Here is a 72089-nt window from a genome sequence, read left to right as displayed (position 1 = left end):
GAGAGAGAAATCTCAGGCCAGATCCAGCTTAATTTATACTTAAACAGCATTCCAGAATAAAGTCAGAAGGTGAGGGTCCAAAAAGTCACACTGGAAAAGACAAAAATAGAAAAGAAAAAAGAGAACATCCACTTCTTTTTTTCCCCCAACTGTCTCTAACTGGAACAGTGAAGAAATTTTGAAATTTATATATTTTTTATATTTATATTTTTTTATAACCTTTCCATGCTGGGTTGTTTTTATCACTGGAGAGCATCTGGGCCCTGGCAGCTGCTGATGTGCTAGAGTGTGCCATCACTAGTCCGTACCAAGGAATGCAGACCTAGCCCTGCTGTTGCTGTCTGTCCAGGAGCAGGAAGGTGTGTGCTGAAATGGGCACTGTAGCTACTGTGTCTGTGTTTATGGTTTTTTTGCAAGGATGTAGCTGACAGGATGCTAAAGATGCCCTCTTGATGCTGGCTATTGCTAGTGCAGTGCTGTACCCTTATAGGAGGAGAGGTAAAACAGGGGTAAGTCCAAGTGTGCCTTGGACTCTCCAGCATCTTGCTATACTGAGAGAAACAAAAACTCAGGTGGGGGAAAGCCCAGCTTGACCAGAGCCAGAAAATGTGGTTGGACCTGTGTGAGTTGGAAGCAGGGCCTTAGGTGATCTAGGGCATTGCCAAACACAGCCCTGCATGTTCCATCTGGGGAAATACCACCACACCTCCAGGCAGCCTGTCCCAGCCTTTAGCTGGTCTCCCAGGAGAAGTTTGTTTTGTGCCTGGAGACAAAATTTGCCCTGAAATGACTGAACTGCCCATCACAGTGAATCCTGGTGAAGAGAGTGCCTTCATCATCTCTCAGTATCTAACACTGGAAGGCAGGAATGGAATCCCTCTGAGCCCTCACTTCACCAGGCTGAATGAACCCAATCCCTTCAGCCTTTCTTCATGTGTCAAGGTCTCCAATCCTATAACCATCTTGGGGCACGTACCCCCCTCCCCACCCCCAAACCTGCTGGGCTTCCCCCAGTTTTTAATGTCCTTCTTGACTGTGGGAGTAATACTGGGCACAGTGTCCAGAGGTGAGGTGGGATAGCTGTAACCCTTGATGTGCCGGGTTCAGTGTCACTGATACAGCTCAGTCAGGTGCTGGTGCTGGTACAGCCACTGCCATGGGGTATTTTTCATCACAAGCTTTCAATATGCTTTGTAAGGATGTTTTGGGAGTAGCTCTCTGTTTTGGCCCTCCTGAGATTTTTCAGAGTATATCAAAGCTTCTTCAGGCCTCCCATCTATAGATCAGAAGAATTAGGTCTTATTTTAGCTACTCTCTTCCTTTAGGCATGGCAGACAAATACCTCACCTTCTGCAGTGTGTAACTCTAGGATGAAATGTACCTCTAGGAAAAAGACCCCCTTAAAGAGTAAGAGGGGTACATCAATTTCACATGTAAATGAAAGACTATGAAATCTTCCAAGTTTCTCTTATGTCTACACCTCATGAAAGGAATTAAACCTTTTCTAATCTGTTCTATAAACAAAACTCCATGTTTTTCTTGAATATTTTTCTAAGCAACATGACATTGGCACAAAAATAAACCCTGATTGATCATTTTATCCAAAGCTGGGCAATTGCTCTGCCAGATCCCTGGTGATGGAGTTGCATGTTCTGTATGAGAGTTTACTGGCCTTCTTGCCCAGCTCTGTGCTTGACCAAATGTTGAACTTTCATCCAAGCAAGGATCTATGCCTGAGATTCCTCATCTTTATAGCAGAAACCATGCTACTTGACTTCCTTTTGATAGCAGAAAGACCTTAGTGACCTCTACTCTATCTGTCTGGGTCTTTACACAGCTAACCACAGAATTAATTAGGTTGGAAAAGATCTTTGAGATCATCAAGTCCAATCTATGACCTAACACCACCTTGTCAACTAAACCACGGCACTGAATGGCACATCCAGTCTTTTTTTTAAACATCTCCAGGGATGGGGACTCCACCACCTCCCTGGGCAGCCCATTCCAGTGCCCAATATCTCTTTCAGTGAAGAATTTTTTCTGATGTCCAGAGTGAACTTCCCCTGGTGCAATTTAAGACTGTGTCCTCTTATTGTGTCTCTGGCTGCCTGGGAGAAGGGATTGACCCCACCTGACTACAGCCCCTTGTCAGGCAGCTGTGAAGAGTGATAATGTCCCCCCTGAACCTCCTTTTCTCCTTTTTTGCAGGCTAAACAACCCTAGCTCCCTCAGCTGTTCTTCACAGGACTCGTGTTCCAGACTCTTCACCAGCCTCGCTGCCCTTGCAGGCATTTGGAGAGATAGCAGTGTTACATCATGTGACATTTGGGAGGTCCACCACCCATCTCTCATTCAGGTTGCCCAAGCTTAAATTGCTTGTGGCAGATGATTCCCCGCTGTGTTTGTGGAAAACCTTTGGTGTGGTGATTCCCAGCCCCCCAGTGTGGTCCTGCCAGGGCTTTGCTGCCATTTCTGAGAGGCATTTGGGTCCAGCTCTTTTCTCCATAATTTAATCCTATTTGCTTTCCGATCCCAGCAGACTTGCTAAATTCTTCCACCTCCTTTCCAGCTGCTGGATTTAATTGTCAAAACCTTATTGTATCTATTCTCATTTTTCTCTTCCCTGTCAGGAACAGCTCCAATTCTCTCCATCCTTTTCTACATCATGACTGGTTGCTCTTGCTGCTTTCCTCCAGGCTGCTGGTCAACACTTGCTCAAACTGGAGCATCCAAAATGATTCATTTGTGCTGAGACCAGACTGGTGCCAAATGTGGGGGAGTATAACTTCATATTTTCACATATGTCACTGCTGCACGGTGTGACCCAGGATGATGCTCCCCCTTCCTTAGCAACAAGTCACTGTGACACACACTGACACCTAAATTCAACAGAACAACTGCATAGCCAAAGTGTTGCCTTGTTAAATGTCTGCTCTTCTAGAAGCCCGTGTCAGCTTTACACTTTTTCTTGTCCTTATCGAACTGCCTTCTGTTTTCCAGATACTTTCTCCAGTTTGGCTAGATCATTTTGAATTCCTAGGCTGTCTCCTGTATACTAGAAGTCCTTCTACCCTATCCATCATCTTCAAATTTATCAATAGTATTTCAGGAGCTCAGTATCTGTTAATGAAGATAGAGTGTAGTACCATAGACTGGCTTCAGTGAAATCCATACTTAATGCACCCTTCTAGTTTAACAAGAAATTTAGTAGCAATGACTCTTAGAAGCAAGTTTTTTAACCAGCTCTGAACAGTCCTTATAATGGTGTCATGTAGACTCCCCCTATAACGCCTCACGTAAGATAATCCTTAAGCTTTACTGTAGTCAAAGCACATCTATTGCTTATGTAGAATGACAGTTTCCATTTTTATCCTCTCACAGAAGGAACCTGCAGAGGTTTGAAATGTTAGTTTCTCCTTACTCTCTATTTGCCATCACTCATCTGATTGGCACCTTTTGTCTATTTGCAAGTTGCCTATTTTGTTCTTACAGTGTTTTTATGGGTACTAAAGTTCAGCCAACTGGTCTGCAGTTGTCTTGCCTCTCTGTCCCTCCTTTATTAAACTCATCTCTCCATTTGCCCTTGATCAGTTTTGTGGGACATTGGTCACCCACCCCAAATTCTCAGATAACCCCAGCCAGCTCTCAGGTAGTTTCTACCAGGTGGAAATACCTATGGGGAATTTCATTAGATGCAACCAGTTTGAAAATGTTTAAATTATTGAAATAGTCTTTTAAAATAAGTTCATATAGCTTTCTCCTTTTTTAGCACCCCGAAATCTCAGTCTTTTGATGGCAGTTCTGTCAGCTGTCCAATCACAACTTGAACCCTGCAGTAGAAACAGAAAAAAAAATTAGACAAATTTGACATTGATAGATTTAAGTGGTAGAAATGTGGGAAGGAAAGGACAGCCTGGTTCAGCAAGTCCCACCTCCAGTGCAGTGTAACTTTAAGTTACACTTAAAGTGTAACACCATGCAGACACTGCACAAGTCCCTGCACCTAACAAGCCAAACCTGCTTTAACACGTTGGTGCCAGGAAGGTCTTGCCCTGGGCTGCTCCCACTGAAAAGGCAGGCTGGGCTTTTGGAAAGCTGGGGTTTTTCCTTTTGCCTTTCTCCTTCACAGAGAATAACATTCCCAGTGCTGGCTGCAGCACCGGCACCCCTGTGGCTGCTGCCTTGCTGGATGGGCACCTTCTGCAAGGCAACACTTGCAGGGCTGGCAAAATGGAAGGGGAGCCCTGGGGAGCAGTCCCCATGGCAGGAGGGGACTGCAGTGGCCCAAGGAGAGTGGCCCCAGAGTGGGCTGTGACAGCCAAAGGGCCTCTCCCTCAGCCCTGTGTGCCAAGGGGGATCAGTGCAAGGCTTGGACTTGTGATGCCTTACAAAGCTTTGGCTGGTGGAGCAGCAAGGAGAAAAATACGGACAAGAACTCCAGGAGAGAGCCTGGGGTAAGGGCAATGCCCATCATTTCAACAATGCTTTTGCTAACTTTTATCCAGGTTCTTCTTCTCAGTTCAAAGGAAAGGATACTTTATTCAGGTCTTCACTCTTTCCTGCAGCAATCCACGACTTGCCTATGGCTTTATGATGGCTGTATGGTTTCTAGTTCTTCAATTTCTTTATGCAGCATCACTCCAGATCAGATACCCTCAGAAATGTCCCCAAGCTGTTGGGTTAATCATCCAACAATCTCTTGTTTCAAATTCAGTAAAGTATTATATAAGTATTCACAAATGATGATCTTTAAAAATAAGAGCAGCTTTACATGCAATTGTTTGTTCAACCAATGTACAAAGCAAAAATTTTTTTGAATGTTACATTATTGTTATTTTTTTTAATACTAGCTGTTCTTTAGTGAGTGCTAATCTCTGACAGATGGCTCTGTCCATCTGGCACTACTGTAGAGTGTAAAAATCTAATTTATGTGGAAAATTTATTTAAAGTTGTATATTAATTGGAAACAACTAAAACAACTGATCTTTTCATCCTGGGAGAGCATGATGGTGCCAAAGTACCACTAATAAATTCCACTGCCAAGAAGTGGGAGAGAGTTTGCAGACAGAGCTCATGGCATGAATACTTTTTCTCCTTTCTTAGTTGTGAAATATTTCTGAGGACAAAACATGCTGTGAACGAAGTGCAGTGTCCCTCACAGACAAACTTACCCAGGCTCTGGCTGGTGCTGGAGGAAGGTGTGATACCAGCCTGTTCTCACTCTCTAGTGTGAGGAGGGGCATCCCTCATGGAAAGGCAGACTTGGACATTCTGGATCTGAGTGTGCCTGGCTCAGTGCAGTTCCTGAAAGGGTGTTGATGGACAACATCTCTGCTTCTCATCAGACTAACAACTTTATCCTCATCCTGCTTGCTGCAAAGCCTGCAGCTCTTGCTGGCTGCCCCAGCAGTTTGGGGTGCTGAGGGCATTGCCAGGAGAAGGCAGTGGGGCAGAGCTGAGCACAAAGCCTGCAGCATGGGAGAAGAGAGGAGGAGGAGGAGGAGATGGGGTTCTTCTAGAAAGTCTGCAGCATGGCTCAAGTAAGGAGGTGGATCCACGTGGAACCAGGCTTTATCAGTCCAGCTGATCATGGAGCAGCGTTACTTGGGCAGGCATCAGCTTCAGGAAAATTATAAAAGCAGGAGAGGCCATGCAAATAACAGTTGCACAGAAATATATAATAAAACATAGATTTTACCATCTTCACAGCATGATCCCAGTCCCATGGTGACCTGTTTGGTGAATACACATGAATTTTTTGGGACCTTGACTGGCTTGCTGCATTGCTCAGGGAATCTGAAAAGTTATTTGGATGTAATATCATACACAGAGAATAAAACACACTTGGATTGTGACAAGGAAACAATTCATCCACTATATATTCTTCTTTTAACATCATCAAGTACTCAATCTAAAGAGAAATATGATTCTTAATTTTTTCCTGAAATAAAAAAAAATATTTCTAATGTTCGTTTAGAAAAGTTCTGTCTGCAATGGACAAGAAGATTGTCTTATCTCGGACCGTGAAAGGATTGAGTATTGTTTTGTGCTAAAGTAAAAATATTATTTCATCCTGAAGATCAGAACAGATTACTCAGTATTCCTCCAGAAAGCAGATTTATATTTAGAATGACAATACATAAGGTTTTCTTAGCAATGGTACTTTTTTTTTCCTACAAAAACAGTGTTCTGAAAGTAAGTCTTTAGACAAGACTGCTTTGCATTAAAAACATGCTTTCTCTTTCATGACAGGTGCCAAGTGAGGTTAGCCTCTTCAATCTGTGTGTAAACTTCTTAGGTGAGTTATTAAAAAGGAAACTAATCAGAATTTTGCTATGCAATAGCAATCTATTAAATGCATAATTTCATTAAACGTGTTTTTCTGGTGGTGTTATAATCGTGAATTATCTGACACCAGAAGCATAATTTCTATTAAATTTCAGCTGCATAATTTTGAAGGCTGTAAATCACTCTTTATTTCCTTTTAAATGCTCTATTATGATTCCCTAGCAGCAAGAGGAAATATTTCCAAAGTTCAAAGCCAAGCTTTAGTCTGCATTGGATGCTGGGGGGAAGCCATCAGGGGGCTGCTCTGTGAAGATGAGAAGCTGAAAGTGGATCCTTGAATGGTCCACCACAGAACCTGGGAAGCTGAAAGTGGATCCTTGGCCCACCATACCCTGCCTGCACCGCTGTCTCTGAAGTCCTGAGGGTGCTGTGGGACTTAAGGCTGCAGCAGCCACTCAGGGCTACTGACATGGAAACCAGAACCTGAAGCTCATGCTTTTGATACAGGAGACAGATCAGGTTTGGCACCCTTTAAAGAGGATTGGAAACCAGGCATCTTATGGGTTAGGGTGCCTCTACAAAAAATTTGCCTTCAAGAGATATATTGAGAAAGGTCAGGACCGAGTCCCTTCCTCCAGAATGTGGTCACCCAAACCTGGGTCCTCTTTTGAGGCTTAGTGCTAATGTGTTGCCTTTCAGAACCAAACAAGTTCTTTGCATCCTTCAAAAATGGGGGAAAAAAAAGGGCACTGGTGGTGGTGCTTAAATTTTACATTAGTGGTTTGAACACGTGCTCAGAAAATGTGACACATGCCTTTTAAGCTTTTCTCAGCTGGAGGATGTTCAAACCCACATCAGAGAATATCAGCAAGAAAGAGCCTGTAGCTGAGGGATGAGAGTGCTTTCAGGGCAGAGGGCAGGTCTGCTTACACATTGCACTCCAGTCTTTGGATGAAAAGCAAGAATAATTCTGGCAACACAGACTGGAGCTCTGCTGGCCTTCTGAGTTATACTTCCTCTCTCCTGGTCTCTTCTTCTGTGCTCTGGAGAGCTGCATTTGCGCTGCCTCTGCCCAAGGGTCCTGACCATGTGAAAGATACTTAAAATTATTACCTTGAAATAAAACTGGCCTGATAGAAACCTCAGAGAGGCAGGGCACAGGTACTTTGTAACTGAGTGCTGGTTTTTGGGGTTGGCCACATGCTCACAGCCTACATTTTACCTTTATCAGCTTTATAGTAAAAATTACCAGCACTTCACCTCCACTGAAACCCATGTCCTGAGCTCAGTGACTCAAAGCAAAAACACACATGGTGGTTACAGCATTGGCAGGCTTTCATTCCCCACACAGTGAATTAAAAGCTGACTTGCAATTCTTGTCTCTGCAAATGCCAGTTCAAAAGTGTCCCAAAGCACCCAGATGCTTTAAAAGAGAGTGGCCCAGTCAGAAAAGACCCTGTGTGAAAGCTGCACTGTCAGCTTTCTGCACCTTCCCAAGTGTAAAGACAACAGAAATCTTGTGTTGTGGTGGGGCCAAACCCCTCTCAGGGTTTCCCATGGCCCTTGCTGGTCAGGCTGAAAGCCAGACTATCTGTGCTGGTGGGAGAGGCTTGAGCCCATCCCTGGAGAGGCACACATTGCCTGAATGTAAATAACTGAAGCAGAAGAGAATTAAATCCAACAGCTATTTAGAAAGAAATTTGCAAACAGATCTGCCCTTCCACTGCCAAGGGTGTGCTCCATGGAACCAAGGCATTTTATTGTAATTATCATGCTACCAGAGGGTCTCTTAGAGCCTGACTTGCACAGCCCAGCAAACACAGGACAATCCCAGAACTGATTAAAAGTAGTAATTCAGATTCTAGCTGTCATGAACTAGAGAGTAGCTTGAAATTGTTACTTGTTTTTTATTAAAGGGTTGAAACAAGCAAAAAGCCATGGGTATTTTTAAAATGTAATTATTTTAAAACCAACGCCTTTATATAAAGAAAGAGCCTGATGTGTCATTTTTGTACAGTGTAGCTGGCAATTCTGTGAGCAGGACTGCCCTGCATTTACTAGGTCACTTTGCATGTACTCCACCATATGCACATATCAGAAATTAGGACCCTGGTGTCCATTTGCCAGCAAATATGGATACCTGGCTATTTGGATCTGTTCTGGAGGTGATGCCCAACATTAATCAGTATTTGCATTGCAGCATCTGGTGCTGTCTGGGGTGTCCCTGCAGAAAGAACACTTTTCCAGAGGTATCATTGGGCTTGTCACCAGGGGCTTGACACCCACAGCACCACAGGGTAGTTTTGAGCTCTGTTCTTTCCTGAAGCTGAAGCCCTCTGAAATCTTTAGAAGATCCTCCCAGAATAAAGGACAAGTAAAGAAGGGCTGCCCAAGAAACTGCTGAACTTCTGCTTTAATTGTTCTGCTATGACAGGAGCTGAGATAGGCTGAGATAAGTAGCACCACATGGAAATAACGCTTCTCCCATGACAGTGGGATTTTTGTGCTATCACTCAGCTTTGCAAGACTTGATGTACAGACATGGGAAGGCAGTGGGAAACTCATAGAGCAACCAGGGCCCTCCATCTATAGCATGCTAGTTTTTCTTACCCCTAATCATAAAAGGAGTAGGCAAGACTTGTTTTCTCCCTCCTCCCCATTTCTTCCTTTTTGCAGAGAAAGGAAGTTAACTGAGCCAGCCTGATCAGGGAGCAGTTGAAAAACAAACAAAAAGAAAACAAAAATGGGAAAGTTTATAAGAACTGAATGCATGCTTCTTTCCTGAAAGAAGAGAAATGGATTTTGAGAAGATAACCAACTCTTGACATGGGAAGCTCATTCCCCAAAGCCAGTACCCAAGCCAAGAGGTCAGGTCTTATATCTTGCTGTTTGCTATTATGTTTGCGTGTTACTAGGCTGGAAGGTTTGTGGTTTACGCCGTGACTATGAGGGAGTACAAGCTTTCCGCCACACAAACAAATCCTGAGGCTTTAGCACCAGCCCAGTTTGTCAGTACAAAGTAACATTTAATTAACCTAGAAACTGTTACCCACGAGTTTGTCTGAGCAACAAATGATCAAAGAAGATGTCTCTCCCCCATTTCATTGGTCTGGTTTGACTCCCTACAAAGGGATGTTTTGCACTCTGTGCATGGAGGGGAGATGTTCTTCTTTGAAGTTGTTTTCAAGTGCTTTTGGCAAAGGTGGTAAGAAGCGTGATATTTTTAATCTCCTTCTCTTTGCAAAAATATTACCAGCTGCAGAGGCCAAAACCTTTCCCTGGAACTGCAAAAAAGTGCAAAAGGCTGCTCCTCCAACAGGTGGTGAACTTCTTCCTGGAAAACCTCCTCTACTTTTATACTGGCTTTCTCGGGAGCCAAGTAGAGGCCCTCTTGCTCAAGCATGGCAAGTGAGGAATCAAAAGACACGCTGCCCGACGGGGCTGCAGTAAGCTGGGACAAGAAACTGGATGAGAGCTGTGCCTATGACAAATTGTTGAAGTTTTGCTCTTGGCAGCACTTTCAGCCCCAGCCAAACCTGAAAGGAAGCTGACTGGAGCTTTACTCAGCTGAACTCCCTGCTTTACACGCTGTTCCCAAAGTGAAAGGCAGCAGGCTTCAAATGGAACTTTGAAGAGTCATACAATTTTATTGAATTCTGTTTCCTGATCCAGAGGGGAAGGAGCAGCAGCAGGGAGAAGAGGGGAGACCATCCTCTTCAGTGGTGTTACAAACTAATTAAAGTGATTAAAGTCATGCTGTATGCATGACCTTAGAGGACCTGCAGCAAAGACACAGCAGGGCATGTGGCTCAGTGGGTAACTATTTACATAGAACTCCACACAAGAGCTCATAATGTATTAAATCCAGCCTTCTGGCAGGAACAAAAAAGACAAACACATACACAAACTCCACAAAATTGACTTAATTTTTATTTCTAGAAGAGATTAATGAAAAAATGAAGATGTTCTTTGATAAGGAATTAAAAAGGAGCTGGGATAATATGCTTATTGGAATCCAGAGGTTCTTTAAGGACACCACTTTAGAAATTGAGAGTAAATGCATCTCTTGAATGAATAAAAACTCTGAAAGACCCCTGATAAGGCAAATAAGTCAGTTTGGTTAACCAGCAGAAGCTAACAGAAGTTTACCAAAAAAAAATAGGGGGAAAAGGTTATTTCAAGCAAGGGATAAAGACAATGTAAAGGCAAACATGGAAACATAAAAAGGTTAGATGGTTGGATCAGATAAAAGATTTTCAAGAGCAAGTCACGGGAGGCAAAAGCTAGTATTAAATATTTTTAAACACATCAGAAGCAGGAAATGGTTAGGTTATGTAATGAAGGCTCATTTGCCCACCCAGAGAGGAGCACAGAGGCTGGGAGATGTATAACACCCTGCCCAGGTCCTCCCAGGCCCATCACAGGGACCATCAGAGCACCAAAGATCCATCTCCAGAAGCGTGAGGATCACTGAGGCCCAAGGGCAAGTGGGAATCCAAATCAAGGAATGAGGGAGGAACTTCTCCGGGCTCCTCCTGGGGCTGTCTCCAGAGGACTTCAGCCCCTGTGTCCAGAGTTTAAACCCATCACAGAATGTCACTGGGGGCAGCTCTCCAAACCTCCTTTTGATCTGCAGGGGGTCCCTGTCTTGAGCTCCAGGACACATTATGGGAGAAGCAGTTTGGAATTATTCGTACCTTATGACAAGATGCCTAGAGGAGGAACCAGAGGAGGGCAAAGGGAGGGCTTTCAGTGACTTGGAGTGCTTTGTGTGCCCGTACCTGCTGGGAATGCATCTCCAGCCTCACTACTGGCTTGACCCAAGGTATGGAGCTGTGGCAGACTCATTTCTCTGGAGGTGTCAGACCCAGCATGATGTGCTTTACCCTAACAAACCAGCCAGCAGTCTGTGGGAGAAACATGATGTTGAGGTGTAAGAAACATGACATTGAGGTGTAAGACAGGTAGTAGGCCCTGGCAATAAGGTTGGCAGGAAAGTTTTGGTGTTCACTGTGTTGGATTTTGACCTTCCTTCATGGCAAAAAAACTTCCGAAAACTAAAGAATTAGTAAACAAGACTTCAGAAGTGCTGATAAGAATAATGTCTGGTTAGCAGGGCCAGAAGCTATTCAGACCAGGTTTCTGAAGATAGCTGTAACTCAGCTATTGAGTCATGAATCTACTGCTTGGATATGTAATCCACCTGGGAATAATACCTCAGCTGTGATGCCACAGGAATGGAAGATGATAGGTGTGACTAATTTTTAATCCAGGAAACAGATCAGCAATCCTGATTTCTACTCAGGGTCATGGCACAGACTAAGACTAGTAGTCACAGAGATGAATGTGGTATGTTGGGAAAGGTCTCATACTGTGCAGAGAAAAGTCACTATGTGACTCGGATTCCTTTGAAACTTTTCAAAAAGAATTAAATTGCCAAGGGATTAGAAGGACGATAATTTGTGTATCAATAAAGGGTTGAATAATGGAAAACAAGATTTTCTCATTTGGAGAAAGGAATCCCTAGGGAATCAGTGGTGGAGTCTGTGCTTTTCAGCATGCACATAAACAATCAGATGTATGTGAGCAGTGGGGCAACAAATTTTTTTGACTAAAAAAATCTACTCAGATGTACTATGTTGTTTGAGTTCAGTCAAGGTTTTCAAGTCACATAAGGATTTACAAGCAGATCTGTAATGGTAAAAATGGACATAGTTACAAAAAGTTTAATACATAACTGAAATGTAACCCAGGTGCAAATAGAATAGCAGCTACAATCTGGATTTATCATCCCATCTATGTAGTTTTCAAGCAAAATAGTACTGCAAATCAGTATTATAAAAAACTGCTCATTGTAAATTATGCTGTCTCTTTAACTGGAGATACCTGGACAAAAGGGCTGGCTGAAATCTGCTATTAGATATTATCTTAGCTTAAGCTGAACAGCTTTACAGGCTGCTAGAAATAAAGGCTGGAAAGAGACTTCTGAGACCAGTCAAGCCATTGGTGTCAATTGGATTGATCAGAAAATCCATCGCCTGTACGATGTGTATTTTATCCTTTCCTGACAGACTCATGTTTCAAAGACCTGCAGTCTTAAGGAAACCAAAGGCTCCACCTTGCAACCCTTAATATTGTAATATTTTCCTTAATGTTTATGTTCAGTGTCCTTTGCAGTAAATTAAGCCTAATCTTTTTCCTTGTGAATATGGAAAATAGTTTATTTATTTCCTTTGTAAAGCAACATTGTACATATTTAAGGACATAAAAGAACTTCTTGACTTTTAAAATATCATTTTCCTTCAGTCTGAGAACCCAGTTACTTCAATCTTCCTTCACAAGTCGTATTTTCTAGATCACTAGTCATTTGTGCTGCTTTTTCCTTGCCTTTCTCCATCTGCAGGGATGAAAGCCAGACCACCACAAGGAATATTCCAGATGAGCTGTTGCCAAGCACTGAGTAGAGCAGAATGGTGATTTCTTATGTCTTGGAGTCTGTAGTCTTGCTTTTATAAGAATGGTATTTGCTTTATTGTCACCAGACAAACAGCGTTGATATGAGTTCAACTTCTTCAATTAGTTTATTGATTCCCCTTGGATTATTGCCAGCTATGATTTATGACTCCAGGGGCCTCTGTGCTTTTGGCTCATTACCTAGAGACAGAACAGGCTGAGATGAGGTTCTGTAGAAACCACCTCTGTATGTTTTGCATTGAGCAGTGGCCACCAGGGGCTTCTCTGTGGTCATGTGTGCCACCAGTTTTGTAGTTTTGTGTGAACCAGTGATTGGGAAAGTATTGTCTCAGGCTTTGGATGTGCCACCTCTAAGGGGTTTCTGAAATGCAGCAAAGAGAAGTAGGTGTATTTTCAGTAATCAGAATTTACTATGGAGCACTGCGAGCTTCCTCATGGTTCTACATTAGGAAAGACAGAGAATCAGCCATCCAAACTGTGCCTCCCTAAAGGGTAGTAGCAAATGAAATAGTGCTGAGGAAGGCCTGGCTAGATGCATGGGATGTGGAAACTCTTGCTTTTGCCCTTTCCACAAGGTATGTTATTCCTGTTGCAGAAGGAAAGCAAACCAGTTCAACATTATATATACTTGACAAACCTATCTTAACTAATACTCACCTTCTTTGTCTTCCATATATAGTTTGCTCATTTTTTTTCCACCAATATCTTTCCAATGGAAATTTCCTTTAATCAATTGATAACTTCCCATCTCCATTCTACACCTTTTAAAATTATCCCCTCTGGTTTTGATTTTGTCATCTTCAGGCCACCTTGTTTGCCCTTTGTGGGTTTGCTGAGATTGCATCATTCTGAGGTTACTCTCACCCAGCCTTCAGGATGTCAGGCTGAGGTTTTCTTGTTCTAGTCCCCCTGAAAAATTCTAAATTATCTGAATAATTTCTATGTCAGGCTTTGCATATTTTTGAGCGAAAAGTTTAATCTGCATCTGATTCCAATTTTTCCCGATACCTGCTTCAAACACTTTTGCTCACTCAGATGTAGCCAAGAACAAGCAAAATGGAAAAACCACAAAGGCAATTTCACAATATTTTTTACTAAGCCTCAGTTAAAAAGAGACTCAGTGAGGGCCAAGCCCTCATTTTCTAAGTAATTTAGAATAACTAAACACAGGAGAAAAATGCAGATATTACTCCAAAAACACCTGCAATACAGACCGAGATCCCTTGATGCTCATAATGAAAGACGTCCACCATCAATAGAAGTCAAACTGATGGAAGAACCTCATGTGTTTTAGGCAAAATTTGAATGCTCCAGAGACAAAACCCTACTGAGAACAAAGGAGGAATGATGAGAGTTCACAGTCAAACCACACAATTTGTAGTCTCAGAGTCTTGGACTAAAGATGACAGCCAAGGAATAGACAAAACTCTGCACTGCCTCATTCCCTGGAGGTTTGTCCATCTCCCCTCAAGCCTCAGGGTAAAGGCCTGGTGATAACTAAGTGGCAAAACTTTTCCCCAAGTGTCTTTCACATGACCCTAATAAAGAGGCTAAGTAACAGAGCCTGTGAATCTTAAGAGGCAAACCATTAGTGCTGGGTGCCACCCTGGGAACTGGGAGCTGCCTGAGTTGTGGATCAGTGTGGAGAGAAGCAGCTCCACTCCAGCCCGTGCATGTCCAAAGCTGAGATACTGCCAGGATCTTGGTGAGATCTGATGAGTCACCTCTGGACACGTTGTGCAAAATGTAGGGGTTGGGAAGATAAGGTAAAAATTGGAAGATTTAGTGAGGACAGAATGGTTTTGCTTGAAGTTGAGAATTGGAACCTTGCAGCTGGGAATGCTAAGGAAGTAGGTGTGGGAAAACTCCATTCATTATGCCTAGTGTCGTTCATCCTCTGCCTGCTTTCAGAAGTAGAATTCCTGTGTAGAGATAACACTTTAACAGAGGTGCTTCACTCTCATGTTGGGAGGGAGAGAGATCACAAAAACACAGCTTTGTGATAAACTGTGTGTGCACAAAGCCTTTTAGGATGAACTGAGCCTAACCCAGCCTGTGTTCCCGTGTGTCTCAGCTGCCTGCTGTTGTTAGTGAGATAATGCAATAATCCACTCTTCACATTTCAGCTGCATTTTGGTGGTTGCCATGGTTTCCTCTCTGTGTCAATTCACATGGTGGGTCAAAGAAGAACTGGTCCTCCCAGGCTCCTGACACTGACACTTGCCTTCTGTGTCCCACACTTTAGCCTAGAGCAAAGCAGAAGGAAGCTGGTGCAAAAATTTGGGAGCTCAAGCCCAGACCACTTACCCCAAACTTTGTCATACCACACCTCCCATAAGACTGATTTTGCTATTTTGTACTCTTGCTAGTTCCTAAGGTTCATCAAAAGACTGATAGTGCTATTCTGTGGATCCCAAAACTTTCATGTGCTGCTTACAGAAAATGATTATTCACTTTCCTACTTCTCAATACTGCCCAATTGGAGAAGCCATCCCTCAAAAGAAATCCATTTCTTTAGGAGAAATTCCAACAGTACCACAATTACATGCTTTATATGGGGTGAGTCATAGAAAGTCATGGGAGGAAAATGTTTGAAATAAAACATGAGCTATGAAGCCTCAGTGCAAATTCTTATCTACAGCTTTGTTAGAGACAATAAGGACGGAAAATAAATTATTTGCCATTGCAATAAAACCTGTCAAATGGGCCACAAAGAGCATGGCACCAAAACACCATAAGTTATACTGTCTTTCTTTGGAAAGAAGATGTTACCAAACATCAGCCAAGGCTAAATTACTGATCAGAGAGGATGCAGTTCCAAATGTTTTCCATGTAGCATTTAGCTAAGAGTGTTTCAAATCACTCCCCCAGAGTAAAAGGTCAGGCATTAAAGAATTTGCCAAAAGAACAGATAACGTCTATGGAAGGAACATAAAAATTAAAGAGATTACATTGATCAAAAGACTCAAACCACCAGTAAACAACCTGGAATTACTTCCTGAACAGAAATACAATCAAGACAGAGCTGCAAGTTCTACAGCACGACTCAGGAAAACTTCCCTTCCTTACTTAGTAAAACAGTCAGTGTTACTGTGTCTACCCAGGTGCACCTCTGGCAAAACATAAATCTGTCAGCTCTTGGAACATGCACTATACAAAGAAGAGACCCACACCTTGAATAGTTCACAAAACACTTTTTACAGAAACTGAAAAGGAGCCAATTGCTGAGCCTCAGACAAACTACAGAATCTAAAATGGTTGATAGTCACTAATCCCCAGCACCATCCCCAGTCCAACACACAGAGCAGTTTTCATTCTTTAGCCTGTATCATTTCCAGTTGCCAGGCTTTAGGTATAGAGATGTGCACCTCAATACATTGATCAGGTATGGAAAACAAGGCAAAATCCAGAAAAAATCATTCCTACACCATCTTCAGATCATCCGTAAAACCATGCACATCCTTCTCAGGGTGTGGTGAGAGCAAACCCATCCCTGATTCCCTGCTCCCAAGCTCAGAATTGTAACCCTCTGCCAAGATGGTTGTCACTCAGACCAAAAACTCACAACTCATACACAAAGTAGACACACATGAAGAACATTTCATTAACATTAATCACAAGAGAAGTTAAGGCAGCATCCTTAGGCTTTGCCATTAACATCAGGCTTCTCACAACTCGTTTCAAGAGAAGCCCCATGTAGGTGGCAGGAGTGCCAATTGCAGGTTTCTCTGATGCACCCAGAACCAAATGCTCTTGAGGGACTCTGGAAATTCTTTTATGTAGCAATTCCTTCCCTCCTAAGTAACATGCTGGAAATTTGCCTTGGAGAGTGAGATAAGACATGGCACCAGCTTTTGGCTAAAACATAACACTGACACATTGGTACAAAGGTGTGCTTGAGCAAATTAATTTTAAACCTTGTTTTTTCAGCATCAAGTAAATTTATAGCATTTAAACCCATGCTTAATGCAACTGGTTTTCTGAAATAGGCTTGAGAATAACCACATACATTGAGATAGGCACTGAGAAACACTGAGGTGAGTTGGAAAGAGAGAAATGCAACTTGTGTCACCAAATACCATGCTTTGTTCCTGCCACAACCTCTGTCATTTGGATGCTGACCCTTGGCAGATAAACTGTGAAGTGGAATGTTTTGATCACACACTGGCAGGGAGAATATTGACAGCACCTGATCTGGTGCACAAGGAGCTATTGTCACTGATGCTGTGAAAGGGTGACAGATGGCATGTGGCTGGAGTTTGGTGCAGATGGATTAAAGCTAAGTGCAATAGACAGGTAGGTTAGAGGAGGAGGGACGTATAGTGTGTAAAATAGCAGTAGTCACCTGTATTTAGGGTCCTGCCTCCTGCCCTTCCTGTAATTCCTGTGTGCCTCTAACTGCAATGGTATCCTGACTTGAAGAGAAGGCAAAGGGCTGTGAAATATTGACACTGGTGTTACTCCACCTCTGGGCATGGGTGGCCCTCCCAGCAACCCAATGTCACTCTGGCAGCCAGTCTCACCCAGTCTCACTCACTGTGGCAGCCCCTGCTGCATTTTCATCAGTGTTTATGGCAGCTGCCTTACTTAAGGCTGCAGCTGTCAGGACAGCTAACAAGGTGCATCTCACAGCACTGCTTTCATGAGACTTTACAAGGTGTTGTGAAGACTTGTGTGCTCTCACACAGCACAGCATCTGAACAAGATGTAAACCCTTCCGTGGAAACCCAGCACAAACTGCTGAGACCCTGGGATGCCAGTGAAAGCAGGTATCAGGACACAATCAGACCCTGAGGGTGCAAGTAGGCCCTGCAGAACTGTGTTTGCTTTCCAACTGTGTTTGCTTTGTGCGTGCCCACAGGGCACATCAGTGCAGCACAGTCTCCATCACAGCTCTTGCTGTGTCTGCTGCCTCAGACTCACAGACAGGGATGAGACTGGCTCTGTGCACAGCACAGATCAGGGTACTTGTGTGTATAATTTCCCAGGAAATTAAAGTGGCCTTGCATTCTTTTTTACTGTTTTTTTCCTGGAGGAAATAAGTGATGAGGTGGGATTTCCCAAGCATAGGTGGAGCTCCAAGAAGTGAGATGAGCCAAGAAGGGCACTGAGTGGCCTGTGCACTGAGTGGCTATATTCAAGCTCTTCCAGCTACTGGTTTCAGTAGCTGGAAGAGCTTGAATATGGGTTTTGCCTCCTAAGGAAAAGCTGGCAGAAGGCACCCTGGAGCTGAAATCAGTGACCTGCATTTCATCTGCCTAGAGGCAAGTGGGGTCCCAGTAAAATTCCTCAGAATGGGGCAGATGGGTACTACCCAGGTTGAGACAGCCTGGGATGGAGATGGTGCATCTGTCTGCTGATAAACTGTAGTCAGTTCTCTGGAATCTGATGTGAGATGCAAGACCAGTTACTGAGATGATTCAGCTGTGATCAAATTCTGAGCTGGGGAAAAAATAAATTAAATCCCAAGGCAAATTCTTACATTTTGGATCTTGTAGACATAGAAACAGCAACACAGACATAGACAGGCATAGACAGCAACATTTCTGACATGAAAAAATTGCAATGTAACAGTGAAAGGGAAATGGGAAGGATGAAAATAAACTGAGGGAGTTGGACTGCAATCTCCCATTTTCATTTTAAGTCATTCAAAGATTATTATTTTGAATTTTTCCTTTAGAATTGATACAAATGAATGAAGTTTCAGGGAAATTGATTTTCCATTTGTTTTCTCAAATAGTGGAGAAAATCAGCCTTCAGTTGGTAATAAGTGATAACACAGAGTCCTTACTAATCTTCAAACTTGCATTTAAAAAAATGTTTCATGGATGAAACAAACTCTTTGGGAGGAACTGATTTTCATTGAGTAAACTCCTGTTCATGCCAGCTGAAGCCATAATTTGGGTCAGATGTCTCAGCAATTCACAGCCTGTAATAGATGAAGAATTGTGATTCACTTTGAAGCACACGATGGGGTAAATTTCAATTGTCAAAATTCTTGTAAAATTGAAGCAAGGTAGGTTCCGGCTGACCAGGGATACTAATGAAAAATAGCTAGCCGCAAAATAATGGAAAAAATGAGTGGCAAAATGCAAACCAGGGAAAACAGCAAAAACTTGAACAGGAAACCCAGTCCTTGGGAAACATTTTGACACCCAGAGTAGGAACCTATCTTCAGTGGGATCTGTTGTCCCCATATTTCAGGCCAAGGGTGCTTTCAGAGCAGCAAGGGTTTTACATTGCAATGCACCAGGAACGTGTTGTCACTCCTTGGAGCAGTGCTGTTCCCATGCCGAAAAGAGACAGTCTGGAGCCTGCAAATGAGAGACAGCCTCTGCTGGAATGTGAAAGGACAGCTAAGAGCTGCTCGATTTCATAAGAGTTTGGGATTTTCCAAGGCACCTCGGGTGCTTAGGTACCCATTTCTCACTGGCATCCATTGGAGCTATGGTGTGGCCTTCCCGCATTCCTGACAATGCCTTTAGTAGTGATGGCTGGAAAGAGGCCTTTTATTTTTGGGGGTAGCCTGTTTGCTTCTCACATGGGAAGCAATATCAGCTTAAAAATATTCTCATCAAAGAAGGACAAAGCTACATGGGCCTAGGAGAGCTCAGGTGCCAGGGAGCCCCAGATCCATGAATGCCCAGTGTCCATTGGTTAGCATGAGGGTCTGTGTCATTATCCCACATGTGTCCCTGCACCTCAGGTCTGAGCATCCCCTTGGCAAGACTATCCACAGAGATGCTCACAGGAAGGGAGTCAGCAGGGTTTCCATGGGAGCCAGCATGTTGTAGGTACACGTACTTCTTTGTGAGTCACGGCTCCAGGCAAGAGGAATACAAAGCTGAAGTACGCCAAGGCCTCCTCCCACACAGGTATCCCTGCTGGATGCAGGTCAGACTTTCTTAGACTTCCCTAAGAATCCAAAAGAAAATACTTCTAAAAGCACTGTAATTTCAGAAACTAAAACTGCAAAGTCTTCCAGTGCTTAACATCGGCTAGAACTGGGAAATCTTCTCCAACCTTACCTCAGCATCCTGCCATACACACCAATTAGAAAAATTAAGCTTCTCTGTGGTGGCAAAGTTCGCTTAACATTTGACTTGTAACAGTGACTGCTAGATGCTCTCAACAAATGACAGTTTCTTTGATGCTTTTCAACTGAGCAAAGAGCATGGAAAAATACAAAAGGAAACCTTATTCTGTCCAAACTGACAGTGCTATGGTGAAGGAAAAGCCTTTATAAACCCAAAGAAAACTCAGTTTGATGTCCCCAAAGTAAATCTCACTATTGCTAGCCACTGTTGCAAAGAGCAAAGAAATGCTGCCCTGAAACTGCAGTTAAATTTAAAACACATTTTAAATTTAAAATAAAACCTAGTTAGATTACTTTTTTGGTACAATGATAGTCTTGGTTTTCATCCAGCACTTATCTTGTGAACTTTCTGCTGCAACATTCCTTCACTGCCAAATCTGTTTTACTTTCTTCTACAAAGAAAAATGCAAGAATGTGGTGATGTTTTGATCACTTGTACAACAGACAGAAGAGGAAGTTTAGGGACAGCATGGCTGAACATTTGTATAACTTGTCCTTTAGGAAATGAAAAAAGTCTTTGAATGTAATTGTGCTAACCAACAAACGTTAAACAAGTGCTTAGGTCTAATACAATTTGTTCTTACTAAGTTTTGCATAGAGAAAGATGAAAAGGTAATTGGCCAACTGATTCACATTTCTAAATTAATAGATCAGTGGTAATATATTTGTCTCTAATATGTTTAGTGTACTTCTGTCACCCTCCAAAGTTTGTAACATAAAATTAAAAGCCCATACTGGCTGAAGTTATACAACACAATAACTCATTACAGAATAGCCTGCTGTGCTCTTAAAATTTGGTTTTGATAATGTAGAATTAATTTTCAATACCAACTTTTATGTTGCTTTTTAACGCAATTCTCGGTTAGGAACTGTTGTTACAGAACATAGCTGAGAATGTTATCTCTGCTGTCCAAGCAAACAAACTGGCACATTTATATAAAATCTCTTCTTCTCATCACCTTTCATGACTAGATTCAGAGTAATTTAAAAAATGGGTTATTTTAATCTAAAAGGAATGGTGTAGAATGAGATAGAGATAGTAAGATAGAGTGTAAGTGTAAAAAAGGAATTAAAACTGAAAGAGAACAAGAAATGCTGTACAGCAGGCAGCCTCAGGTAGAGATAAACAAATAATTGGTGAGTGGCTTTTTTTTCAACAAAATAGGAACTATGTAAAATAGGATATTTTAAAAATTTCAATGATATATTAATTTATGCTTTACAGATTTAAACAGCTTCAGCATTTTTTCACATTTTAAATTAAAACACCCTTTTGAAATGCATTATTGACTAATTTTTTCTCTTTATTTGCTTCTCCTCTGTCAAAATATTGAAATGAACCTGAAAACACATTTCCATATTTCTGTCCCTGAATTGGCTACATGGCTACATAGTCTACAAAGTACTGGAATAGCTTCTCATGCCAAGATGTTTCAAAGGTCATTTGGTTGCATATACATTGCATCTCCCCCACTTTCCATAGCCTCACATTGCAGACATTAAATGGTCTGTTAGTACTACTGTTATTTTGATTTTATTTGCTTTCAGGGTGACAGGCTTCTCAGTGAGTGGAAATCTAAGAAAGATCTCTTCTGAGCTATAGACCCAATTTTGAATAATATGGATGAATTCTGGAAGAGGGAAAGAAAAATGGAAACATGTCAGGACATGGCTTGAAGCATTTGAGAAATTTCTGCCTTGTGTTACCAATGCATATTGTGTTTTAGAATCTTCTAAAGGCAACTGCCTACTTGGTGGGTGGTGGGACAGCAGAAAGCTCCTCTTAGCACAGAAAGCACAGAAGGAGAGGAGGAGAGAAGGAGAGGTGACTGCTCAGTGCTTCTCTCAGCTGGACAAGTGTGTGGAGGCACCTCTCTCTTCAAAACCAGGGTGTGGAGGCATCAGGTGTGACCCAGTACTTCTTCATGCACTGATTCACAAGAAGCCCCCAACCCTTTTAATGAGCTCATTGTGGCACACTGTCAATGTTGAAGCTGCTGTGCATATGTTGTCAGCATGCTTTGGTATTTGCAATTGAGTACGATCTTCTGTGACACTGAAAATTTGCCTCTCCATCCCAAAAGACGTCCACATGTTTTAGGAAGGACAAGTGTTCTTCAATAAACCTTTTAATCAATAACATATGCTCAAGAAACAAGAAAGCTTTTACTGATTTCGTAAATAGCAAGACAATGTCAACCCTGTGCCAGGCAAACTATTGCACAGCTCACTGAAGTCTGTGGTACGTGTGTAATGGAGAATGGTAGCTGTATGCCAGAGGGACCATTAGTGGTCTCCTTGTCACGGGCTTGGGACCAGTGAGACAACTGTCTCTTCCTTCAGCTCCCTGCAGGGTTGCCATGGACTCCCTGCACTTCAGCAGCAGCTCTGGAGGACAGCAGGAGCAAAGGGTACTGTGATCATGTTCTGCATCCCTCCTTCATGCCCATTTCCTCACATCATCTCTCTAGAGTTCATCTCCTCACTGCTTTTTAAACACCCCCCAGTTCTTTTCGTTTTCATCCTGTAACATGTGTCTTGTATTCCAGTCTTTTAGTCATGTTTGCCATCTCCTGGGAATGACTCATGAGATCAACACAGATTTCTCTGCAGGCCATGCTCAGGCAGGGGTTACCAGAACAGAGAAACCACACAGCTACATGGCATAAAAATGTTAGCCAACTGCCAGCAGCACTGCCAGATTAAATGGGCTTTTTCCCACAATCTCTTTTTCAGTTTTTGAATTTAATTTCTTTTTGCTCTTGCCATTGTGGGGAGTGCCTGAAAATGGAAAGGCATTTTTCCAGTTAAATCTCCTGGCAAATTTCTGGTACCATTGTTATGTGTCCTAACGTAACACTCCTTTGTCAGATGAGTTCTACTGGAGATGTTTTGATGATTATGAATAGATGATATTATCCTTACTTTTTTTGTACAGTCCCAATGCAGTCCACTGGTTTTGTCACAATACAGGGAGCATTTCAGGAGTGGCTGTTTTGCCACCAATCTTGATATATTTTAGCATTCTGTGATTGCTGGGAAGAAGCCAGTGGGAAGGCATGTCTCCATGGCAAGACCCCTCAAGGCTGTTAGGATAGAGTTTGATCCTCCATCAGGCCTTCCACAAGCTCTTTGGCATATGTTAATAACTTTCAGAGAAAAGCGGGACATTCAGCCCAGGCTGTGACAGAACAATGTATGTACATCAGCAGGACATTTTTACATATTTTACTTTCAACTTCTAACAAAGGAGCAAAATTATTTCCAATTATTTTGAGAGAAAAAAAAGTGTTAAATTGGAAAAAATCCCCAATATCAGTAAAAGTCTTTTTCCCCCATTTCAAAAAAATCCTCAGTTATGAATGTGTTCTTTTGTAGTTGCCTCTAATATTTCAGTAGCATGACTTTTCTGTTCAAATGATCATATTATAACATAGATGAAGCAAATTAAATTGCCTAAGTAAAATAAAAAAAAAAAACATAATGAAAAAGGTCATAATAGACCCAGCTTGTTTTATTATTCCAGAAGATATTACAAGCACTAACGATAATCATGCCTCTGCCTAATATTACTGGCACTTACTTGTAGAAACACATATTTACAATTTCATATATGTTGAATTGCCTAGGTATTTGTAAAAATACATGCTGCTTTGATATGTAATACATGAATTCAGAATGTTTCCTAAGAGGGCCCAAAATTTATTTTGAATTGTTTCTAGATATGCAGTAATTTAAATGCTCATTCTAGTTTTAGAAGTTTAATTTAAGCCCATTTGAAATCATATTCCACTTGCTATCACAATTAGACATTTTTAGAAATTCTATAAAGTTGAAAGTAGACATTTGCTAAGTTTTAAAAGTGTATGAGTTCTGTATGCTTGCCAATATGTAGAACTTCTTAAGTTATGGGATTTGGCATATGGTTTAATGCAGGCAAAGTTGTTTCTCTCCTGCCATGGATGCCAAGTCAAAATGTTCTCAGTTTGTTCTTTTTCTTTATGTAGGTCAGCTCTTAGTTAGAGTTGTCCTCTAATTCTGCCAAAATCATGTTGATCTTACTCTAATTCTCTTAATAAAAGCCATAAATTTTAATTTTAGCTCCAGATAATAATTAAAATACTTCTAACTTGAACAAATTTACATGAGTCCTCAAGAGACTGGCAAATGCCACATTTCTGAAACAGAGCCTAGATTCCAGTACTCTCAACAACCACGGAGGAGGCAAATCCTAGAGAAAATGTCAGAATATCCTCACAAGAGGTTATTCCCCATATCTTTCCCCAGCCCATGCCAAGTGTCAGCATGCTGTTGAGCTCTGTTGGCTTTGGACCAGTCCTGTAAGCACCCTGTGAGAGGAGAGCGCAGCTGATAGCGAGATGATCGAAGAAAGGCTCATCTTCTGCCACTGGGACCCAGGAGGAGACTTGGCAGGAAGGGCCTCTCTGCTCTGCTCAAGTGTTCAAGCTGAGCCAAGCCTCTGGAGAGGGCTGCTGGCAGCCCTGCTCTACATGGAAGGACATCTGCTTACAGGGGACAGCATGACTTTAGAGCTACTACTCCAGAGATGCAGTTTTTGGTTCACATTCCTTTCCACTCACTCCACCTTTGCTCCAGCTGCTCAGACGTTCCCAAATGGACAGCGGGATGGATGGTGTCACTGGACACCCTCAAGAGACACAAAAGGAGCGCAATAAACAAAATAGCAATCTCACCCAGTCAGTGTAAGCTTGATTCATCTCTTAGCACAGCCAATCCCTTAGGAAGGCAGGCTCGGCAGCTCCAGAAAGGAAGCAATCAACAGCTTGAAGTACTGAACGTGGAGGTTTTAACTTCCTGTAGGATGGTCAGAGCAGCCTGGCAAAACAGAAATAAAGATTATTATGGCCTCTCCCTAATCACTGGTGGATACCAGGCTTGCAAGTACCCAAAAAAGGAAACAGAAGAACAAACAAAGATGCTTGTAACTCAAGCAGGAAGAACGACAAACTATCCCTAAAAGAATACTGCCATGAGTTACATAAAAGAAGCATGTTTCAACAGCAAAGTCCCAAAGGCAGCATGGCCCGTGGTATTTAAGGTCATGCAGGAGTGTGGCAGCCTCCCAGGCTGTGCAGCCAGCTGTGCTCCATCAGGGCACAGCTCCTCTGGTCCCCAGCGCGTGCGGGCTCTGCGCGAGGCGCGGCTGCCAGCGAAGCTCTCCAGGGCTGGTGAGGCACGCTCCCCTCCCTCACTTGGGCTCCTTGGGGCTATTTTAAGCTTGCAGCTCGCAGTGCTGAGGGCTGAGGGAAGTGACAGTCCCCAGCACAGCAGCCTGCTTGCCAGCCGGGGAATCGTGACTGCATGCAGGGCTATAATTGCTGCTTGGCTAAACAGGCACACAGGGAGTGGCTGACTGATCAGCTCGCTCAAAACTACCTGGGGAGCTTCTGGCAGGTCTCAGAAGTGAACATAGATCTCCTGAGCACTGGGTAAAATATTGAAACATTCTCTCTCCTGCTAAACTTCTGTTCTCTCCTCAGGCATATACTTTAGAGCAGCAAAATCTGAAGAAACAATTTGAGAAAATTCACATCCCCAAGATCTACACTCCTCTTGCATGATACTGACGAAATCTGACACAAAATGGTAGCCAATTAATATTCTCTTGAAATCTAAGAAAAGGTTACATTCAACTTTTCTGAAGTCAAGAGGAGTCTTCTCAAGTAATCTTAATGCATTTATGATGAATTTAGAGGGTGGGGAGGAGGCATGTAGCAAACAGAAAATAAGTGCATGTTAATCAGATGCTATGCTGGTTAAACTATGAAAACCACAGATGTGTACATAAAAAAACCCACAAGCCAGAGCATTTTGTATTAGCTTACAGTTTAGAGAACAGTCCTTTTTGCTGCTCCTTGTCACCTGATAACTGCACTGAGCACATCATACTTGAGGTACTTCAAACATTCTGCTTGAATCCACAAACATATTTAATCACATGTTCAGTACACATGCTCTGCCCCACATCACACACCTGTCGTTCCTTACATTTTCCCCTTGCAGATCTAGCAGCCACCAGTCTGCTCAATTCATGATCAACCCTCCTTGTGTCTCCTCTCCAATTCCTGCTGGCGTTTCAGGTGCTGGATTTCAGATCTTTAGCTGTAATGACAAACACAAATTCTGTGTGCCTTTCATTATCCAGATGGCATTTCCCTGATTCTTACTGTAACTACCAGACACAACTCATTCTCATTCTGCACAATACTTTCATAAGGGTCCATCCACTGCTTATTATATTGTTAGAAGTGGAAGTTAGTAGGCATTGGCAAATAGTGATTATGCAGCCAGGCTTTCAGCAGTTAAAACACAGCAACGTGGGGTTCACTGTGGTTCACTGTTACTAGTTTAGTGCCAGAGAATAACCAAGCCAAAAATTAAAACAAACTGTGAACATAAAAAAATACACTAAGAACTAGTTGGAGATTCAATCAAGAATATGAACCTTTAGCAGACCAAGTCTAAGGAGACTGGTTTTCCAACTTCTACATTGTGCAATCTTTACTGTCACCATTTCCCTATTTAAGATAAACACATTGAATGACTTATAAGAAGGCATATAAACATAAGCAACAATTTGAACAATCCATGTCACTACCTAATCACATAAAATTTCTTCATTTATCTAATATCATATTAATTTTACTGTTGCTGCAAATCCAATCAAACCGTTCAATGCAGTATGTGAAAAGCTGAGCTCTGAAGGCTGGGCTGGTGAGTCTGTGTGTTGGTAGCTGTGTTGGTGGCTTTGTGCTTCTATTTATTTTCTCTGGCTTCAGTTGGTGAAGCTCACCCAGGCTCCATATGACAGGTGGAGGTGGCTGGGTTACCATGTCACACTGCTGTGGAGAGCTCTTTATTTCTAGGCTCTTTGCTGACTTCTTGAAAGGTCAAATAAGTGAAGAGTATTTCTGGTATGAGCAGCGCACCTTCATGACCTCATGCTTATGACCTGAAGAGGAATGGATTTACTAGATCCAGTAATGATTTCCTCTTGCTTCTCATAGACTCGCACTTTTCAGGGCCAGAAAGAACCTAATTCATCTTCTCTAAGTGCCTAACAGAGGCCACTTCATTTTATCCAGCTACTCATGTATTACGTTCAGTAATTATACTCACCTGAAGTGCACCCCCTGGAAATGGAGTCTTACTTGGAAATCACATTAAGCAATAGAGAATCAGCTACTTCTCTTTGAAAGTTTATTCTATGATAGTCATTTCCAGCTTTAAAAATCATGATTTTTCATTGGCATTGTCTGTTTTTTAATTCCAGATATTGATTTTTGTTACATTTTTCTGATAAGCTAGAGAGTCAGTTGGCATCAAGTATTTTACCCCATGAAGGTATTTTCCCATGTATAAAGTCACCTCTCAATTTTTATAAGCAAGTAATCTTAATTATTGATTAATTGGTTTTTTTTTTCAGTCCTAGATTATTTTATAGCTCATTTCAGAACTCTTGGAAACATTCTTTATAATATTAATGGCAAATTTGGAAACAGCATTACTCTTGTAAGTGGCACTGTAACTTGTATGAATTCAGAAGAACCTGAAGTAACAGGGGAGAGTGGAGACAATAGAGAAGGGGAAAACACAATTCTGCCCTGTTTCATGTGAGATCAGGAAATGAAGGTCCTCATCTTACAAGGCACCCCATTAAGTCCCACCTAAGTATATTTATTTGAGACAGTTGTGTGTATGTGCTTTAGAGACATAAATGAAGGACTGATCTCTTGTAGTTTGTGAAGACCAAACTTGCACAAGATGATGACTCAAAAATGAGCGAGGGGCTGTCCTGTCAGGAGGGAGGATATCCAGGTTCCAGGAGTCAGTTTAACAGATGCACCTCAGTGGCTCTATGGATATTGAGACTGGAATGACAGACACCCATAATTACTCCTCTTGCTCAGATGTATGGTTCAAGGAAAAACTTCTCTTTCACTATTTGCACTCTGCTGATTGGCTTACAAAATTGCCCTTTGTACTGCCACTTTAAAAATATAACAAAAAAAGTGTTGATTTGTGACTGCAGAATTTATTTTAGAAGCTGGCTTCAGACAGATGTAGTGGAACAAAATAAAATTAAAAATAAATATGTTCTGACAAACTTTGGCTTCATCTACACTGCTTACTTGGATGATGCCATGAATGGCACTGGAGGGCAACTGTTAAATTGCTAGAATGATCCTTGGCACAGTTTTGGCCTAAACCAAATAACCTTCTGTCGGGATTATAATGCATGCTTTGGCAGCTACTGTTGGCAAGGAGCTGTTCCCTGTAAACATCTTACATGCAAAATGTGTCTAGGAGTGTACAGACTGCCTGGAGTATCCTCACTGAAAATACAGCCTGTTCTGTTCCTCCTGTTCCTCTCACCAGGACCGGTCACAGCCCAAGGTACGCTTGCAATTCACGTGCCAGTTATTCTCAGCTGTGTCACCAATGCTTGTTTTGGTCCTGGCTCGGATGGGGCTTATGCACTTGCCCAAACTAAAGTTATACCCATGATACAGCATCATCATTTAAATATTATTGCTACTTTTAGATCTGTTGAGTTTTGTCATAAAGCCCTAAATATGAGGATCAAGAGTTTACATGAAGACAATAAATCCATTCAGTTCTTGTAATTCTGGAGGAGTAAACAACTGGAAATGAAAAACAGAGTGGCACAAAGGACTAGCAATCTTAAATATAAATGTGATTATTATATGTGATGATAACCACAAAATCTGTGATAAAATCAAAATGCACTAAAAGCACAAACAAATACATCCAGTTCCTGAAAGAAATGTGTTACTAGCATTCAAATGGTTCACTTGGTAACTTCCCTACCCCAGTTTAAAAGGAGCTGCCACAGAATTTAACAGAATCACAGAACAGCTGAGGTTGGAAGGAACTCGTGGAGGTAACCTGGTTCAACATGCGTGTTCAAGCAGGGTCACTCAGGGCAGGCTGCCCAGGATCATGTCCAGACATCTTTTGGATATCTATCTTCAAGGACAGATCTCTCCACAACCTTTCTGGACAGCCTATGTCAGTGTGAGCACACCGTAACTGTGAAAAAGTCCTTATTGGCATTCTGAGGGAGCCTCCTGTGTTTCAGTGTGTACCCATTGCCTCTGTTTCTGTCACTGGGCACCACTGGAATGTTCCTGGCTCCATTCTCTTTACACTCTCCCTTCACGTATTTGTGTGCACTGATGAGATGTGCCCTGAGCCTTCTCAGGGCTGAGCAGTGCCAGCCTCTCAGCTGACACGGGACAGGCTGTGAGCCAGATTGGCCCTTGCTGGGCTCTCTCTGGGAGCGCCATCTCCCTGTCCCAGCTGGAGGGCACAGCCTGCGACCCAGTGCTGCTGGCAGTGCTCCTCCCAAAGCAGCTGGCACTTGAAGGTGCCATAGAACACACACAGCTGGTTGTACAGAAATAGTCACGACAATGAGTCCCACTGAATTATCCCAAACATATATTCATATATTTTCTTTTTCTTTCTTTCTTTCTTTCTTTCTTTCTTTCTTTCTTTCTTTCTTTCTTTCTTTCTTTCTTTCTTTCTTTCTTTCTTTCTTTCTTTCTTTCTTTCTTTCTTTCTTTCTTTCTTTCTTTCTTTCTTTCTTTCTTTCTTTCTTTCTTTCTTTCTTTCTTTCTTTCTTTCTTTCTTTCTTTCTTTCTTTCTTTCTTTCTTTCTTTCTTTCTTTCTTTCTTTCTTTCTTTCTTTCTTTCTTTCTTTCTTTTTCTTTCGCTACCCTGGTTTGCTGCAGGATACCTACAGTTTTCTAGCTGCTGGGGATTGCTGCAGGTCAGGCTTCACCTGTGGGACCTCCCTTTAGGAGATGATTTGGGTACTGGAGTGCTCAGAGGAGCCCAAGTGAGGAGCCTGGTGCCTCAGGGCAGAGCAAAAGGCAGAACAAAGCAGCACAGCCAGCCAGGAAGGTGCGTGCTTCTTGTTGAGAAAACTTCCCACACCTCTCCGTTACAGAAAACAATTGCTAGAAGTTTAGCAAACCACAGACCTAAAGTATTCAACAAATTTCCTGTTTCTGAACTTGCTAACCACCACAAGAGCCCAGAAGCAATAGGATATCTGATTTACATGGCTGGAAACAGATCCTACATAGGCAAATGAGGTATAAAAATGTGTCTGCAGAACCTGGATACTCAGAAGTTACTACCAAGTCAACTCTGTATAAGGACACCAGACCTAATCTGTCCATGTCCTGCCCTTTTCCTGGACTCTCCATTTCCAGGAGCAGCATCAGCTGGAAGCTGTTACTTGGCTCCAGGCAGGTCTCTGATTTTAACTGGAGAGAGCTGAGGTTCTCCAGGGAAGGCTTCTGGCCTGAATCCAGCACAGCCAGAGCTTCCCCAGGGTGCATGCACTGCTGGCTCAGAGCACAGTGCCACCAGCCAGGCTGGGCAGGAGCAGCAGTGGTGCAGGGGCAAACCCTGCTGCTGGGGTTCAGGCAGGGAAACATGGCAGCAGAGGGGCTGCTCTACCTCATTTATTACTTCCATACATGGCAGGTAAGGGAAAAAATACCAAAAATCATTGTGGATGCCTGGCACTTCCCATAGTGAGGCTGTCTTGTGTTGTTTTTAAATTTTCCAGCTCTAGCCATACAGTCTGCCATTTTCCAAGCTTGGTGCCTGCTCAAAGTTTTTGAAAAAGGTCAGCCAACAATTCAACTGTTTCTGAAAAGAAAATAACTAACTGAGCTAAAAAAAATAGTGGCATTTTCTTTGAGCTGCTCTAGCACCCCCAAGCTTTGGAGCATTCACATGAAATCTGTCAGGAGGTGGTCTCCCCATCTGGGACATGCCAAGAAAGAAGTCTTTGAAAATGTGTGGTTTACAATGATCAGGAGAAACATATTACAGCTTATAACTAATTTCCCCAGAGAAACTGTTTGCAAGGACAATGTCCCAGCTTCTGGCGAGCACAGAAACTGCAGTTCTGAGCTGTGTGGGCTCAGTGCTTTACACCAGACACCAGATGAGCAAAATTCTCTTGTGCTCCTCAAGCTCCCCCTGCTTTTCATTCTGTGATTTTCTGGCTCAGCTTCAGTGAGCTCAGACAGCCAACCTCAGTGTGTTTCCTCATCTTGTAATATTGAGTGGGTAGGATGTTTTAGTGTTAACAAACTGGAATAGGTGGGGCAGTGTGGGTGTGGAGGCACTGTCCTTCTCTGCTGAAAGAACTGTGCAGAGATCAGAATGCAAAAACCATAAATCATAACAAGAGTGTCACCAGATAAAAGAAGATTAATTAAAGGAGAGAACTGGGTGTCAGATTCTGATCTCATGGCTTTTCTATATAGATACTGTTCAAGAAAATCTGAAGTAAAAGGAAAGCCTTTAAAAGCTTTAAAATATTAAGCCTCCACCTATCCTTTGTGGCCTTTTGTTTGTCATAGGTTTTCTGTTTTTATATTCATTCCAGTAATGATGTGAACACACTATTAAAAATAACTTGCTGTGAAACCCTGTGTGCACTAAGTTAAAGTTAATTCTGTAAAAGATTTATTCCTCCTTCTTCACACACACTGAACTAATCTGCCCTGTCTTCCTCAAAACCTATTCTCCCACTTTCATCAGTGTTAGGAGTACAAGTAATAGTTGCCTATTAAATTCCACAAATGAAGTTAATGCCCACTTCCCCTGTTTTATTTGCTTCTTTAAAGTTGCTTGCACAACTCAAAAGAGAGGCCTTTAAAAGAGAGTTATAATAACCACATGTTGTTTGGTTCCTGCTCTTCCTGTGCACAAACATCTTTGACTGAAGGAAAATGAAAATAATTTTCTCTTTTCATCTGCTGGATCTAGCATGCAACACAAAGTGAAGTCATGCAGCTTCTAATGACAGTGGATAAAAATTCCTAAGTAGTAAAAGACTACTTGTGACTGAGAGGGAAATGTCTATATTGGATTATTAACTCTGTGCTCTTGTGGAATTAAAAATTTTATGAGAATAACACAATAGCAAATGGACCAAGAGGAAATGGACAGTTTCTTAGTCAGCACGGGATATACATGATAGAAACCAAACAGTGATATATATGATGGAAACAGGGATATATATGATATATATGATGCAAACCAAACAGTGCATGGCAGTTGATGGTTCCCAGTGTTTCCTAAATTCAGTCTAGCTACGTTCCTGTCAGCACTGGAACGAGATTTGTTCAAAATTGCGCCAGTGCACAGGGAGGTCTGAGGAACTACTTTACATAACTGTTCTTCTTATTGAGCATTCTCATTCAAAACTTAATCCTGAGCCCTTCCTAAAGATGATACCTGTGCAAGTGCATTGTGCTTTAACCCCAGCCAGCAACCAAGTACCCGTGCAGCCGCTCTCGCATGGAGTGACACCCCTGGTGGTTGGTACCCCCACACTCCAGCTCCACGTCCTTTTGGTAAAAGGGACAGACCACTCTACTTGCCCGTGCTTTGATCCTGGCTCACAGGAGCTCTCCCGGGAGAGTTTCCCGGGCCCCAGGAGGGCGCTCACACAGAACCAGCCTGCTCTCACCCGGGGCTGCAGGGGCACAGACCATGGGGGCCAAAGAGGCACGGGTGTGTCACAAGGTGGCAGGCTGGGCACGGCGAGTGCTGCGCCCCAGCCATTCTGGGATTCTACAGCAGGCCGCAAGGATTCCTGGCTACCTCCTGAACTTAGGGAAAGAGACCCACAGTAGCACAAAATTACCTTGATTTTCATCTGTAATTTTCTTCTGAAAAACCTCTATAGACCTCCAGGTGTATAAATAACCCATAGATGACTCATTTGTATAAATATATACCTATGACGTATGTAATTTTGTACCTCCCATACATTTTGAACAATTCAATTCTTCAGAAGAGTTGGATTTTTCTTCTTAAATATAAAACAAGCCAAGAGTTCTGAAGTCCTATCAGATACGGAAACAGGATATTGCCTGTACACTCTCCTCCTCTCCCTTCAAATTCAGCAGGCCTAAAAACACTTTATTGTTGAAGTACGTTTTTAACAAATACTCCCACTGAATTACTCACTGTTGAGACAATAAAAGTGTTCAGAATATCTTTAATTTACTGGAGGGGGAAAAGTCTGAATTAAATGGTCTGTGTTTTGTAGCTTGATCATACTGACTTGAGATAATTTCAGGGCAGGATTTATTACTACCTTGTGTTCCTTTGGGCTGGTGTAAAATAAAAAAAAATTATTTTAAACCAAGGTTTATTTTTTCCATGGAAGCATATCCAAATATGCTTCCATGGAAAAAATAAACCTTGGTTTAAAATAATTTTTTTGGTAATTCCATGCAAACCACTTTTTTTCAACACTGGACCTTGCCACTTTCTCCAAACCCCTGATGAATACAAAGATTTTGTAGCACTGCTTTTACCTTTCTCATCAAAATCCTTCACATGGTACTTAGGCAAGAAGGAGGAATTCTAAGGAGAAGATTTGTGCAGTGGTTGAATATGATGAATAATCATGGAGTGTTGGTTTCCAGCAATGAACATAAATTCCATGGTACTTCGAGAAGTGTTTCTTCTGAACCCTCATTTACAGAGCAAGACTGGGATTCAGCTCTCCTGACACAGTTCTCTAGACATCGCAGTTCTCTAGCCAGTGGAGAGAAACAAGTTTTTCTACATTACGATTAATCAATCATACCTCTCAAGGAGGGCAACAGCCCTCATTCATTACCTCTTTGGATGAGATGAATCTCACCCTAAAGGTGCCTCCTTTTCTCCATGGACTGGAAATGGTTTCTATGTCAGTAGCTCACTGCTTCACCACCAGAAGCATCTCTGTTCATTTCCCCTGCAAACAAGTACAGCTAGACTCCTCCAGCTTGAATCCAGCCACCCAGGATGATGAGCAGGGGACTGCCTGAAGCTACCAGTGCTGTTTGAGAACACACCCCTCTCAAGTTCCTATGCTGTGCCTCTTTTAGGGTTTTACTTTGAATACAAAGCATTGTTTTGAAGTCATCCCCAACTAACTACTGAGCTTTGATATGTTTTGTGAAATTCTCAGTCCACCACTGGTTCTCTTTCAGAAGGCACTGTGGCAGAAAATGCACTCCATAAATGCCCCTAGTGTGCTTCTATTGCTAAAGTGTCCTCAATTCACAGGATCAGGCTAGAGGCAGTTCCAAATAATTCCCCTTGAAACTTGCATATTATGGTTGACAAATTCTCCTATTCAACTGTTTTGCTACACAACCATTTGTTTTGGATTCCACTTCTTGGTAATTAAGATACAGATGGAAATTTCTAAAATCTGTCCTACAAGCACCTTCCTCCACTGATGGTTCACAGCCAGGAACACTTGCTTGGACAAAGGTACCACTGCTGCTGGCCTGTGACCATTTGTACTGCTTTATGGCAGCGTGGCTGGCACAGTTCTGGTCCTGCCCTCTTTCATACACAGCTGGGAGACAGCATGTACCAGAGACTGGGAGCAGCAGGCAGCTTGCAAGCACCCTGGCATCTTCTGTGGGGGAAGAGTGCTCTGGCATGTGGCTGACAGCCCTAACATGTCACACATCTTGGAGGCCAAAAAAACCTTGACCTGTTTTACTCACTTCAACAAACATGACCTTAGCAACTACAGCACTCTACAAGGATAAGGGAGAAATTGTTTATGACTGAAAGAGTTCTGCTCCCCTAAGCAGCTGCCCCAAATAGGCAGCAAACACAACATGTGCCTCCCTGAGCTACAGGACAGACTACAGCCAGTGGTTTGGTCTCCCTCTGTAAAAAGGGAATCCCCTTAAGCAGAATGCAATTGAATCCAGGCCTCCCACATCCTAAATCAGTGCACTCACCACTCAGACCTTGACTAAAAATCAATTACCACCTCTGCTCCAGAAGAGCAGTTTTGTGTGGCATCCAATCCTTTGCAGAGCTGCATCCAACTGCTTTCTCAGTGAAGCTGCAAAATGACATGGATGACGCTGTAATTTGTGACCTTGAGGTGATGTGCTCTAACAGCCAGAAAAATACAGAGTTTAATATTCTGCTAGCCCTCCTGCTGTAATTCAGCATCCTGTTAATGCTTATTAAATGGAGATCCCAGAGGAAAAAGGCAAAGAAAAGGACTATAGTTTTAGGCAAACTTGTCAAAACTACTTCATGTGGTTCAGACTGAAGGATTCCTGAGCACACCCCAAATCTAGCACCTATGTTAGGACCACCTTCATTAAAACTTGGGGCACTTAAAAAGTTTCAGCCTTCTTGGGTTATGCCAAACACGACCTGGACTCGTCAGACTCGTGGCTCTTGGACTGTGTTTTCCTAATTCTACGGCAAGCACCTACGTTTGCTCATTTTCCTCCGACCTTTGGCATCTCTCTGCTTTTGCTCTCCACCTGCGCTCAGCGGAGCGGCACTGCCTGGCACCAGGCGCTGCTCGGCCCTGGCAGCACTGATGGCCGGGGCGCGGTGACACGCCGGGGCACAGGAAGGGAACTCCGCCGCTCGCTCCCACCTCGCCGGCAGCGATTGCAGCGGTCGCCTCCTGCGGGAGTCACCCCCGCTCACCTCCGGGCCTCGCCCCCGCTCGGTGCCGGCCGTGCCGCCCCCGGCCCTGCCTCCCTCCCTCCCTCCCTTCGCTCGCCGCCCTCACTCCGGGCATGGAGCGGACCGGCGGCGGGAGGGGCGGGCACGGATCCCGGCAGTGCGGGGGACGGGAGGGAAGGGGCGGGAGACAGATGAAGGGACGGGGGACTGCTACCCTCCGGGAGGGACGGATGGCCGGGATGGAGGGGGACAGCTCCTCTCCGGGCGGGACAGGAGAGAGGGATGGAGGGGGACAGCTCCTCTCTAGATGGGACGGGAGGGAGGCAGGGGGACAGCTCCCTTTTGGACGGGACGGGAAGGAGGAAAGGATGGAGGGCAACAGCTCCGCTCTAGGTGGGGGGAGGAGGGATGGAGAGGGTCAGCTCTCCTCCGGGCGGGGGGCAGGAGAGAGGGATGGAGAGGGTCAGCTCTCCTCTAGGTGTGTGGGGGGAGGGATGGAGAGGGTCAGCTCCCCTCTAGGTGTGTGGGAGGAGGGATGGAGAGGGTCAGCTCCCCTCTAGGTGTGTGGGAGGAGGGATGGAGAGGGTCAGCTCTCCTCTAGGTGTGTGGGGGGAGGGATGGAGAGGGTCAGCTCCCCTCTAGGTGTGTGGGAGGAGGGATGGAGAGGGTCAGCTCCCCTCTAGGTGTGTGGGGGGAGGGATGGAGAGGGTCAGCTCCCCTCCTGGCGGGTCGGGGCGCCTCGCCCGCTCCGGCCCGGGGGGCTGCGCCCTGTGACGAGCCCGGGCGCTGGGAGGCAGCGCGGCGGGGCGGGGTGACGGCCGCGGCTCTAATAAGGCCGGGGCTGGCGCTGGCCGAGGGCTGCTCGCCCCCGCCCGCCCCCGAGCATGCAGTGCTTCCCCGGGCTGGTGCTGGCGCTGAGCTCGCTGCTGGGCGCCCTGGCGCTGCTGCAGCTCTCGCTGCACCTGCGGGTGCCGTCCCGCTACGGGAAGCACGAGGAGCGGCTGTGCCGGCCGCGGGGCCGGCTGCCGGCGCGCTGCGCCTGGTTCCTGCAGGAGCTGCCCTCCTTCCTGGTGCCCGCGCTGCTGCTGGCGCTGCGCAGCCCGCCCCGCCTCGAGCCGCTCGGCTGCCGCCTCCTCTGCTGCCTCTTCTGCTGGCACTACTTCTACAGGTACCGCCGCCGGGCACGGCTCCCGGCCGCCGCGCCTCGGGACAGCAAACCAAGGGAAGCTGCGGGAGCAGCCGGAGCCGGGCCGGCGGCGCGGCCGGGGCAGGTCCTGGCTGCAGCATCGCTCCCGCCCGAGTCCGGCTGGCCATCCGCGCCCCGGACTCCGCTCCGAGAGTAGGGACCGGCCGGGTGGGCAACTCTGCCCGGGGGGAGGAGCACCCAGTGGTGCTCGGGTGCTTGAACAGGGGAGACGATGGATGCTTTGAATTGTTCTCTTAGGGGGAGGGAAAAAAAAGGAAAGAAAGAAAAGAAAAAAGAAAGAAAGGAAAAAAAAGAAAAAAAGAAAAAAAAGAGAAGGTTTCGCTAAGTTCAAGGAAAGGTTTGTGTAAAACTCATCCAGATATTATGTAAAGGTGCATAGGAAGCGCCTGTTGCGGGCAGTAGAAGCGCCGCGTGTGCGGCGCCGGGAGCACCGGCGGCCGCCGAAGGCAGCCGTGGGAATACGCGCGAAGGTGGCCGAGAGCAAAGCCACGGAGCATCGGGGGCGCACGGCTCTGTCCGAGCACCGGGAGCGCACGGCTCTGCCCATGGAGCACCGGGAGCGCACGGCTCTGCCCATGGAGCACCGGGAGCGCACGGCTCTGCCCGAGCACCGGGAGAGCACGGCTCTGCCCATGGAGCACCGGGAGCGCACGGCTCTGCCCATGGAGCACCGGGAGCGCAGGGCTCTGCCCGAGCACCGGGAGAGCACGGCTCTGCCCATGGAGCACCGGGAGAGCACGGCTCTGTCCGAGCACCGGGAGCGCAGGGCTCTGCCCATGGAGCACCGGGAGCGCACGGCTCTGCCCATGGAGCACCGGGAGCGCACGGCTCTGCCCATGGAGCACCGGGAGAGCACGGCTCTGTCCGAGCACCGGGAGCGCAGGGCTCTGCCCATGGAGCACCGGGAGCGCACGGCTCTGCCCATGGAGCACCGGGAGCGCAGGGCTCTGCCCATGGAGCACCGGGAGAGCACAGGCGCTGCGGGCGTGCGGTGCCACGGCACCAAAGTTGGTTCATTATGCTCAATTCGTCATTCCTGCTCCACTACCGAAGTACCAATTTGTGTTGGGGCTTTTTTTTCTTTTCATACCTTTTCTTTTTAGAAACCCGGTCTTGTCAGAGTCAACGAATGCTGCAGCTCTAATTAATTCTGTATTTGCTAATCAGGAGTTTAAATAAATAGTAGGGTTTTTATCCAGTGCTGGTGATAACTTTGAAGAGACATAGCTCTACAATTGTTACCCAGTTCTGCAGAGTATCACCAGAATCCATCTTCTCCACTTCCATTTTCTGTGGAGTTCTTTCATGAGAAAGCTGAATTTTGTTTATGGAAAAAAATGGCTTTTATTCACAAGTAGCAAGTGCACATACAAATGTTATGCCACTATGTAATAAGGAGCAATGTAACTTCTGAGGCAAAACCTTGACTTGATTTGACAGTTTCCACCACCATTCCTATATCTGGGTTTTTTTTAGTTTGCTTCTTAGAAATAGAAAACATTCTTGTAATATTTGATCAGAAATAATTATTTGCTCCTCAACCAAAATCAATATATTGAAAATCCAGTTGCAGTATCTCTACAGATAGTTTAATGATAGAAACTCAAGGCTGTTCTGGAGATATTCCAAACAGAGAATGGTTCACGTTGCTAACACTATTTTAGGCATGTATTTGTTATCACTCACATTGTCTTTACTGCAGGAGTCAGCTCGAGGACACACCCATAACATATTTGGCTTCCAGAAAGCTAGATGTATTGATTAGATGTAGTTATAGAGAATTTAGTTAAATGCATTCTGTTATCAAGAATTTCTGATTGTTTGAGAAACACAACTATCAATGAACACCACTAGACAACTGAAGGAAATGTTACCCTATCAGTGTGCACACATCTATTGGTTCTGTGGCTTCTTTCCCAAATTTACTGCTGGACTGAGGCAAAAGCTCTGTGTTTTCATATGCTTTCTTTCCCAGACAATTTGGGGATCTTCTCATCTCTCACTGGAATATCCTTCTTCACTACCTCACTTCAACCAAGTCTGTGTAAAACTTTTCTTGCTAATACAGCATATTACTCTAATATCAATCTCACAGGCTGCAGCCCCTTCTCACACATGCCATTCTGACATTCTGCTGAATCAATTAATATTTGAAATGTTGTATTAAATATTAATACTCTGCTGTTGTGCAAAAGAGCAGCAAAATCACAAAATAAAAGTTTTTCTGGGTTTTGCCTGACAATACTATAGGACAGGCAGGTTCTTTGAGGGATCCTTGGTAGAATGACCTATGGCCACATGGCTGTGTTTATGATTAGAGCTTTCTTGATAACATGAAAGTTTTAACAATCAGCACAGATAATTTTTATCTACAGTTTCTTGCAGGTAGGATAATTTCTTGTTACAGACAATTTTTTAGCCTGTAGCATATCTTACAGTTAAACAGAATTTCTGTAGCTTTCTTCTTTTCCAGACCTTTTAGCTACCTGGACTTTTTTAGTCCTCGGATCTTCTGAAGGTTGGGTCAAATTCTTAACAATCAGTAAGTGGCACAATAACTGTAATCTGGATTAAGCCTTGAACTAAAAGAATGGGACTTACTCAGTCCTTGGAGGAAGATGGCAACAATGGAGGAGACATCCCTGACCACTGGGCATCCACAGGTTTTGCCATCCAGAATCAGCTCCAGTCTAAACCCGCCTGCAGCTCCTGGATTTTCTAGGCAGTACCTCACGGAATTTAGGCTTCCCTGTTCCACGCTGAGAGCCACCACATCCTGGTGATAGTGCTGGTGGGCAAGCTGTCTTATTGCAGAGCTGAAAAAGGGGTGGAAAGAAGGGCACTTACATATGATGTGCACTTGCATATTATGGTTGTTTGCCTATAAAATGATGCTGAACAAATCATATTACCAAGGGGTACTGGTGACACTGCATTAGAAAGTTCCATTGCCATACAGTGTTTGAAAAGAGGTCCAGTAATTTTACATAACAGTCAGGACCTAGTTTGACTTTTTGCATTTTGTTTTGTTTTGTTTTGTTTTCATTTTATAATCTTTACTTGGAAGAATCTAACAACGGTTTTAAATACTTTCGTGATTAAACTTGACTGCAAGGATACTAAGTGTTATATCAATCAATAATAAAATTGCATTTACCTAATGGGTGTAGCCTACTTCATTTTTTGACTTTAAAATTTTGAAATGAATAAAGGTGTTCCACTCTTAATCATAAAGGTATTTTGTTAATCCACTCCTACTTTTACTACTGATCATCTGGTATCTGTACTGAAGCATTCCTCTGTGTTTGTATGACACATTTTCTTTGTGTATTGTTGCATAAATATAGTGACTTTTTTCTCTCCACAGGGGAGCTTTTATAATTCCTAATCTTGTCTCATCTACTATAGCAAACATACATGAGGAAGGGAAGTTTTCATCAGAGGTATGCTCAGATAGACATTACAGTCCATAATGGAGAAACACAGACTTCCAAAAGACTGCTGTGCTTAGCAATTCTACCTTTCTTTATGTTCTAGCCAGCTGTGTTGCCCCAGTAGCTCCTTTTAGATTGAAGCACATATTTCAGAGTAACTTCAAGTCTTGACCTGAAGACCCCTGAAAATGAAAAATCCATAATTTTTTAATGTGTTTTAATTTTTTTTAATCCAGTGTTTTCTTTGGTAGTGTTATCTTCTAAATTCTTTTACCCTTACTTAAATATGTTTAAAATGTTTTGCTTAAATTTGAATGGTCTTGATTTTTGTCCCAGTGGGCCTTGCTCCTTCTATCCACCCTGTACTAATTTAAAGCACTCCCTAGTGTCCTTCAGTATTCTCTTACCATGATATCACTTACATGGTACTGGATCATGTTTTAATTTGCTTGTTACAGAGTTGTCAAGCCCTCTGTCAGCATCAGTTTGATGCAGATAATATAGGAGCACATGATCATATTTCTGGTGCATTAATTACCACACATGATGTCATATTTATGCTGAATTGATGGGTTTGTGGTGGATGTATGCCAGATATAGGGGAATAGGCATTACCTGATCTGACACAGAGTTAGAGTAATGCAGACACATGATACTTCATCTGACATGAAGTTGGTCAGGATAAAATTACCTTTTCATAAAATTAGGAACAGCCTTAAGCCACCATAATTAGCTGGTCCTGCTTTTGGACATGTTGTCAAATAGCTACAATATTTTTTTTTAATTTGAACTGAGGTATTGTAAACTAGATTTATAATATCATTGAACCACAGCAGATCCTCAATGCAAGAATTTTTTTCCCCCTCTCAATCATCAGATAATTTCTGTGGCTTTTTATCCCTCTCCTTTTTTTTCTATTTCTATAAAACGAAGACATCAGTGTGTGATAAATTATACAGTGCCAGAGTTGTAGTAGCATGCCTAGAGAGAACATTACTTTCCTGTTCCGCCATCCTACTCCGATGTTTACACATTAGGAGAGCACTTTTCTGTTTGGAGTCATAGAGCTACATCCTATGTTTCCAGGCTACTTAGAACACACTAGAGCTGGTGTGACCTGGATTGTAACCAAGGTTACAATCTATCACTCCTTAGGAGTGGTTTTCATTTATATCACTGTATTTCCTTAATTTTTAAATAACTTTTTTATATGGGCTCACTGCTTAGAAATGCTGTCCTGCCTACATTCATATTCACTGCTTGTCTAGAATTTGTGCCATGGGCCAGCTTAATCAGTGGTGATTTTGTATTTATTATCAGGCTCTTGAGGAGTATGCTGGAGGGTTGAAAGGACCACCCTAATACTGTTCTGGAAACTGGGTTAGCGCTGATGGTGCTCATTGACAAGGACATTGATGGTTCTCATTTAGAGGACGTCCTGCAGGAGTGCCGTGAGCCAGTTCTGGCAGGTGCTGTGCCCCATCCAGCCCACTGCTGGCAGAGAAAGGAGATGGTCACCTGGGTGGTGACTGCTTGTCAGAGAGCCAGCCCTCTCCTGGTGCTGCCCAGAGCAGAGATTTTCTGTCTGCGAGGATTCCAGAGGGAGGGGATGGAGCCAGGAGACTTCCCCTCCATCCTGCCTTGTCCAGTGGCCCGTGGTGAACCAGGACAGCAGAACAACAGAACAGCTTTCTGCCTTTGTCTGCCACCGCTAGGCAGCAGCCTCTCTCTTTGTGCCTTTCAGGAAGGGATGAAGGCAGCCTGCTGCTGCTGCTGCTGCTGCTGCTGAGGGGAGGAGAAGGAAGGGAGGAATCCCAGCCCCGGCCTCTTTGGCCGCTCTCCTTAGCTAGCCAGCTCTTTGTGTCTCAACAAGCACTTTATCAGCACAGCATGGTGTGAATTTCATCAAATTCAAATGCTCTCTGGTGCTAAAGATAACATTCTTAAAATTGGAATTATTTGGAATCCGAAAAAAATCAAAATCTGAGTTTCCACGTCTGTTTTCAGTAAGCTCATAGCACCTTCACTGTCACAGGGTATGTTCTGTGGTTGCAGGGGCCTCCAAAAGTGATGGGGTAGGAAGGTAGAGAAAAGGAAGAAGAAAGTGAGAAAAGAAATTACTGCCAAGTCTGCCATCTGCATCTGCAATCTCTGTGGAAAGCTGGTTGTGAGCTGAAAATGATGGGTGGTGTAAGATGTACATACAGGAACACTTCTTGTGATAAATGACTTACAAAGTATTTTACTTTGAAATGTAGTTTGTAGTACAGCCTTTCCTGCTGGAGGGGCTGTGCTGGGAAAGCAGCAGAAGCCCTCAGGTGGTGAGGAGAAACCCATTTGCTGCCTTTCCATTTTGCAGTCCAGCTTCAAAAACCAAAGGTGGGAAACATAACATGTGGCAATGAGAAGAAACCTTTGCAATCCAATCCCATATAAATCTTCATGCTGCATTTCTCTTACCAGTGAGGAAGACAGAGTGATGAGGGAGCAGAGGTGATGCCACCATGCACAATATTAGCAGGGAAGGCCTTGTCCCACTGACTTGTGAAGATAATCCTGAAGACAGAAGTGTAAAAGACAGGGTGCTGCATTTGCCCCTTCTGTGCTGCCCTTAATAGCTGGGGCACAAGCAACTTAAAGAGGCATTTCAGTTTCAAAGACCACTTATTACATTTACTTATTTATTTTCCTCTCTTGCAACTTTGTTTTCAATCAAATATCTATTTTCTATTTTATTCTGTTAATACATGAACAAACCAAACTGCTGTTCTCATTTCTGAAGTGCACTGGAGGGAATCTGAGAGACATTAAGTAAGGCTGCTCTTTGAGGTGCAGCAGGATCCCCAGACTCCTCTGATTGGAGGTGACCCATATGGTGCACCTGTAGCTGGTTTTCTAAAAATCGACATATTTCTAAAGAGATCGGGGAATGCAGAAATTTGTGGCAAGAGAATGAGAAACGAGGAGCGTTTGAAAACTGCATCCTCACATAAGTTTTTAACACTTCTTTTGGCCAGTTTCCCTCTCTCTGGAATGAAACACTTCTTTTGGCCAGTTTCTCCCTCTCTGGGGGGAGAAAGGAAAAGGCTCTTGCTCTCCCCTGCTCTGCAGAATGCAGTGCTTGCCTGTGCTGCCTGGCTGGTCAGGTGCTGTGTTTACCTGGACTGGTCCTTTTCTTAAAGTAGGAATACCTACTTGTGATCAGTAAGAAAAGCAGCTCAAGACTCCAGAGAAATCCTGAAGGACAGAGGCTCCAAATGAGTAAATTTTTTATAAATTAACTTGCTTATAATTTTTAGAGGTATTTGGTATTAGTTCATACAGAGTTTTAGTTACGTTTTCTGAAACACAAAGTGCATAAACAGAAATTAGATTTAGCTTGAAGGATATTTATATATTTAAGTGGTACTCTCCTTGCTAGTAGTGAATATAACCAGACCAGAAAATAACCATCAAGTCCAATAGATCCAATCCAGAGATTAATTTTTCCCCCCACAGAAATAGTTATTTTATCCTTTGACCTTAGAAAGTTACCATTATTAAGTGTCAATAACTAAAGACATTTCTCTTGTTGGCCTCTTATAACCTCTATAATTAATCTCCCTATACAAAATCTGCAGGTTTTTGACAAGTAACAAATCCTGTTCTCTTTTCCTTCACCTTGATTTGGAATAGATCCTGACCAGATTCCTTTTGGCCTTCACCAGCTACACAGTAGCACATTTGCATCCTTTCTCCTGCCATTTGGCCTTGGCAGTAATTCTAGATCTGTCAGCAATATCCCGAACAGAGGCTGGCCATTTGCTGTGCCTCTTCTATGTATTCCTTGCTCCCCAGGCATCCCAGTGCATTACAGTAATGCTAAGATGTAATTTCTTCTCTTCTGTGAAAATAGTAGATTCATTGCTATTTTTATCCAGGTTCCTCAGAATAATGTACTACTAGCCAAGACAAGCATCTCTTCATATGCTTTGCCTCAGAATTGTAAAATGCTCATGTACCCAGTGGTAGTGTGGAGCTTGCTTCCTTGCAGTCTTGTCTAGCATTATGAAATGCTTCCTAATTCTGCTCTCAAAATAGAATACTATCTGATTGCCTTCCTAACAGTTAGCACAAATAATCCTATCTATACAGTCCTTTCCCAATGGGAAGTGGGCTAATATTACAGAAACCTCTCAGTTTTGACCAGGCCGAATTTTACCCATGTGATTTTTCCTTTTATCTCTATCTGGAAGATTTTCTGCAGAGATAACTTAAGACTTTTATCTTTTCTCACTTCCTTTCAAGACATCATGCCTCTCAGGAGTATCTTTATATCTGATGCTAATTCACTTGTGCTGTTTTGTTATTACCAGGCAGCTTTAAATGCACTAAAGGAGTATTCATGCCTGCTCTGGGACCTCACTGCTGCTGTTAATTACAAAATGACTTGGTGGGTGTCAGTCCAGCTGCTCTGCACTGAACTGTCCAAACTGCAGTTCCAGGGCAGACACCTGAGTCCCAGCCACCAGGACATCACCAAGGCACAAGAAGGTTGCTCTGATCTCCTCTGTGTGAGGCTGAAGCCCACCCAGGAACTGAAAGCACTTGCTATCCTGTGAGCTTAAATCTTTTAGCATGATTGATAACATTCTGAGCTCCAAACCTCACTGGGCTTTGGTAAGACTGGCAAGGATCTGGGAAAGATCTGGATTTGCATCACCACATTCCTGGTGTTCATATCAGAAAAGCAGAGTTATAAAGGGTTATACTAAGACAGAGACAGAAAAAGAAAAAAAATTATATACAGGAGTTTCTGTAAATGTTTTTACCAAAGGAGAAAATTATTTGTTTTAATCATGATGATGTCTGTAGTATTCCCTTATTTGGGCTACCCTTTTAAGCAGGAAATAAAAACCAAGAGAAAAGTGTTAACGTCCGCTCCATATGCCCAGTGGGAAATTTGTGATAGATCTTGCTCCTTCAAGATCCAAAAATCTGATTTTTTTTGATTTCTTATCATAGTAGAGGCAGCCATTAAGGAGGAAATAGAACTTTCATACTAAGCCAAAAAATATTGTTTGACAAAAGGACACACTTTAATAGCCCCTTTGTGTACTCAAGAGCCTGTATAATTAGGTAGTTTGCCAGTTTTATGGAGCTCCGTTAAAAACAATAAAATTGTGAAATAACCTCCTAGTAGTATGATTATAAATCAGTGTCCATCCCAGACATTGCATATTTCCCTTGGTGTAAGTTATATTCTTAAAATTAATTTTGGTCAAGAAGGGTTATGATAAAGAAATACTTTCAAACTTGAATTAAGATACAATTCTTAATTTATATACCTCAATGTGTTCTTCTCTGTCCAGAAATTGGTTTAAATGTGGCAGGTGAATTGATCAGTAGGGTGATCTTTACTGAATTTGGTCAAATAATTAAATTCATGTACATCTACACCCATTTAAATGTAAGAGTTGCATTACTCTTTGCTGAGCACTCAGCTGACATTCTAATTATGTTTGCAACATCTCTTTGTTACAACAATAGCAACGGGATTATTTTGTTATAAAACCCAACAAAAAAACCCCCAATTAAAATATTAGTTAAAATGTTCCATGTAGGGAAATAAGAAAAGGCAATTCATAAGAAAAAAAAGCAGTAAATTTTTCTACAGGTCCAAATTTGTTCTAAGAACCAGCTAAATTCTACCTAGCTGTGAACTTTTGAAGTACCAGTTACTACTGCATTAATACCAAAGGATGGGCAGAAAGTTTCACCATTCCTAGGAAGGTGTACCCAAATGTGACCTTCAACAGCAATGAAAAAAGGTCCTGTTTGAAGGAAGCTGGGTTTGACCTCCTCCTTCCTTACTACCTTTTATAAACATGGAGCAGCAACACCCACAGTCAGCTTCAGCCAGGTTTAAGATACCATTTTCCTTACAACAGGGCTAGAGTTCACCAACTTAATCCAATACCTGCCATGCTGGGAGACTGCCTCCCAGAAACGGCTCTGGAAAATGTCACCTTATCAAGGTTGGCTTCAAAGAGATGTGTTGTCTGCTAGAGAAAGAGGGTTTGCTTAGGGGAGATGCTAAGGAACAAATCAGTTCCCAGGCAAGACTTTGCTGAAGCAGGTCCTGAGGCAGGTGATGACCTGCAGCTTTTTGACCTACTGGTAAAGATGGGCTGGGTGACTTTCCTACAAAACCAAGGCTCCTTGATCTAGGTAGTCATGCCATCATTCAGGCTGGGCAGGAAGGCTACAGAGAGCTCTGAGTAAGTTAGCTTGGCTACCCAAAGAAGTATAGTCACATTAGCATGGTCTCCTGCCGGAGATGCACGTGCAAATACTTCCAGACAGCGTGGTCCTAAGCAAACCTTCCAGTGACTCCAGTCACACATCTGGGACAATGTATGGAACTCTATTAAACTTCTGCTGCTCTTGAGAACAGGAGAGGAAGAAATGTTGAGAAATAACAGAATGGAAGAAAAGTACTTACATTATGGTGTTGAGGGTTTTTTTTCCCTGCTTGCTTCTCTTTAGAACCTTAAAAAAAAAATCATTAAAGCAGTCACACTTTAAAACTTGGCTCAGATTAAGGTTACTAAAGTGAGACATGTCTCTGACTCTTCCTAGGGAAAGCAATTTAAACTTGGCGGAGCTGTCTGAGAAGTGCGTTTGTATCTGCTCAAACAGAAAGGTCGTCAGCTAACATTTTTAGAGTCTGTTCCTCTGGTTCAGCTGAGGCTATAATGTGAGCCTGCAACCCAGCCAAGTATGCTCTAGGCTGGCACTGTAGGGACAGAGCAAGGCTTTTCTGGCTGCTAGGATAATCAACAGAGAAGAAGTAGTCTCCTAGCTGGAGTTCTGGCAACATGGATTAGGAAAAATACAACATGTCTTGAATGCAGGGAAATAAAAACCACTGTGAGGTTTATGGGGCTACAAGGTGGGAAGAGACAGAAATGTCAGCTGCAAGAGCACAGGAGGAACAAGTAGGAGAGTTGTTAACAACAGCTAGGGCAGTAGTGGGGCAGGAGTGAGAAGAAATGGGAAGGAAAAGGTCATGATGTGAGAGGGCAATGCCCAGGTATCAAGAGACAATGCTGACACTGTGCTGAGTGATTCACCCAGCAGCTCTCAGTGTCAGGAAATCTTTTGACATATTTTGCGAGGAAACAGAGACAATTGTGACTCAGAATCAGCCCATGGTAGCTTTTCCTTAGGGGAAAAAAAAGGCTTCTAAGTCCTATGATTATTTTAATGTAAGCACAAACTCAGGATCTGACCTGGCCACTTCAAATTTTGTTCCTCTCTATGTGTATGTACTGCCTTGAGTGCCATGAGATCACAGAGGTTCAATATGCTGGCTGAATATAATCTGACCAAGATTTAATGTTGAATAAGGATAGATTACCAATTGTTTGTCTTCCTTTGGTCATTTCACAGGCCCACAGGGGCAATTTATGGAAAATAATGGCACTTGATCTGGTAAGTGCAGTTGTAAGAGCACAGATCTATGCATCCCTGGATTTTGTGCCAGTTTTTATGTAGACGCATCCTCCTGTTCTGCTCATGATCTCAACCTCTGTGAACTCTTAAAACTCTGCTCCAGTGGAGCAGGGAACTTTTTGAAGTGCACAGCATAGTGTCTGATTAAGTTACTCTGGCATGTCTTTCACACTTTTGGCAGACTCCCAGAGTTTAGCAATAGGAACAAAGTGATCTGTTTTCATAAATATCAAGTGATTATTTCTGAAGAAGAAAAGAGGGAGATACTTTTGGCTGGCCAAGGCTTTGACACACTATTGCTTAGATAAAACAACAAATATTCTCATAACCTTTAAGTGCTGTTGCCCTTTAGATACTATCAAATAGTAGAGGTAATCATGAAGCACTGTGAGATCTGCACATTTGTCATCAGCACACTCCATCTAGTCAACTTGAACTTTAATCCCCAAACAAGTCGTCCTTTCCTCTAATCCCCATGAAAGTACAAATCTGGACCAAGTTTAATTAGGGTTTCCACTGCGATAGCTGGCCTGGTGCTGAGTCCATCAGAGCCTCTCTCTGACTAAAATAGCACCATGTTCCCATTCCCAGGCAGTTCCTGGCCACATACAGTCCTCAAATTTTCTTCTCTTTCCTGATGGACATTTGTCTAGTCTGTCCTTAACAATTGCTGCTTATTGAGATTCCTAGTATGTTCCAATGCCTCACTGTCTTTCCCTAATATCTAAGCTGCATTTTCTATACACCTGTTCAGGCCTGTTGCTTCTTACTGTGTTCCCAGTAGACAAGGAGAATGCTTGACTCCTTTCTTCTTTGCAGGAGCTTTTTATACAGTTGCAGTTTGTTATGATGTCTTCCACTGGTTTTCTCTTAGTTATTTTAAAGAGCCTTGAGTCCTTCAGTCTTTCCTCACATCACACTTCCTAGACCACAGCTGTTTTTCTTTGGGTTGCTTCCACTTTGTCTTTTATAGAGAGCTGGACAGAGCATCATTTAAGCTCCTACTAGCTCCATGCAAAGGGGAAAGATTACCTCAGGTGTCTCCAACAACACACTTTAACATTTGCCTTTTTCACAAAAGCCTGACCCATTGGCTCATTCTCAGTTTGCCACCTACCACCATTCCCTCTCCTATTCAGCCCTTTTTTCAGCCTGTCTTTTACAGTTGGTCTTAATTAAGTGTAGTATTTTGCCATTGTCTTTATTGAATTAAATCAACTGTTTTAAAACTATCAAACAAGTTTTTCAAGACTATTCTAAACTCTGGTTTTCATTCTTGGTGTGCTCAGCATCTCTCAAAGCTGCATCAGCCACAAACATTGCGAATATTTTTTCCCCAGAAGCATGATATTAATGAAAAAACTCCTGAGTAGTAGCAGAAGAGTTTTTTGCAGAACCTCCCTCAAAAGATCTTTTTAGTTTGATAGTAAACAATTGTGAACTATTCCTTGATATAATTTTTCAATCAGTTTTTCAGCCACTTAACATCCTCTAAACCAGGAAACTCCGAGTTACTTATACAGTTGACATGTGAGACAGTGTAAAAAATCTAAGGTCGAGACACAGGACATCATCTGCTCCTACATCCTTCTCTTATACTATATCCAATTTATGTCAATTCCTTCGCTCAACAAACCTACCTCACGAAAATAGTGTTGCATATGGAAATGAGTCCTGTCCCCTGCTGTTACAGACCCACAGGACTCTGAGTCAAAGAGGCTGTGACAGGTATTGCTGCTCAGACAAGAGGCTGATCAGGATGCACATTCTGCACTCCCCTGACTTGGCTGTGTAATGTCTGAGGGCAAACTGTGATTTTGTAGGGGATGGTACTGATTTCAGCAGGGATCTGTACAGGGGACATATTTCCTTTGCTCTGTTAGCTCCGCTTCGCCTTCTTTGTCTATGAAAGAGAAAAGTACTTTTTAAAAAAAATCTCTATCTTTCTGATGAATATGCCAAATTAGACAAGGGATGGTGAGAAAGATATAAATATCTGGTTCATCTGGCTCTTGTTTCAGTTGCCTTTGCTTAAGGGCAGTAAATCAATTCTTCTCTTTGTTTAGTTCAGCTCTCATTCTAATCTCCTTTCCACAATACAAACAAAAAAGAAAAAGCGACTGGGTTATAGCAAATGAAAATAAAATAATATTTAAATTAAGAATATTTCGAGCCTATTTGGTTTATACCAAAATAGAAACATGGAAGAAACAAATATGCCAATATAAATGTATACTGAGTGTAATTTGCTGATGAATTGTGACTTGCTGAGTGAGGCAGCTTGACAGTGCACCAAACCCAGCAGTTCTGTTCTTAGTGTGCCTTTAGAAAATGCATAATAATTAAAATACAGTGTTTTGACCCTGTATCTGCAAAACCAGTATGATGCTTTTCATTTTTGAATGCCTTTTTACCAGAAGGATTCTCCTTTGTTGGTTCTGTCTGGATGCTGGTAGTCACTGGGAGATACCAGATTTTCTAGTGACATTTTCAGAAATAATGGAAGAATACCAAGAGGAGTAATGAAGTAATTTATAAACAAAAATTGCAAAACACTTTTGAAACCTGGCCACTGTTGCAGTGAATTTAAAAGAGGAAAAAATTTTGCCTTGGAGTCATGCCTACACAATTATTTTCTAATTAAAACCAAATACCCTTTTTAAGGTCTTATTCTTTTCCTTTTTCCTAATTTGTTTTCCAACCACTTATATTTTATTAAATAGAGCACATCTAATAATATCTGTATGCAATGTGAAGAGGACTAAGCTTTATCTATAAACTGGATTTATCCTTCTTACTTTGCTAAATGCACAGCATGCTAGCAATTTATATCAATCAATGAGGCATTACCGACTAGTTCAAGCTGGTCACAATGACTACTTCAGGCATTTATAATGTTGGAACTGAGTACTACATAGCTCAGATTCCTTACATTTATCCAAGGTTAAATGCATCATGTTTTTTTTTTTTTCCTTCAATGATTGATAGTGATACAGAAGCACCATTTTTTAGCCTTTCCCATGAGATACACATGCTTTTGAATTTTTTTTTTCCTATAACTCCCCTTCATTCAAAGGCAGTTGTAAGAAACTATGTTTTTCTGACCTGTCACCAAGGTTTCAACCTGAAGTCTGTTTTTAGCTCTGTGGCCACAAGTCAAGTGCAGTTGCTGATTCCTTTGACTGTTCTGCAAGTGCTGTCATCCATGGTGTCAGCCTTCCTGGCACAGCAAGTACCACTCTGGAGCTTTACTCATAAATGCTGGTGTTAAGCAACTGCTAATCTATTCTAAGGAGTTTATCATCTTTGAGATGCTCAGTTTGTATAAAATGTTAGATGAGTCATGAGACATTATGAAACCCTGAAGGTATCACGCTGGATTAGAGCAGAGGCCCTTCACAGTCAGCACTCTGTCTTGGCAGAAGCCAGAGCCAGATCATTCAAAACAAAATGCAGTAAATGGTGGTCAGTTGTCCTCAGCAGCTGCTACCTTCTGCCTCTCTTCACTGGAATATAATTTATCCCCTGAAATATAAGAATTACTATTAATTCCAAATCTTTGTGTTTTCTTTGTAAAATAATCTGCCTTTTCTGTAATTTCTGATTATCCTCCCTCTCCCAGTCCTACCCAGCTCTTCAGAGTTTTTTCTATATTACATTTAATAGAAATCTCATTGCATTCAAACTAACTTCCCTTCAGTATCAGGACAACTGTTGGTCACAGCTATTCAGCTCTCCCAAATAAATTACTTTCTAGTATTGTGTGTTATTTCTTATCTGAAATAAGTTTATTCTTATTAATCTTCACTATAAGTTCAGCAGTCCCCATGGGCCAGTATAGCAGTCACTTACAAGTCTCTTCTCATTTTTCTACTGAATCCTACTGTGTTTCTGATGTCTTTGCATTAAATCAGTGCTGCCCAGACTTTCTCTTTCCCACTGCCTTGCTTCTCAAGAACTCCTTGAAACCCAGTGATGAGGCCATGTGTCTCAGGGCTTCCTCAGTCCTTCTCCTATCCCTTGATCAGACGTGTGCCTCTATCTCTTGCCCAAGAAAGATGAGTCTGCTCCTGCCAGAAGTCTTCATCAGCCCTGGACCTGACACTAAGAGACCACAAAGAAAGACTGTCCCTACAATAACAGGCTTCAGGTTCAATTCATCTTGGAAAGGAACCACAAACATCCCAAGGATAGTAGATTGATTAAATTTTTTTAGATATACTCCTCAGAAATTAACCAGGTTGAGAAATGACAGGTTTAGTATTGTTTGATACAGCTGAATCAAAAGACTTTAAGTCATATATCTATCTTTCTTATTCCTTAAATTATAGGCATCAAAATTTGTCCAAAGTCCTTTGGAGGAACATGGAAGTAGGGTATTTTGCATGTGGAAAAATATTGCTGGCTTTGAAAAGAGAGTTCATTCCAACTTTGTTTTTGTCATCACTAGATAGATAAATCTGCATGATTAAAACAAAAAAGATTGTTCTCTTGCTCCCCTCACTGACTCTATTCAATTACTTAAGCTCTGTTAAGATGAGCTTACAAACTGGACCACAGTCCAGGAAGTGATTACAGTTACCTGTAGATAGCATGATGAAGGAGGGTTAAAATGCCTAATTTCACTTTTGGAAGTATTTTTGAGTATTTTCTTTTACTTTCCCTTTAAACTGATAGCAAATTAGCCTGCTGCTTGGAACTGAAAATTTACCCATCACATTTGTTTTAACCCAGTCTGGGATAACTGAAAATTTTTAATTGGCCACAGGAAAATTAGGTGCCAGATTGTGTCCTGGTGTGGACTTGACAGTTTTCTCCTATAAATATCCAATGAGAATTATTGTAACACAACTCAAAACCAGTAAAAGTTTAAAATTACCTCAGAGTGCATTTAACCTACAAATAAACAACAGAATGGGGCTCAGAAAGTATGTGCAGACTAATCAGCAGCAGATGTCTTTGGGACATCTAATTTGGCATCCATAACTCTCCAGAATAATTAGAAGCTTTGTGTAAGGCACCACAGCCACCCCAAACAGAAGTCCATCCTGTTTGTGAGCAACTTGAGCCTTTGTCCAAGCAGTCAGGTATGCCAAGGGTGCCAGCAGCTCTCTAGTAATGTGATTCCAGTGACAACCTATGGTGTTAATTGTTGGTGCAAAGAGAACTGGTCTGTGTAATCTCCCCAGGTCTGGACACCAATCTTGTCAATCTGTGCCCAAGAAAGATTGAAAGTAAATCCATGGTTTGATAGCAGGCCAATCCTTTCATGTCTGAGTGGTCTGTAGTTAGTGTAACACAAATCACAAGGTTTTTCTTATCACCTGAGGTACGGGTATTTGTACAAATAAGAAAATGAAAACAGTCCCATAAGGAAGGAGATGCAGTAGACTCTAGAGAGCTGTCCTCTACTTAGAGAGGTCTTTGAGAAGGTACCAGTAGAGTGGTGAGAACTGCAGAGCTCAGCAAGGAGTTTTCAGGGAGTGAGAAAAGGGGCTGCAATACGGGCCCTCGATGGAGCAGGGCCCATCATTATCTCACCTACTGCATGAGCCCTGCAGCAACTGCACAACCCCACCTGTCTGTGTTTTCCAGGGTCAGCTTAGTGCACACATGAGCTGGGAGCTCCCTGGGGGCATCACCCTGATGGGAGGGCCTGGCTGCCCGCCCTGACCTGAGCCACCAGCTCTCTCCACCTTTTGTACCTCTGGGTGGGACAAGCAAGGAGCCAGAGTACATGGAGTCCAGGCCATGGGCAGTGGTTCTCAGGCACTGTTTCCCACCTTGGTTCATCCTCACCAGGCAGTCAGGGCAGGCCCAGCCCCCCACAGTCCAAGGAGAACCAAAATGTCCCTGCAAGGACTCAGAGCATTCCTGGTCAGGAGAAGTCCATAAGTCTCTCCTGGAAGCTGGCCAGGGTCACAGGGGATGGGCCAGGGCATTCAGACCGTGCCCCAGCATGAGTAGGACAAAGCTGGGTTATGGCCAGCACCTGTTTTCAAGGAGAAAAGCACCACATCAACCCTGCCCATCTTGTAATCCTTCTGCTTCCTAGCCCTTTGTTCATCCTGGTTAGACCCAGAAGAAGGCCTGGTGGCAGAGGCATGGATAGGCAGACACAGCAGGAGGCTGTGGAGGGAACCAGGTGTCCTCCATTCTGGGCATCCTTGGCCCAGCTGCCCCAGGTGTGAAACACCTTGAGCTTCCAGATGTATAAATGAGCTGTTACTGTCTGAAACACTGCAACTAGGGCCTGGAGAGGAGAAGACACAGCAGGAGCATAAACATCTCTGACTGACAAGCTCTTGGAGGACTGACAATCTACTCTTATGGTAACATTTGTGAAAGATTTCCACCTTCTGTGGAAAGAAGATCAAACCTATACTTTCCCTGGGTTTAGGTAAGAGTCTCCAGAGTTTTCAAGAAGCTGGGCTAATACCTCTAAGATGAAATTTGATGCAATGTCAAATGATTTTCTCTTCAAAACCTGGGGTTTTTTTGGAAAATAAATGATGGGGAATAAAATGAATAATGCATTATTCATTCATTTAAAAAGAAGCTGTTGGCAATGGTTTAGTCAGATGCAGTGCCTTTGGCTGGTAAAGATAATAAAGGAGTAATGAATTAGTCATCAATACTGCACCGAAAGTAAAAGGTCAAATTTGTCATTGGACTAAAACCAAAAGGCTGGATTTGTTCTGTTATTCTAAAATGGTGGTCTTCAGGCCCCCTTTGATTTTCACACTGCAAAATAGTTCCAGCAGAGCTGCAGACTCTTCTATGGAATATTTAAAACTATTAAATGCCCCTGCTTTATCTCTGTTGCTTTTTCAAATCTCATCAGGAATAGTTTGTGCACCCTCAACTAGCCATGTAGTACAATCTCATACAGAGAATTGAATGTGGTCTCTGGTTTAACAGACCCACCAAGATTTCCTTGGAGAATTTGTTCCACAACAAAGATTCTTGGATGAAATTCTGACTTGGATTGTCCAAACTGCTATGAGGCAGGATTACAGTGATGCCAGGATTTTACTACCTCAACAACTAAACAAAGCTGGTACCTCCTGGCTCCCCTGCCATTGTACTTTTACTTCGCATGCAGATTCTTTCTGTCCTGTGTGCACTCCATGGCAGAGAGGTTTGTGGCCTCCTGTTACTGCAGGATAAGTCACCTTTCAAGGGCCTATAACCTCTGCAGCAACAGCAGCACCAGGAAGCAGCACAGAAACAATCAGTTTGTCTGGGACCTGAGAACCTTCTGTTTGCATCAGCTGTAAAAACTCAGAGACTCTTAAGCCTGACTGGTTTTGGCAAAGGACAAAGAACTGCCAGTCCTACTTGAATCTACTGTATAAATTCACCTCCTAAATAATTTTGTGTGGTTTGCATCATTCCCTCTTCTATACAATTTGCTGTCTTCAAGCCTGCATTTGAAATTTTCACACTTTTTTTCCATAACTGTTCAGGACAAATTTGTCTTGACAATGTGACTTCAACAGCAGATCAGAATGCTAAAGCTGGCCTTGCTTACTCATAATTCCAGCATCACATTCCTAAAGGGCAAGATCAGTAATTATTGGTAACATTACTCCAAAGAGCATTCCTTCCCTTTCTGTAACAAATATGACAAATGTGATATCACTATCTGAAGAACATTTTCCATACCTCTTCCATTTCTCTTTCTTTAAAAGTATTTAGCACTTCTGCATCACAGCTGCCTTAATTGCTGGAAATCTGTCTTGCCTTGCTTTGGAAAGCAGTGAATTAACATGCTGCTGCTTGTACTCTGCTTACTCACTTCCAGACATGGAATGATTTAATCTAGATTTATAATATTGTGAGATTTTATGCCTCAGCTTGCTTTAGTTGACACTTGCAACATGGGATGTGAATTACTTATCAGCAATGCTTATATACTGGTATGATGAGCACCATCCAAAGCCCAAGAGGGCAAAAGAAAGAAATTCAGAGTGTATATTTTTCCACTTGCAGAACTTAAGTGGCCAGGTAAGAAAACACATACTAAAAATTAATATAACTTCGTTTCACTCTCCAAGGGATGATATGGATTGCCCAAAGTGTCAACGGGGATACTCCCACCTGAAGCAAACATACATATAAATTAAAACTATACAAGCACCAATTATTTGCTGGCACAGATGTTAATGCTACTGTGAGCACAGCTGCTGCCTAAGAAAGCCCAGTTGCTGTAGTTGCATGGAAATCTTGGTGTTTGTCATATTAAACTTATGGCTGTAGCTCTTCTTATTTTAAACAAAAGCTTGAAAGCATGGAGGGGAGGCAAGGACTGGAGGTAAAGCAGCTCCCCAGGCAGGGAAAAACAGTTCTCTGCCCCTACATTGAAGTGTCCAAGCAGAGCAGGACAGAGCTGTTGTGTGTTAGAGATGCATGGGGTCTCTTTCTGAGTGAAGTGGGAGAGGCTGGGGCAGGAGATTACATTTTGGGCTGTATACTGCAGGGGATGAGAGAGCCAGAGGGTCTCAACACTGCCTTCAAGCCCATCTGCCACCATGAGTTAAAGCCCTCAGGGATCAGGAATGTCTTCTCCATAACAAAGCTCCTCCCGACGTTCGATGCTCGTGGCATAGTAATGGTTGTTTGGAGAATCAGTATTGCAGTTGGTGCTGCCCTTCACAAACATCAGTGATGTCTGAACATCATGTCCCCATGTCCCTCCACAGCAACCAATCTTCCCTTGGCCCACTGGAGCATTAAATCAAGGCTTGAAATGAAAATGGAGTTTGTGGGCACGAATTCCTCATTTTCACCCACAAGCGTAGAGAAAGGTACAGAGACATTTTGAAAGCATCAGTGAATCTGGATGAGCTTTCTAACTTCCTGCCTTGGGTGCAGTCCTGCAGGACCAGAAAAAGATGTGTATCTGTAGGATTTCATGTTCCAAATAAATTGCTGATCTTATATTGTTGCAGTTCTTTTCAAATTTTTTGTCTTTATTGACCTATTTTCTACTTTGTGCTTTGTTCAAGTTTTTTTCCCTACAGCAGAGAAATTGCAAATACAATGTTATCATGAGCAATGTGCTGACTTTTTTTTCTTATCTACCTTAGGACATTTATTTACCCTTTCTTCACTAGAGGCAGACCTTTCCCACTGCAATTGCTTTTCTTTGGCATGTTATTCTGTATCTATAATGGCTTCCTCCAGGGGTACTACCTGATTTACTGCGCTGAATACCCAAACGATTGGTGCACCGACATCCGATTTACATCAGGTAATTACAGCTGCAGGATTCCCAAGATCTAATCTCCAAGCAATTTGTAAGCATTTTGAATTATGTCCTAATCTTCAGTGAACATGTGAGTCAAATCTGTTGTGATGGAAATCAGCATAAGACCTGCTTGCTGGCCCAGATAAAACAAGTGTGCAGTAACTTTTTTTTTCCTGTTAGGCAGCCACCTTTGAAGGTATATCATGCTATGTGTTAGTCTCAAATCATGAGCCTTGTTTTACTGACAGCACTCCAGAGCCTCCTGCTGCAGTGGGCCACAGAGATGCAATCTCAGGCCCCAGGTGCATGGGGCTGTGCCCTTGCTCAGCCAGAAGTGTGCACCCAGCAGTGGCTGTGTGCGAGGGCAAGCTGTGGCTTTCTCTTCCCTGCCAGGCAGCTTTGCACTCCATGCAGCTATTCTGAGTGAGAGAGAAAAGCAGGGCAAAACCCCAGCATGAATGAAGCTCTGGGGACAAAGAGCTCTTTTTTCTCATGTAAGGCACAGGGGAAGATTAGAGATCACGCACAGTCTGGTTGTATGTTAATACGATTCCTTTCTATTCTGTAACTTAATAGCCTAACTGAATTTCACCCTGCAAAATCCCTCAGAGAATAAATGAACAAGAGCAGTTGGATGGCATTACAGATTTGGTACTGCACAGAGAGTGGTTTTAAATGTAAACATAGAAATGAGGATTAACATGGATGTCTCAGGAAACGTTTCAGATACAATAAGTACAAACTAACCAAGGTACTCGCAATACCCTGTTTCAGACCATGGATGCAAGTCCAGTCTTTTCAGACAGCATCACATACTAAAAATTCTGGACATTGTTCAGTAAGACCTCACATATCCAACAAAGAAAACACCATATAACTTCATTTTCATGATAAATAATATATATATATATGTTTAATGTTAAAAAAAAAAAAAGAAAAAAGAAAATCAGCATTAGCAGTACTTGAAATATTAAGGAAAAAAACCAAAAACCCCCCAGTATATTCTTCCTCTGCAGACTCTTACCAACTTTCTGTTGCTACAGGAAATGTTGAGGTTTTATCAGCATTAAATCTTTTATTTAACATTGTATTGCACACACTATTTCTTTTCTTGCTTTCCCATCATTGTCAGAGGTGGTTTTCTCAGTGTCCAACGTGTCACAAAATGAAGGGCATATCATCTGCAGACTTTCTCAATCAAATGCCTCTGGTTTTTCAGTTAAATGGAATCTGGTCAATGGATCACTCTGGCCAGATAATGTCAGAATCCTTCAGCAAGTACCTACTTTCCATCCATGCCCAAAGCTCTGTCCAGGCAGCCTCACTGCCAGTGGACTGAGAGGTGCTGAGACGTAGGCTCCTTTCCCAGCTCCAGTGGTGTGCTGGATAACTCTGTGTCTCTGTGCTCCCTATTCCTCAGCAGTAAAAGGAGGGTATTGGTACTCCTCTACAGCTCAGTGCTTACTTTGTGCACAGCTGTGGCTGGCTGTCATGAGCTGTGGTGGCCATGGGGTACTTTGTGTCCCCATCAGTATTCAATAAATGGGGACTATGGTCACCTGGAAGTTCAGCTCAAAGTGCTCTGGTGTCACCAGACACCTGTGCTTCTCCTGTTCAGTAGCCTTCTTGGCAGCAATGCATCTTTTGACTTGAAAAAGAATCCACCCACCTCAAATTATGACCCCTATCTGTCTGCTGCAAAGATAAACCTCACACATGAGCTTGAGCAGGGATATCTGGACAGAGCTGTCTTTCTAATCCATTTCTTGTCGGTTTCTTAGGCCTCCTCTTATTTCTGCTGGGAATGGGAATCAACATTCACAGTGATCTCCTGCTGCGCCAGCTGAGGAAACCCGGGGAAGTCACGTACAAGATTCCTCAAGGTACATTCTTATCTCCCCTTCCTTGAAGGAAGTAGGGCAGCAGAATAAATAATGTTTTCTGACTGAATTCACAGGAGAGTGACAGTAATGGCAGAGAAGCTGGTCTTGCACAGCTTCTCAGTACCTCTTGCACAGGTATTTGCTTCAGGTGCCCCCCAAAGCTGCAGGGACTGGTGCGAGCTGGCTGCAGGTAGTCCAAGGAAAGCAGCAAGAGTATCTGGAAAACACAGACTGTGAGGAGAGATTTAGGAAATTGGCTGGTAATTCTGAGAAGATTGAAGTGGACACAGGAAGAGGATTTTAACTTTGCAAAAGGCAGCTGCAAAGAAGGAAATAGTCTTCTCCATGCCCAGAAAGAAGTAGTAGTGGACTTCTTACTGTGCAAAAGGTGGATTCAAACTTCAGGGGAAAATAATAACACCAAGGATGCAAGGTGCTGAATTGCCTTTCCAGGAAATGTCTAGCTCTGTAGAGCAACATGGATAGGAATCCAAGAATTTCTTGGGCTTGGTATTGACTCCTTCTGCTGGCTTCCTATGGATGGTGATATGTCTCTCCCAGAGTTTCTCGCCTCCAATATTTACCGCCCTCTTGTAAATGTTGCAATATCTGAGATCCAGATATTGCATTCCCCACAGGCAGTGAAGTTGCAAAATATTTTTAGGACATGAAAAGGATTGACTAATGCTAATTCTTGTAATTTAAATCTAATAATGGCCTTTCTTAAGTTATTTTCCAAATGAAAAATGGTTGTGAAAGTGCTGGAAACCTCTGAGTCAGAATCCCCATTGATTCTTGTGTTTACACATGAATTTCAAACAAGATCCCCCTTTGGCATGGTTCCACTGGCTTCAGGGAAGTGCATTTAGGTTGCTGCTATGGGCTTAATAAGAAAGGGTATATATTCTGCTGCTGACTTCATGTGAAAGAACCTTCCATGTACAGGAGATGACTGTAAAAATTAAATATTTTGTCTGTTGCTGCAGGAGGACTGTTCACCTACGTTTCTGGAGCCAACTACTTTGGAGAAATTGTGGAATGGTTTGGTTTTGCCATTGCAACCTGGTCCCTACCAGCCTTCGCCTTTGCCTTTTTCACTCTCTGCTGCATTGGTCCACGTGCTTATCACCATCACAGGTATCAAACTGTTCCGTGCCATAGGCTGCTACTTCCCCTTGGAATGCAGTTTGCAAAATGCCAGGGAGGACCAGAGCCAGGATTTGGGATAAAACTGAAATCTGAAGCCATGTACAGGAGGTGTATTGGCTTATTTGCGTAAGGCAGGCAGGCAGCTGGTGCTCCTGGCCTGACAGTCATTTATTGTGACCTGAGCTGCATCACTGCTTCCACCTTGCTAAAGCCTCTCTTTACTGAGCCTCATTAAAGTGAGCCTTTCCTAAGGTTTCCCTTGCAACCTCTGCAGTCCTTTGGAACAGATATGTTCTGAATTCCTAAAATTTCTACTTTAGGCCTATTAGAATCTTAACAATATTATCAGTTAATTAAATAACTGGGTGTAAATAGTTTTGGAGCTGCTTTTTTGCAGAGTAACACACTAAGAAAACAAAGAAAGGCAGCTTGGAGCAGTTTTAAGGTTCCTCAGCTGATCTGTATTGAAACTGTGAAGTTCCCCTCCGTATAGGCAGGTTCACTGTCTTGCTTATTTTCTTTCAGGTATTACCTCAAGACATTTACGGACTATCCAAAATCAAGGAAAGCCTTGATTCCTTTTGTTTTTTAATGACTGAAATATGGACTCTTTGTTTTGTTTTTATAGGAATTTTTTTTCCAATTCCTAGTTTTAATGCTAGGTCTGACTATAATTAATTGTATAAATGATATCCCGGGATTGTAACAGACAAGAAGGTAATTTGGAATGGAAGTTCTTGTTTTAATTAGAGGGGAAATTGCAGATAGTTGTGGGCAAAAGGACTCCCCAACAAACATATTTGCTTCTCAGTGCAGTTCTATCTGTGGAAAACAAATATATACCTGCATTGACATCAGAGAAAAAACATTGGCTAAATATTGTTGCAGAAAAGTAAAAAGTAAGCCCATTGCTTTGGAGAAAGTCTTCAGCCACTCCAATTTATAGCACTCCTGCAACTGCCCCCATGCTGCAGCACTCGTGCCCTCGCTCTGCTGGCAGTGCCCTGGGTGTTGCCACACTTTAAACCAGACAGGGGGGTCTCATTTGCCCCAAAAAATTACTCAGCCCATTATTTTTCATCTAAAAGCCATCTTAACTCCCAGAAACACAATGTAACAGGAGGGAGCTTGTGCTGGCACAAGGCTGGGAGCAGTGTGCCATGGCACAGAGGTGGGGTACATGGAGATGGAAGCTGGCACTCACAAGCACAATGTCTGTGTTCCTTCCTTAAGCATTGCATCCCTCACTGTCAGATGATTAATCTTCAGCCATCAGGGTTTGTTTTTTAAATGTGCTTTGTTATATCAATTGCAGCTCCATTAGCATTTCTTTTCTCTTGCAAATCCAGATCTTTTTTTCAGAATAAAAATTTTTCCACTTGGTTGTTGTTCATAAAAAGATTTGAAATGGTGATGTATGACAAAAATTACAACAAATAAAGAGCTCTGTGTTGAAGAAAATGCTCTCTGACACTGGAAGTACATTTTGTCTACAGAGAATATTTTCAGATACTCTTATTAGGAAATGATGCAGAGATATTATTGAAGTTTTACAATCAGACAAATCTCTTCCTAATTTCAGGATAGTTAGGAATTTTCCAAAAAATGTCATTAATCCCAATAGGAAGAGATGTCCCCTTGGATGCTGATAGTTTTGGTTACCCTTTAGAGCATAAAATCCTGCTAAGAATTATGCTGAGCAGCTGGCAAGAAAAAGACCAGACTGCACACATGAAACATACTACCTACTGTTGGAGTGACCTGATTGATTGTATGCAATTTCCTCCAAAACACAATAAAATTTATGTGAAACACAGAGCTGTGTTAGCCTATCATTTACTGTTTGCAGAAACAAATCTCTGTGATGTTGCTTACCAAGTTCTGCTCACAGCAGCTTCCTCCTTCTGAACAAACCCTCCCTTCTTTGCTCATATTATAAATCTTCTTCACTACCAGAGCAGAGCAGCCAGCTGGGGTTGGCTCCCACTGGACAGTCCCTCTACAGCCCAGAGGAGAGCCCTGTGTGGGCAAAGGTAAGAGAGGGAGAAAATAAGATGCAAGCAAAATTGTTGTTGCATGGGATGAGAATTTCTACATTAGCACCACAAAGGTGTTTTCCTTTGGTTACCATATTTAAAGCGAGGCTGGAGGCAATGAGGATACCAGGTTGGAGATTGACCCCTTCTCCAGGGAGTGGATGCTGAGTATGAGCAGCAGCCGTGCTCCCCAGAGCTCCTTCCCTCAACATATCTTCCTTGATAATCCCTCCTTGCAATTTTCCCCTCCAAAGCCTCACAAGTGGTGAGAGAGCAAACAGTCCATGAGTGCCAGTGTTCCTAGCTGCTGTCTCCTCCATCTATTTCTGAGCCAGGGGAGAGCAGGGACCATGCCCTGCCTCACCCTTTTGACCAGAACAGGACTTGTGCAGACTTCTCTGTCCCTCCTACCCACCCCTCACTGTGGTATTTTTGGGGTCCCTAGCGCGAAGGAGGAATTGAGAATCTGACTCCATGTTCTTAGAAGCCTAATTTATTGTTTTATGTATTTATATTATATTATATAAAAGAATACTATGCTAAAACTATACTAAAGAATAGAGAAAGGATACAGACAGAAGGTTACAGAGAATGATGATGAAAACTTGTGACTACTTCCAGAGTCCTGACACAGCTGGATGGTGATTGGTCATTAAGTCAAAACAATTCACATGAAACCAATGAAACAGCCACCTGTTGGATAAACAATCCCCAACCACATTCCAAAGCAGCAAAACAAGAGAAGTGAATCAGATAATATTGTTTTCATTTTTCTCTGAGGCTTCTCAGCTTCCCAGGAGAAGAAATCCTGGAGAAGGGATTTTTCAGAAAATATGACAGTGACACCTCACATCCAAACAGGACTATTTCCTGCATTTATTTTGTCTTGCTTAATATGTGCACCAGGTAGCCAGTCCCAGATACCAGTGCATGGAGCTGGGAGAACTGGTGCTGGTCCAAGGAAGGAGATGCCTGCCTGCAGGTTGGAGAGCCCTACAGCCTGGCATAATGCACTTGCTGGGCACAGGGTGCCTCCAGGTGATGGACATCTTGCAGGAGTATCTCCATCCTCTCTGTCATGGGCCTTGGACATGTTGGTTGCAGGCAGGAAAGGAGCATGTTTTCCTTCTGCCCCATCCCGTGGCATTTTTGGACAGCAGGAGCAAGATACATATGCTTTAAACCCCCTACAAGCAATGATTGCAGTTAATTGTCATGGAGAGGTGGCACAGGCTCTCCCCATATGGAGATCCTCCGTGGGAGTGCACAAGGGCAGCAGAACTCCTGAGAAATTTCTTTCATCATCCCTTACTTTTATAAGGAAAAATATATCCCCATGTCTGTGGGAGAAAAAAATGCAGCAGACATTTCCATATCCTTCTGCTCAAGCCTCTGGAAGTTATGTACACATATGATTTCAGAGCTGACTGTAGAATATTTTGCAAAGCAGCACTTCCCTGACTTTCTTTGCAATGTCCTTTTGTTCTGCCAAAACCCAACAGATGTGTCCTCTGCTGGTGAGCATTTTAAAGAATTGCTCGTTCCTTTTCTCCCTCTTTTGCAATACTGTTTTTCTGTTTGGTTTCCTTCCATCATTCACATAATAAACTTCATTAATCTTCGAGGAATATTTATATTTGGGTGCTGTTCACCAAGAAAGAACCTCTCTCAGAACAGCTCTTAGTGCTGCTGCTCTGACAGAAAGAGTTCTCTTACATAGAGCTGATACCCAGCCTTCATCCCTGCCATCAGTCTGCTGGGAAAATGAATCCTTTCTTCCCAGGTCTCTTGTTAATTTAATTATTTTTGTACTGTTCAAGTGGTTTTCTTTAAAAGCTGACTTCCTGCAAACATGCACTACACTGCTGTGGAAATACACAAATGGTTTAGTCATACATCTGACAGTTTCTGCTGCACGACGTGTTTTCTGCACCTAAGAGATCAGACAGACCACTTATGAACTCCAGAATTTAGATATCTAATCTATTCTGACAACCAAACCCAGAATTAAATGCTGTTCACTGGGAGGCAAAGTGGAGAACAATGGCACTTGCCAGCCCTCATTCCCATCTCAGTGTGCCACAAACACTTCAGCCTTTGCCTGGCTTTAGTCCATGCTTCAGATAAGAGGTCACTCAAGACAACAGAATTTACTTCCAGGCAATGCAGGGCACTCAGTTGTTGTTTTGAAGTACATATTTTGTTGCAATTGTTGTTTTGAGGAACATATTTTATGTAATATATTCACATAAAAGGCAAAGCCCCCCCAGTTTTGGCCCCTGAGTGACTGTCTTTCAGACAAGCACTCATTTGAGAGCTGCACTCCTGCTCCCATTGCTCTCCTGGAAGAGAGCTTCTTTGCTTGGACAGAAGCTCTGAACATGTCTGCAGAAATATCAAACCATGGTGTATCCTGCTATCACAACTACTGAGGAACTCTCCCTAGGTAGGCAGAATCCTCTAATGGCTTAGGCTGAAGAATATCAGCTTTGTACTGTTGACTGTGTCACTGATGGACTGACAAATTCCACCCAGTGACTCACCACTTCTGGGGCCTTTCCCTTTCCCTTTCCCTTTCCCTTTCCCTTTCCCTTTCCCTTTCCCTTTCCCTTTCCCTTTCCTTCCCCCTTATTGAACCCTATGATCATTTGCTGACAGCAGAGGTTTGTCTGCATGTATTTGATTTACTTGTCCAATTAACAAAAGCCTTTTTAATGCAGATCACCACAGAGTCTCCTTTAAGTCCAAGCATAGTTCTGGAAGCCTCATGTCCTCTCATCAGCCACCTCTGGGCTCTCCTGAAGCAGTCCAATTTCTCAGAGCAGGCATTGCTAGAGCTGTCTCCTGTCAGACTCAGACACCGCTGTCCCTGTGTGAGCAACGTGACCCAGGAAACACAAACGTCCAATATCACTTCAGAGCCAGGGCCTACCAGCTCCTCACGAGTAGCACCATGCTCTGTGAGTGAAGCACTGACAGCCACTGACTGCTTGGGAACATGCCATTATTCACCTCAAAAAGGAGGTAGCAAGTTTGATCTCTGCAGGAGCAAAGTTGGGGTCAGACATCAAGAAGTGTCTAATAGCAACACCTGGAAATGTAAGGGAAGATAGGTGGATCTGGTTCTGGTCTATGTTATCACAAGTTACTGCTGCCTTTTCAAAAAACCTACCTTCAGTGGCCTGAGTCAAAAAGGTGAAAGAAAAAGACACAATTTTCAGAAGTTCATTATCACAGAATCACAGAATTACAGAATGGTTTGGGTTGGAAGAGACCTTAAAAATCATACAGTTGCAATCTCCTGGCCATGGGCAGGGACACCTTCTACTGGACCAGGTTGTTCCTGGTCTAACTTAATATGCAAAGTTAGTTCCTTCGCATATTAAGAGAGGAGACTGATCTTAACTGATTCAGTATTTGGAATAATCCCAGCAGCATGCTTTTTCAGGTAGGTGTCGAGGTCTCCCCCTTCAGCAGAGTCAGTGGAGATGTTAGCTCCTCCAGTCAGTAATTTACAACACCCAGGCTGGAAGGCTACAATCCCAAATAGGAGATAAGGATGCTAGAAGTACATCCCAGTAAGCCCACATTCATTCATTTAATGGCATGTGCATGTGCCATATAATCTGGTGGGAAACAGCTGTGTTTGAGTCCAGCAGTCTTATTCCCAGTTATCCTGTTTGAGCACCTCTCATCTCAGCTCCAGCATCACAGGCACCTGACAGGTTGCATTCCAGTTCACTTGCCTACTTTTGCTATGTAAGATTACACACAATATTGTCTTGGCCACGCTTCCCTACCACACCAAATACACCGTGTCTGTTCAGGCTGAATATCCCCCTGCCCTGCAGAGTTGCTGCCATGAGGAAAGGCCCTTCACTGTGGGTATGTTGCATTTTTATGCTATGTGGTAAAAGAGGAGGTGGCTGCTGAGGGATTCATTTCAATGAGTTCACAGCAGTCTTGCCTGGGCCTGAAATCTGTGTGGGGTGAGTTTGTTCTGCCTGAGTGGTGAGAGGGGAAACAGCTCCATGAGCCCCCTGTGCCCCCATTCTGTGCCCACCAGACCTTAGGATCTGGCCACGGGCTCCCTGTGTCCACAGGGCACTGGGTATCACACCTGTGAAGGGGAATTCAGCTTTCTGAAAACCTTGGGAGAGTCATCCTTGGCATCCCCCTCCTCATTTTTCTCTTCCTCAGTCCTCCCTAACAGAGGGCTGCCACACCTGGGGATGTTACAGCAGAGCAAAGCCCTCCTCACCCAGCACAGTCAGGCACATATGTGCAGCCCTGAGTGAATCTGTTTTCTGTCATGGAAACTCCTCAACTCCTCCATCTCCCCGGCAAGAGAGCAGCTCACAGATGATTTGGAAATCACTCTCTGCCAAAATAGGATCTCTGCCATTTGACCAGAAAATCTGTGTTTCAGATCTCTGCAGGAACAGAAACCCTGTCCTTTCACCAATTAGAAACTTGGAAGGTATTCAAGTAGAGGAAACCAAGAAAATTATGTTCACAGTGGATGTTCTAGAGATGGGGAAAGCTGGCTCTGGCAGGCCTACAGGCAATTTTAAAATACCAGCAAATATCACTCTTGGGATAAAAAGCTGGAATTAAAATACATTTATATCAATGGAGTCCCCTGATCTAAATAATCTTTTCCCTCTGCTGGTAATTTATAACTGGTAGTAAACAGGAAAATGTGTATTTCAGTACTGAATGTATTCATCCTGCCTTCTGCACAGTGGGGTGAACATTACCCTTGCACATCCTGGCAGGCTTTTATACACTGACAAATATTCCTGGGCATGATAACGGAGCTATGCCAGGCAGTCCTCTTACATGTGATACAACTTTGGCTTCACAGCCAGCAAACCAGAGCCAGAGCCCAAAGGGTTACCAAGCATATCTGCAGATAAAGTCATAAACAGAAAAATGGGGACTCACAAAGCTGAGCTGGACACCCTAGAGCTGTGCTGATAACACTGGGCTGAACTCAGGTTTGGCAACCAGCACTTTGAAGCATGTTGAACAGTGAAAATCTCCCTGACTTCAGCAAGGATCTGGTTTCACATGTGTTTTCTCTGCTCAGATGTACCAATGGCCTGTAGCCAGTGATTTTCGGCTCTGTTTCTACCCAGCATGTCTTAACCCTGGCAGTTCAGGCAAGAATTTTTTCATTAAACAATACAGCTATTTTCCCTCATTTCTGCCAAGATGCTTTTTCACAGGCATTTCAGAATTTCTTCTCTCCCTAGGTCTTGGGCTCTTAAACATTTCCTACAAGGAGGAGTAGGATAGACTGTTTGCATACCTCTGCCTTCCCCTTCTTTTCCAGTCTGGTTTAGCCACCAGCTCGAGTAGAGACTGCCATTCCTGCAGCCCAGCTGAGAGCACATGTCCTTGTGGCAGGATAGAGGCCAACCCAAACAGCTCTCCCTCAGTGTCCTATGATGGCAAAACCTTGCACCATTTCATTAACTTACTGTCTGCTTTGGGTTTTTTTTGGTTTTTTTCCATGTGCCATGAAGAACTTCCTTGAAGAGTTTCCTCTCCTTCAGTCCCCTCCAGAGTTTCAGAAGTCTTCTGAGTTGTGTGGCATTCTGTTTGGGTCTGTGTCAGCAAGTTCAGACTCTACCTGAACTGGCAGTCCCTGAGCCATGTCGTGGCTCTGTAAGGTTTATGCCCTTCCATCTCTTCCTCTCATCCATCTCCTAGGCTTTTCCTCCTCTCTTTTTAAAATGGATCTAAACATTTGAGGCTCTGGGGTCTATCTGATGCTGCAGTTGGGATTTTGTCCTCCTGGAAGATGCAAACCTGTACCCTACGTACTTTCACTATAAATCTACCCAACATGAAGCCTAAACTCTCAGGTGGCAAAGAGAAGCCAGTAGAGGAAATAAAATGGAGTTTTCTGCCCTAAAAGCAAATGAAGTTGGAAGAGACTAGAAGAGTGCTGAATTTCCACCCTTCAGCAGGTCACGGAGGAGGTGAACACAAAGGCAATTCCTTGTACTCCCTGGGAGGGACAAAAGGGTCACGTATGGGACCAGGGCAGGGAGTCCATGACAGGACTGGCTTGCTTAGGAGGTCAGCCCAGGTCAGATGAGGAGCCCCATAGAAGGTTCAATAACAGTAAGAAATGGGAAAGCTGTTGTCTGGGAAGGTCACTGGGAACTTTGGGGTTAAAGTTCAGGATGGTGTAAAGGCATCAGTGGGGCCAATGCTCTCTGCCCAGACAAGTCATTCCCAGTCTTAGCACTACAGGTTAAGGATGAAGGAGCATCTGTAACATCAGCTCTGATGAGTATCAGTGGACTGGTCTGCATGTTCAGGGTGCCATCTTTGCTCTGAGCACGGTATCATTTTCTCTGAAGTGGGGTTATGCTAGTGGTTGGTGCTGGGCCGTGAGTCCCCTGGGAGTCTCTGTTTAGACCCAGTCTATCTCTGACTTATCCAGACTAGATGAATGGGTCCTGGCTAGAAAGGCTACTAATAAATTTACTAATTGAGCTTCCTTTATTAGGTGGATTCTAATGCTGGCTCAAATGTACCCATTTGTGAAACGTTTTCTGGATGATGTCTAGATGTTCTGGTAGTCCAGACATCACCTGATTATAGCCAAATAATTGTTTCCATTAATTTGAAACCACTCTTAAGTGAAACTGACTCACAATTTCTGGTTGAGCCCTCACTTTGCAGGGCAGCTGGTGTCATAGCACCATCTCCTCAGTTTTTCTTGATCTCATTGAGGTCTACTGACACTGTGTTGCTTTTGCTGGTTAGAGGACACGATGAGCTCTTGCCAGCCTCAGCCAGCCCTGCTCCCCTGGTTGAAGCAGTGACTGGGAACTGAGTGAATTGGAGTTTGAGTAAATGAAAGCAATGGGCTTGTTTATGCCAGATGTTCTGGGCAATTAGAGTGTTACAGAGAGGAAAGGATCTTAAATGCAGCAGTGGGTCTGCCTGGGCACCCTCCAGGAGGTCAGGGAGTTCGTGATGGCTTCTGATGAGAACACCATGCTTCCTTCACCTAACACACTTTTGTTTGGGGTTTCCTATTGTGCTTTAACTGTGAGAGGAGGAACAGCCAAGGAGGGATGACTCACAGCCGCGCTGGAGGCAAGGCAATGACTCAGAGGTGGAGCTGGCTTGCAGTCCAGCTGCAGCCTTACATCATAGGGCAGTGGTGGGGCTGGAGGGGCTCCCAGTGTGCTCTCCTTATTAATAACCCTGACAGAAGATGCAGTGACTTCTTCTTGGCATCTTTTAGCACATTCCCTGCCAAAAATTCCCCCATATGTTCACCTGCTTCCATCTGACAATCATCTCTGAACACAAGTGACCAGGCTCAGTCCTGGGATGGCAGGCGAGGCCTCAGTCTCTGCCTTTACGTGATAGCACTAAAGCCTACTGCAAATGCCTGGCCTGACATATTTGACAACAGCATTTACCTTGATTTATGTCTGTATCACACTGGGGACTCATCATAGTCCTGGGGTTGATTAGTGCACCACAGAGCCCAGCCATGACACCTCCTCAAAGGATCTCTGTGTGACTTGGAAGGACCTCCTAGGGAGGTTTCATCCAGCTCATTCCTGGAGAGCTGCTCAGCTCTTGCTGAGCAAGAAGCAGCTCGTTAGCACTGCCCAGCCAGGTCTGCTGCAGGGAAGCTGCTGAGAGAGGCAGGTGCATGCTCACTCTCCTGAGGTGGAGGCCATGCTCTCCCCATCCTGCTGTCTGAGAAAGTCCTTCACTATGAAAACACATTGCCCAGCTGCCATAGGGGGGAAATGGCAGAACGGGCTAAGAAAGGCATGCAACAGAGCTCAAAGAGTAAAAGCAGACTCCATCCCCAGAAAAAAAATATGTACACACCCAAGATGGGACACAGATTTATTCCCCCACTTCCTTGAGTTGATGAAGGTAACAGAAGCAATGATACATGATCTCATGTGGACATGGTGGAAACAAAGGTGCTTTGGGCTTGCTTGTCTTCGAGGAGCAAGGAGTGAAGAAGGCAGGTGCCTGGAGGAGCAGCTCATCCATAACACTGCCTGAGCTGGGCTGGGCACTGCATGTCACCTGCTCCTGATATCAGGTGCAAAACCCTCTGGTTTTTTGTCTTTTATTTCTCCTCACTGGATTCCTCAATCACAGCAAAGTGTGTTTTGGTGATATTTTTGTCGCTTGGTCGGAGGACATGTTGACAATCCCACTTCCTACCAACTGCAACACTGCAATTGCTTAATGCAGAGTGTTGTCACATCACTAGTTTATCAGACAGAGCATTTCAAGTTTTTAACCTCTCATGCAAATTATTTGATAAAATGCCACAATAGTTTTCTTGCTATAGCCATAAACATCAGATACTGTGCAAGATTCAGTCCAAACAGCCTAAAACCCCATTTATTTCAATAAAATTACCACTGGTAATTTGTACCTTTTCATTTGAGAATGTGTTCACACATGAAGGAAATTAACTGTTTTCAGATAAAATTACTTATTGCCAGCAAATTACCATTATTTTGACTCGCACTAACAGTTGCTAATAATGCAAGATGGGGAGGGAGAGGAACATGTGTCGGTACCAGCTGTTGTCTCACTCTTATCCAAACAGCATGAAGAAGCTGCTGGCAGTAATCACAAAAATATTTTCTTTCTTTCTCTTCAAGCACAAGTATCACAGCTGTTGCCTCTAGCAAGCGTAATGTTTGCCCTATTGATGTTCATCCCATACAGAGTTTTGTAACAGACCAAAGAAAAGTAACTCCCCAAAATGGTAACAGTTGTGCAATAGTCAAACTTGTTTCCTAGGGTTGGCACTCAAATAAGAAAAAATCCCCAAAACCAAACTGGCCACATGAAGATGTAACGACCCAACGCCCAGACCTGTCCTGTGCGAAGAAGGGCAGTAGCAGCAGAAATTATCAGCTTGGTCTCCTGGTGGGACACTGCCTCAGATTTTCCCACAAGTCCTTTTCTGTTGCTATATCAACAACTGCACTCCTTGTTTCTCTGGGCAGCAAGTCTCCTTCTTGACAGAAACTTTGTTTTCTTGCTCCACACTGGGCCTTGTGACAAGGAAGCGGCACAGCTGGGCTGCCCCGGGCGAGGCTGCCCCTGCTCTGCTCTCTGCTGCCCATGGACACTTGCAAGCTGTGTCTGCTCCAGTAGCATAGTATCTCCTTACCTGAGCTGATGAAGTAGATGAAAACATCATTTTGGGGGTGAACACTGATTTTTCTTATAATTGTGTAGTGTCATGGCCTACAACAACCAGCAACCCATATAGTGCTAGCTCTGCAGCACAGCTCAACTTTTGCTGGGCAAACCCAATTCCTATTAATTTATATCAAAGAAAGAAAAAATCACCTTCTTGGTACAGGCAACCCCTGGGTTCTGAATTTTTTCCTTTTTTTATTTATTTTTGGCAGACAAGCTGCTCTCTTACTGTCTTCAGCATCATCTGATTTCCCTCCATCAGCTGTGAGGTTTTAACACTGCACATAGCCTGAACAATTCCTTGTTTCTCTCCCTTTCATTCTGAGACCTCACCTTTGTCCCCCTATCTGTCTCACCAGTACTGTATTCTGGTACTGTCCAAAAAAGTTTCAGGCTGAGGTGAAGTAACGTGGGTCAACTCACTGCAAAATACCCTTAAAAGAGCTGCACTAGAATAGAAAACTTGGAATACCCTCTTTAAAATCCAGCAGGTTAGCCACAAGACAACGTACATAACTCTAAGTGCATGCTCATGGATCCAGTGTATCAATATCCAGGGTAATGTTTCTTCAGCTACAGCAGTACTTCTTTTTCTGGCACACCTCATGGGCAACATGGTCAAAAGCAAATTCTAGATCTGATACTCCTTCACAGGCTTTTGATTAATAAATCAAAAAGTGAAGAGCAGCTAAAATCTCTAACATATGCAAGGAGCTAAAATAATTTGTGATACTTTGGGACAAACCTCATTCATTCAGAAGGGAGTGGGCTGGAGAGGAGGATACTCACTCCTGTGATTTAATTTCAGCTGAAGTGAGAGGTGCTCAGCTAGCATGCAAACTGTAGCAGCATAATTTGTCATTCGACTAGAAGTCATGATTTGGATGTAGAAATGACTTGGTAAAATCCAGTGATTTGCTCTTATGCAGAAAAGAGATTAGAATATTGAATCTGCTTCTTAAAGCTTGAAAAATCTGTGAATTTGTTATTCTCCAA

At 43.2% G+C, this 72089-nt stretch overlaps 1 protein-coding gene across 1 annotated transcript; it reads left to right on the top strand.

The window, feature by feature from the left end:
• The first annotated feature begins 36293 nt into the window (after positions 1 to 36293).
• SRD5A2 (steroid 5 alpha-reductase 2) lies at positions 36294 to 61648 on the top strand. The gene is made up of 5 exons (XM_066547885.1): positions 36294 to 36577; positions 56640 to 56803; positions 58582 to 58683; positions 59670 to 59820; positions 60358 to 61648. The coding sequence occupies exons 1-5, from the start codon at positions 36294 to 36296 to the stop codon at positions 60422 to 60424; spliced, it is 768 nt and encodes a 255-aa protein (XP_066403982.1). The 3' UTR covers positions 60425 to 61648.
• The last annotated feature ends 10441 nt before the right edge of the window (positions 61649 to 72089 follow it).

This window comes from Molothrus aeneus, chromosome 3 (assembly GCF_037042795.1).
Source record: "Molothrus aeneus isolate 106 chromosome 3, BPBGC_Maene_1.0, whole genome shotgun sequence".
Classification (NCBI taxonomy): Eukaryota; Metazoa; Chordata; class Aves; order Passeriformes; family Icteridae; genus Molothrus; species Molothrus aeneus.
Note: the sequence above shows the minus strand (reverse complement) of the source record. Positions and strands in the feature narration are given on the sequence as shown.

Bases quoted from the DNA above. Each gene is read 5' to 3' on its own strand.
- SRD5A2 (XM_066547885.1), top strand. From the start codon at position 36,294: ATGCAGTGCTTCCCCGGGCTGGTGCTGGCGCTGAGCTCGCTGCTGGGC. The intron at 36,578-56,639 runs GTACCGCCGCCG...TATCTACCTTAG, and splicing joins TGCTGGCACTACTTCTACAG to GACATTTATTTACCCTTTCT. The intron at 59,821-60,357 runs GTATCAAACTGT...ATTTTCTTTCAG, and splicing joins CGTGCTTATCACCATCACAG to GTATTACCTCAAGACATTTA.